Source organism: Mus caroli, unplaced genomic scaffold, assembly GCF_978045245.1.
Source record: "Mus caroli unplaced genomic scaffold, Mus_caroli_1 scaffold_1, whole genome shotgun sequence".
NCBI lineage: Eukaryota > Metazoa > Chordata > Mammalia > Rodentia > Muridae > Mus > Mus caroli.
In genome coordinates this window covers 181814907-181886995 of record NW_028227256.1, presented here as the reverse complement: position 1 = coordinate 181886995, position 72089 = coordinate 181814907, and the positions used below count along the sequence as shown (strand labels likewise).

At 45.5% G+C, this 72089-nt stretch overlaps 2 protein-coding genes across 2 annotated transcripts; one reads left to right on the top strand and one right to left on the bottom strand.

The window, feature by feature from the left end:
* Positions 1-17269: 17269 nt before the first annotated feature.
* Positions 17270-57906, bottom strand: Dusp10 (dual specificity phosphatase 10). Its single transcript, XM_021172748.3, has 4 exons — positions 57783-57906; positions 54731-55585; positions 23590-23961; positions 17270-18571 (listed from the first exon to the last, which is right to left on the bottom strand). The coding sequence occupies exons 2-4, from the start codon at positions 55542-55544 to the stop codon at positions 18306-18308; spliced, it is 1452 nt and encodes a 483-aa protein (XP_021028407.1). The 5' UTR covers positions 55545-55585; positions 57783-57906; the 3' UTR covers positions 17270-18305.
* A 172-nt stretch (positions 57907-58078) lies between these two features.
* LOC110302015 (uncharacterized) lies at positions 58079-59388 on the top strand. Its single transcript, XM_021172767.2, has one exon. The coding sequence runs from the start codon at positions 58492-58494 to the stop codon at positions 59194-59196; it is 705 nt and encodes a 234-aa protein (XP_021028426.1). The 5' UTR covers positions 58079-58491; the 3' UTR covers positions 59197-59388.
* The last annotated feature ends 12701 nt before the right edge of the window (positions 59389-72089 follow it).

Sequence of the window (72089 nt, the reverse complement as noted above, 5' to 3'; positions counted from 1 at the left end):
ACTCCACTAGCCCCTCCCCAACCCACACTTGGACTTTACCTAGTTTGACCTTGGTCTTGTGCATGAGATCCCAGCCACCGTGAGTTCATGAGTCCATGTGAGACAGCACTGGCCTATCTAGCAAATACTGTCACAGGTGATTTGAACGTTGATGTGATTGCATTGATCAAACCAAATTGATTTTGCTCTTCACCCTCCTCCAGCCTCACACCTCTTTTTAGTCTCCTCCCCTTCTTCTTCGTGTCTTCAGGTGGCAACTATCTGTCTATCTCCCACTCCCAGACCCCTTTTCTGGAGATACCCAGGGGATGAAACTTGACCAAGGCTTTCTTAAATCTCCTCAGTGTCTGCCATATTTCGTACTCTCAGATCTTTGTAGGCATAGGTTTTGGTTTGCAATGCAATGGGCTCTCTATCCTTCTAAATTACCTAGAGACTGAGCCTCTGGAAGAGAAACTGTGATGGTGTCTCTCTTCAGAGCTCCCTAGAGCGAGCTGGATGGTGCTCACACTTTGTATCTCAAGAGACAGACCTGAGATCCTAGAGCCAGTGAATGCTTCCTTCTGGGTTAGAGCATGCAGGCCAGATTCAGTGAAGGCTTACTGTAGACTATCACAGGTCCAGTAAGAACATCACAAGGTAATTACACAGAACAGGCAGAAGAGAACTAGACATGTCAGAGGTAAAGTTGATAAGAAGACAGAGCAACAATGTGGCCAAAGACCAAGGACTTCTAAAGAACTCCAGCAGTCTATAGAAGTGGTAAAAGGAGAGAACACAGCCCTCATGGCCGGGGATTCAGAAGACTATGCAGTCTTGTTAAACTGTTGATGCAGGACCCTTATGCTCTCTGAAAGAATAAGCTCCTATCTATGTATGGTACACAGTAAGGTAACACACTCCTTTACCCTCTTTGGAGTTGGTATATGGAGGAATTGAATGGCCACCAGTGGATCTGCACACAGAACCTAGAGCTAACCCAAAAGAACATCCTGATGGAGCACAACAGAACATCTGCTCCTATGCTGGGACCTAGACAAGGCCAATTTCCAGATAGTGCTACAGTGACATGACCCATGGTTCAGGCCTTCTGGGCAAGTACTTCTGCTACCTTGGGCTATCAACACCCTCCACAGCTGATGGACCATGGGGTAGTAAGCATGGAGATTAGAAGAACTGGATGGTAAGCGATAGGCATTTTCATAGGCATAGCTATTGCTGTCCTCAGCTCCTCGCTTCTGCCTTCACTCACCTATTCATCCAGCTGTCCTAGCAGCAAAGGAAGAGAGGGTGTTTACAGAAGACAAAGTTCAACACTGCGTGTGGTCCAAGAGCCAGGGCTTTAGGTGAGTTAGACCCAGTTTCCCATTCTGTGTCCTATTCCTATCCACAATGAGGAAATAGACTTGATAAAGCCTCAGTGTATCACCCCCCAAAAGGTATGATAGTGCCTGCTTTCCAGCAGTGGGATATGGGGATATGTCTTGTGCAGTGACTATTGTCAGCTTGTCACAACTGGTTTAACTTTCTTCACTGTCTCTCTAGTATAGAAACAGTAGGATAGACAAGACAGTTGAATAGCTGCTAGAGCTAGGAATTCTGGGAAATTTTACTTCTATATCATTGTAAATCTCCCATAGAGCCTGGCATGTTCCTAGGTCATCTTCATGAACATGTGGTGAAGGAAAGCACAGAGCGGGGGAGTAGGAGGGGGAGGAGGAGGAGGAGGAAGAGAAGGAGGAAGAGGAGGAGGAAGTGAAGGAAAACCTAGTCCATCTGTCACCTTATGACCTATGAAAGACTCCTTCCCAAAGGAAGGTAGAAGGTAATTTGGGAACTCTGTCAAAGGGTTTTCCTCTTTCATACTTGCTGTGAGTCACTTCATCTCATCATGACCTCCTTGGGTCTCTGAGATATCTAAGCAGCCTGACTGAAGAGAGAGATTGACAGCCCAAAGTCTTTTCCCTCAGCTGCATCAGCCAGACCATAGCTAAGGTGTTGTACTTCTCTTAACCCAAGAAAAGATCTTCTCTTATCTAAGATCCGATATTGTTAACTAACCACACAGCCTGTCACCTGCTATGCCACATTTCCCTCATAGAAGGGGAATTGCAGCTACCCCTGCTCACTCACAAAGCCCCTGAGGGCTCTGACAGAAAAGGATCTCTATCACTTGCAGAGCTCCACTCCTGTGGAAACCTGTAACAGATGTGCTCTCTCTGTGGTGTGAAGGACTGATATTAGATCCTCAATCCAAGCAATGAAAAAAAGTAAAATATTCACACAGAAAAGGAAGAGAAACCTGAGCAGGCTGGGGACATTTGAGGGACATGTTTCTGTCCTGCCATAACTTCTAGAAACCATTCCTGTCTCCATGTCAGGTGCTTCCCTGCACTTTTCCACAGTGTTTTTGTGTTTACCTAAGAGTCCAGCATCCATAGACTGCTCCCTACTCCCCCCACCAACACATTTCTCATCTCTGGGGACATCTTTCCTTCTCCAAATATGTACAAAAGCAGCAGCCCCAACGCTGGCTGTGGGCTGGCTGAGCTCAGGGCTATTCTGGGGCAGCCGTTTTGCACGCCTGCTAGAGGAGGATTAATGAGCCAGTCTGCTCACCCATTGCAATTAGAAACAACACCACAACTATTCTGAGGCTATTTCTATGCAGGGAGCTTCAACTGCTCATCAGCCGTCCTCACTCAGAGACCTGTGGGTAATTAGGGCCCTGTTAAATATAGGAGACTTGATGGTTAGCAGCCCCATCTGCGTTGTCACCCTCGGCTGGCACCCTGAGAGAAAGAACAAGGGGATTTCATGTCAACCTGCAGAACCAGAGCCAAGAGCACCCTGGCCTTTTAGCCCAACACGGGCTGGAGTGCCAGGTGGGATTTAGGAGTGAGAGCCGATCAGTCCTAGGAAAGCATCCTGGTATTCATGGACCTAGATCAGCCGAGCCGCAGATCTGACAACTACGAATCATCGAAAGGATGATTCGGTTTTCACTAAGGCCATGGTGGGAATACTGGGTGTCTGCATCTCTTATATTTAAACAAGAACAACTTAAAGGAAAACAAGAAGAGAATGGAGTGGGCTAGGAGGAGGACTGGAATGTGTGATGGTCAGAGCAGCCTTTGAGTCCACGCGATTATGGGAACGTTAGGTGATTGGAAAGCATTTTCTGTCCTATGACAAAATACTCCCAATTAAGCAGATCGCATTGCTCTGGATGTGACAATCCATGTCATCCTTAAGCTGTCTCCTTGTGTTGCCAGAGGGGCTGAGGACTGAGAAGTGTCAGCTATGTATTTTAGATTCTCCTAGTGTCTTTTTTTTTTCCCTTTCTAGAAATTAGGAGGTGGTAGATAAAATTAGGTACATAGCCAGAGCCTACATGCCAGGGAGACATCAGGAGTTACTCTGACTTGTCTCTACAACACATACCTCTTTGTGAGTATGTTCTCTGAGCCCCACTACTCAAACTGTGAACCATTCAAACACTACCTGAGATTGTGGCAGAAATGCGGCATGGTCTCAGGTCTACTGCTTAGAGCCTGCCCTTTAACAATGTTCTCATGTGATCTATAGAAGCATCCAACGTTTAAAGCATGCCGGGCAGGAGGTATTGCTGGGTTCCTGGGAGCAGACTTCAGTGTTATTAAGATTAGCCAGTGTGAAGCTGAGGAGAGGTGATGGTGTGCAGCTGGGCCAGTGTGAGGCTGCTCTGATTTCAGCCTGATGGATGGAGAAGCTTAGCACTCCCAGGATAAAGGCAGAAATGGTGTCCATTATGGAAGGGCCTCAGTTGTCTGTAACTTCACCTCTGGATCCTATCCTCCATATGTGGCCTTTGTGTCCTTGGCTGAGGATTGTGGCCAGATACTGTCCATATTTAGATTGTACTTTAAAAAATAAAGTACCAGGTCCTCCTCTCCCCTGACCAGCTTATAAGATTCAGTTGCCTTTATGGTTAATGTTGTTCTAGAGGGCTGTCCTCCACTTACCACAGGTCAGTGACTGATGCTTGAGATGGGGACATGGCTCAGTGTGCTCCCCGAGCCATATACCTGGTCCCCCTGAGGACCCGAGCTCCTAGGCATGCTACTTCCCTTGGTTTTTGCCAGACCTCTCTGTTCAGTGATAGGAGCCATTCCTGTCAGGAGTGGATTATTGGTGCAAAATGGCTCCCACTGAAAAAGGAAAGGAAGTCACTCATTTTCTGGGTACTTGGGGGACCTGCTGGTCATGACGGTCACTCTGAGGGCTAGGATAAGTGTTGGAGCTCAGACCTCTGAAGCCCATCTGGTGAGTCAGCTCAGTTATTTCATTTCAGAGCAGTCCTGTGGGCTGTATTATTCAAATTCTTCATATTTTATGAAATCATGAGGGTAGGCAACCACAAGTCACCCAGGTGACAAGCTCTCAGCTGCAAAGTGCCTAGAGGTAGCAGACACTGGTGACACCATTCCAAGGGCAATTTCACTGACTGTTAACCTCAAGTGGAATAGTACTTAAAACTTTCCTGTGCCTCCCCGCCCCCACGCTACTAAGGGAGGCAGAGGCAAACCTAACATAAGTAATGGAAGGATTGCGTGGTTAACATTGTGATGCACACAACAAAGGAAGTGCATAAGAAGCAGTGATTCTTGTTAAATCACTTTTCAAAACACAAAGTACCAATTAGTAGCATCTTCCAATTTCTACAGTGTAAATATTTCGTGTATAACTAGTAGTTATTAGCAGTTGCTAGCTCAAAAAATTCTAGAATATCTGGCAATCAGCTCTCTGTAGTCACTTTGAGCCAACTTCAGCACGTCACTGGGTCAGATAGAACAGATACAGACTCATGGCCTCCGGAGTATCAGTGGTGTAGAGAATCTGAACTGAGCTTGCTGGATAAAGCTCTATTGTTGTCAAGGGGAGGATCAAATATAGGATTCTTTGCAGGCAAGAGACTAGCCTGTTGCAGGCTATTTGATCATAAGGTGAACTCTAGAGTGTGTTATTTACTGAAAATACCCATTTCTCATTGTGGTGTGTCTCATTCCTTAGCCCTGTAATTCCCCATGGCTGGAATACATACATACCCTTAGTACACACCTTTAATCCCAAACAATGAAGGTAAAGTTAGTTTGTAGAAAGAAGCATCAATGTTTGAAAGTAATGCCTAATTGTGTGGCAGACAAAGTGGTGAATCAGAGAAAGATTTGACAGAATAGACTATGACTAACTCACGAGATCAGAGAGGAAAGAGAGGCTGCTTAGGAGAGCAGTGCAGAGAGAGGAGGCAATTTTTACTGGGACAATGGTACAGAGACAAATTGAAGAGAGATAATATGCTAGATGTAGATGAAGACAGAACAAGTCAGAGAATGAGAAGGAACCAGAAGATTAAACTATATTGCCAAAATTAATTTGAGGCCAAGCAGAGCAACCCAGGAGAAACCCAGAGAAGTGAGATTGAATCAGTCATGTTGCAGAGGAGTTTTGAACCAGAACAGCTGAGTTGAACCCACCAGACAGAGATCAGAAAGAACTAGGAAGAGGTGAGCTTATTTAGCAGTAAGTCTCAGAGACTGAAAACATTCTATGCCTAATAAGACTGTATGAAGGTGAGAAGCTTCCAGGACTAGGCCTAGGTTAGATGAAGGTATTAAGCCTTGGAGATGACAATTACTTCAGGTGAATAAAAGCTGCTATTACACTAGCCTGAGCAAAGACTTGGGGAAAGAAAAGGCATGGTGGATGATGTGAAGGGAGATGAGTTTGGTGAGACTCTGTGTGCCTCTAGACCAAGGATGCACCACTCACTGCTGTTATCATTTGAGACATGGGGAGCCTGGGCAGCAGAAGAGTAGAGAAAATCAGCAACTTGTACCCAAGCACCCTACTGCAAAGTAGAGGCAACAGATCTGAACCCAGGTCTTTCCCCAAAGTTGGCTGTATATACTTTCTGCTGCTCTTGTTGAAACTGGAAGAGAAGGCAAACACCAAACATGCCAGGGATAAATGAGATTTGGGCTATGTTTTCAGGAATAGCACCAAATTCCTCTCTCAAAGCATCTCTCTGGGCAAGCAGTTCCTTACCCATTTGGTTCAGAGGACATTGGGAAATTTGATGAGAGGTGAAGATACCATTACTGTGATATGTTGCAGTAAAACTCCAACCCAAATAAGCCCAGGCAATGAAAACACAACTCAATTAATATGAATACATGCTGTGTGCCTAAATTGGGCAGATCTACCACTACACTACCATCTTCTACCTCTATGAGACCCCTTAGAACTTGCAGTTTCTCCAGGCCACTCGCTTCCGCTCTGCTTTCCTTCCACCTCCTCCTCTGTCCTCCATCATCCTCTCTCCCCTTCTATTTCTCTCCCAGAAACTTCAGCTCCATCTTCCCCTCTTTTTTTGCCAATCACTGGCTCTAGCCTTTATTTATAAATTAAGGTGGGAAGAAGGTTTACAGGAATCAAATGCAATTAGCCCCAGGGCTATCCACAACAGTGATGAACATGCTAAAACACATGTGCAGAATTGCTCATGGGTTTGGGGGCTCAATGCAACCCTGAAGCTGTATTGTAATCTCTGTGATTCAAAACCTTCAGGGGAAGATCCCGTGTGTTTGTACCTTCCCGTGCTGCTGGTCTTCCTCTTACTTGGCCATAGACATCCTGTCTCTGGATTGGAGGGAATGAGCCTCACTCCCAAACTGCTATCTTACTAGATGTCATAACAGGAGATTTTGTCTTTTATTGGAGTCCCAGAACCATGTCATTTCAAATACATCTTAAAAGGGTGTTGGACTAGAATGAGGAGCTGGTGATTTCCATTAGCCTGATCCCAGATGACTTTGTCCCCTGTGTCCCTAGCTATTATGTGAAACTCCATTAACACCTATTTTTAGTGCTCCCTTGAAGACCCATGCCCTTGGACATCCTTTGTCAAAAATACGTCATTAAAATATTCCTGAGTCTTTTAGCAGTTCCATTTCCAATAAATTTACCTCACACATACTAAATTATACTCATGAGTAAATTTCTAATGTATAATTTTTATGAATAAAATTCTAATGTAGTTGCTCTTTTTTCTTCACAAATTCTTCTGAATTTAAAGGAGGTATTTATAAAAGTGTTATAAACTTGTTTTTTTTAATACAAAGCCATTAAAATACAGAGCTTACAATCCCAACTGTAATTATTTTGCTTCAGTTCTAATACTGTCCTTCATCTTACTTCCAACCCTCCCTTGCAGAACAGGAAAGAACAGAATCAACTTAAAGACAAAGTTCTGTCTGCTCCCATAGCCTCAGAAACCTTACAATAGCTATTTCATTCAATCACACATAAATACATTGGCCCATGAAAGCTGATAGAGCTCCATTGAGCTAACAGTTAAATATTCCAGAATTTTGTAAGCTGACAACTGTTTTAGATGAGGTTCACTAATGGGAGAAAAGATGCTCTCTTTTTACTGGATAGTAATAAAATGATGAGCAATATGACCATCAAGGAGCTGATGAGGCAGAGCACATCCTGTGGAATTATGTACTCTAACACACTATTTGGTACTCTGTGGGGGCCCTCTCAAGAGTGTGATCAGCCTGGCTATACATTGGGCCACAACAATATAAAGATGAAGTAAGTGTTGTTGAGCGGATAAATGATGAAGCATTGGGAAAAATCACTCCCATGAGAACTTGAAGCAGTCACCTCCAGACTAAGAAAAACAATGTGTTGCTGAAGATTTTCATATATATTGAACTTTGGTTCACTTATGGATGAAGCCTCATGTTCTTTTCTTTGAGCCTTTGTCTTGTCTCTTTGTTGATGACCAGTCACTTGAACTTCTGCCCAGTGGCCCACCCATGAGTCAGAAGTATCTATGAGATTGGATGAGTGTCTCATTGAGTTTCAACTTGGAGAAGTGACATTTGTCCGACTCCTAGTTCTGTATTAGTCACTCGCTACATACTTTGCTCATATGAGCTCATTAGCTCACTTCATCCTCCAAAAATGTGATGTAGGCAAATAAGACTCAGAGAAGAGCGAGATGACTTAGTACATGATGCCTGGCATTCATGACTTGAGTTTCTATTATTCAAGAGAAACTCATAAGAAAAAAGTGTGGTATTTAATCTTCCAGCATGCTTAAGAGGGCACTTAGCCAGAGGCAAAGCCCTGCCTATCACAGGATGAACGTGATAATGAAGAAAAGATCATTGACTGGGGTTTTCATGCTTCACTTTGAACTTCACATTCATCCACACTTGAGTCAGGAGGAAATAATTATAATTTAATCATTTCTTAAAGTAATCATCAGTCTGATATGCATGCCTGTGGAGTGCTCAGCAGCCTGATGAGCAAAACTTCGGTCTGAGTTTAGTATCAAACCTAAAGTGGTTTTTCTGATGAATTCTTTTTCAGCACATTTCCCCATTTACCCCCTTTCAATAATGCCAAACAGACATCTAAGTTACTGAAAGCACACCGGCCAGATGAAGGGGATGGGTGTGGGACGGGTGAGAAACTGAAGAGTCTGAGGCCTAGGGTGGGAACGTAGGGAGGCAACACCACAGACTAGAGACTCTTCAGAAGGCCACTGGGTTTTCAGCAAGTTTAACTCTTTCAATGCAAAAGAAAAGTGAGAGGGCGAAAAAGACAGGACATGAAAGAAGAAAAGGTTCCGAGTCCAGTTGGTAAGAAATAATGCCTTTGAGTTCAAGAAGAAAGGAAAGAAGCAGACAAGATCTGTTTCCTACACAACCCATCCTTATCCTCCCACAAGACCTCTCCTTATCCTTTTCAATGGGACTGGGAAAGTGGTCAGAAGTGAAGGGCTCAGAGGAACTCTACTTGCTGTAAGGCCTATAGCCCAGACACTCATGTTCAGTTCATTTTTGTATCACTTACGATTCCCAAGACGAAGTGTGGGTTGTAAGTGGTAGATTCTGACTCCCTGAGGACTTCCTCTGGCCTCTGTGCCTTCCCTCTAAGAAGACTGGGAGTACTGGGATTGACATCCATCATCTGTCTAATTAGGGAACCTTGATGAACAAATACAACAACTCCCACCCTCACTAGGATAATTCTTTCACTTTCTACATTGGAAACAATATCTTACTTTCCAATTCGTTTATCCATCCCTTTCCCTCTATCTTGGCCTCAGTTCTACTCTCTGTTGCCAGTTTTATTGGATCAGTTCATCAACTGCTTCTTTTAAAACCCCTACCTTGAGATCTGCTTCAGAAAAATAAAAACAAAAACAAAACAAGACAAAGAGAAACTAAAGTTTAATTCAACTGTCACACAATGGGTTAATAAAAAAAATGAGACACCCTCCCCTGCCCCCCCAGAAGACACATCTGACAGTTATCTCCCAGTGATGGCAAGGGAACAGTCCAAAAGCCAATGGCAGACCTATATTTTGGTTCCCAAATCCTTAGGCATCACATGATATGTAGAGACAGGACAGATCTACATAATGTTCCTTATTTGTTTGTTTGTTTGTCTGTCTGTCTTTGTGTGCATTCATGTTTCTCTTTGAAATATAGCAAGCTAAAGGACACAACGATGCCCAGGGATTTGGGCATGAATTATGGAGTATCGCATGCCTCTCAGATCAGTAACTTTAAAAATCTAGTATACTGTCAAAATACAGTTTGGATGAGACAAGACTGTGAGTCGTGTGGCCCTGAGAGCTGGCATACCATTAGAAGCAGGAGGGCGGCAGTCATCAGCAGATGCAACCTTCCCCTTGTGACCTTTATTCTTATCCTCAGGGCTTGGTTTGGGAGGGGAAAAAAAAAAAAACAGTTCAACTTTAGCTTTGAATTACAACACTATTTGAAGCAATATTTGGAGGAAGCTGATGTCATTGCCTGCCTTACTGTCATTCCAACAGCCCTGCCTCCTGTAAACTATGTTTCACATACTGATTTGGTTGTGCAAAGGGGGCTACAGTGTGATAAGAATGTTTGCAGAACCTTGGCTACTCTTGCTCTTAAGAGGTGGAATCCAATTGCTTTCTCCTTGAATTTGAACTTGAGCTTGTAAATTATTTAGTAACAGGATTTTGCAGAAGTGATCTGAGACATCCGTGTTTATACGATTTTAGAAGCTTTGCAACTTTCATCTCAATCACTTGGAAACTAGCTACCATGAGAAAGCCCAAGCATCCTCGAGGAGAGGATCCAAAGTATTTAGTGGACAACCCTGGCCGGATTCCCAGTCAGTTAGAAAAGCACTTGCAAGGCCTTGGAAACACATTCTCCAGCCCCAACACGCTGCCTCACTTCTGATTCTGAGTTTATAGTTCAAGTGACCTGTCTGTTGAACACACTTGAAACAAATTAATTAACAAACCCAACCATTTGAATTCTTTTATGCCACTAGGTTTTGATAGAGTTTGTTATGAAGCTACACGTTACTAAGGTAGCAAACACAAGAGCAATGCTGATCTCTTAAAGAATGGAACAGATTAGTGACAGCGACAGGAACTGAGACAAAACGCAAAGATGGCATTCCTTACATGTTCCTCCTTTATTGCAATCATTTGTCCTACGCAAAAAAAAAAAAAAAGAGAGATGAGTTTAAGGGACAGTAGGTTTTAAAGATGTCTTTCAGTTGTTGGTTTCTGTTACAGATGTTATGCCAGACATGGTTTGATTAATGGAGCCACTCAACATGGCTCTGGTAACCCATAAATACCTAGTGGTAAAGCAAATGCTTAGCTCTCTATGGCTGTTGTATACCTGTTTTAAAAGAACAGGAACTAGCAATTTATAGAGCATGGATGAAATCCAGATGGCTGTATTTACAATATATAGTTACTCCCATTCCTCTACATATTGTCTATGACTGTAATTGTACTCCAACTCTAGAGTAGCCTCGCTAGCCAGCCTATATCGCCTTCTGATCCTACATGACTTATTATTCCCTTACACAAAATGTTTGTGAAGCACGAGTTAAGGCCATTAGAAGCAATTTGCCTTCAGAATGAATAATATTGTAACTATCACTATCCTACCTTAGGGCCATTTCAACTTGATATCCCTGTGTCATCAGTGAGTACACGTGTATCCATCCCCTCAGACACCATGCATGGATGATAGCACTCACTGTGCCTGATGAGCACAATGAAATAACTGATGTAGATATGCTGCTGAGATAACACAGGGATTTGTCAGAGACCATGGGTACCTGAGTCATCTCTCTCTCAATGAGCTTAGCTTGGCTCTTAACCTATCTATCTTCTACTTAGTAATGAAAAGGTTGAGAAACACAGTCTGAAACACTCGGGCTTATCACCAGTGAATGTATAGACATCTAGTGGTTTTAAGAATGCTAGGAGGGAGCTAGAGAGATGACTAAGAGCACTGAGTGCTCTTCCAGAGGTCCTGAGTTCAATTCTCAGCAATCACATGGTGACTCACAACCATCTGTAATAGGATCTGATGCCCTCTTCTGGTGTGTCTGAAAACAGTTACAGTGTGCTCATATAAATATAACAAATACATCTTTTAAAAATAAGTATGCTAATACATCTTCTTTAAGGAGAAAGTAACAAATTTCTACCATCTGTTGTACTTCCTACCACAGAGAAGAAAACATAAGGGCCCTTTTAGATTTAGGAAAATGAATTCATTTACTGTGATGAAAGGTTATCATTTTTTTGAGTAAAATCCAGAACTATGGAGTCTCTATTGCAGCTCAAGGTTACCATGTTAGATGTTTTAACACCCGGATCCAGTAAATTTGATGGCACTAAAGGTCTCTCTGTGTGACAGCCATTTCCCTGTAAGCAAATCACAGAATAGATGCCAGAATAGATATTTAGAATTCAGGAGCAATACTATGGCAGTATTTTTGTTTGGTTGGTTTGGTTGTTTGTTTCTTTTTTTTTTTTTTTTTCAGAAAAGCTATCCTTTGTTTAGATATCATTTGATACTAGAAGCTTGATATGGAACCATAAAGTTACAATATAACCCAAATTTCCCATTATGAGCTAAGCATTATTGAGCCCAGCATGTATCTACATAGAGCATGAACAATATCATTTCTTTATCAATGGGCATGGAATACACTCTCTCAAGCCCAAGCCAATCAATAAGCACCGACCCACAGACCCATTGTCTGCTCCAATATGTCTTAGAACCTATACCTCTAGAGTCATGGGAACTTCTTGGGGACTAGTCATTGAAAAACAAATTAACCCTGTTTAAAGAAAGCCTTGCATACTAGCTCGTCATCCAGAGTGAAAGGCTACATCATTGTATCTCTACTCTGTGATGATCCAGAAAAAGAGGTCAAGGGAAGACATTCCAGTAGGCAGAACTTCCATCATTGCATCGCATTGCTGATTTTTTTTTTCTAAATACAGAGAGGAGCAACGATATGAATCTACATTGCTTTATGGGCAGCAGTGACAGTTTTCACTCCTTATTTAAGACTTTAAAGAAACATGGCAGAGTAAATCAGATTGGAAAGTTTTGAAACGAATGCAAGGGGTCAGTTTCTCCTAGTGGGATGGATTGTTGCCTGCCCACCAAGACGCGGATTTAGGATAGAAGTATCTTAAGACTAGATAAGCTTAGCCATCCTGTCAGCCTCCCATCTCTATTGATCAATGATCTTCTGATCAAAGTCCCCATGCTGGTCACCATGGGGTTGCAATTAGGCACATGATTGTCTACTCACCAAAGTCTCGTTGGGTTATGGCAACTAATACATGTCCAACCAACTCCAAGTGAGGCAGCACTCATTTCCTGGACTAGCAAACCACCCTCGGGGGGGGGGGGGGTATTACTCAGCTATCTGATGACAAAACCACTTCTATCCTGGGGGGCAAGTTTCTTCTCATTCCATAGAAACTGACTTTTCATATGGGCTTGTCTTTCCTACTAAACACCTTGCCGAACCCAGCAATTGGCCACTCAGAGAGGACTTCTTACACACCACCACGACATACCACACTATGCCTTTAAGGAACTTCCTTTGTGGTGAGTTGTGTATGGAAACAGATTCATGTCCATTAGTCCTACCATGTTATCTATCACTTTCAAGGAGCAGAAAGGCAGAAGAATTCTAACAAGTCTATTGCTATGCTGGACGAGTGGAAATATGTTACAGGGCTAGAGTAATGCCCCCTAAGAAGCAATAAAGTCAGAGTCATCAGTCAGTATATGTTGTTCTTTCTCCTTGTCAATGGAGTTTAATAAACTCTATTAGTTATTAATATGACCCACCCAGCCTGCCAGTAACTGAGGCAGAGTCCTATAAATTTATTTAATCAGCTCTTGCACAATTAGTGGGGGATTACCCCTAATCTATTTTTCAAATGTTAGACTGGCTACTTCCCCATCACCTCTCCCCAAATACTTCCTGTTTGAGTCCCTCCTGAGTTACTTCTGCTCCAGTGATCTGTCCTTTGCGGGGGAGGGGGACTATTCATTCACTCAGGCACCTGCTCCTGGTCCATCACATCTAATGGAGACCTTCTGTCTTCTCCATCTTCATTTTCTTACTCCTTTTCCCTCCTACCTGCTACCCGCCCCCCAGCCCCGGTAAATGGAAAGGCTGCCTCTTTCTATTCTCCTCAGTAACTGACTGTAGCCATTTTTATTGAACCAATATTTTAAATTGGGGAGCAAGATTTTCATAGCATCACTTGATGTTAGGATCAGCTGGGGGTTATAAACCAGATCTTGGGGCTAGTATTTATCATTTGAATACATAGCAGCACCAGACCAACCCCCAACACTTATCTAAGAATACTTAAATGCAGGAATCAAGGGACAGAAACAGGACGTCTCTTACTAATGTCATTAATGATCCACTTACACAGCTTGTTCTTTCAACCCTGGAATGTGGACGTTTTAGTCCCTAAGGTAAAGACACCTCTACTGGGAGATGCTATATGGATCCATTGTGCTAGAAGTTGATACTGACAACTACCTTGGGTGCCTTACACTAAGAATCAGACATAGGCTAGTGACATTGTTCATCTGTTCAAGCATATCCTGCTCTTGGAGTTTGGTTCCCAGCACCCGTGTTAGCCAGCTCATAACTGCATGTTACTCCAGCTTCATGGCATCGAACACATTCTTCTAGCTTCTGAAGGTACCTGAACTCACATACACACACACACACACACACACACACACACACACACGACACACATTAAAAAGGAAATAAAATCTTTTCAAAAACAAGCAAACGTATATTTTACTATACTGACTGACATGGTTGTGATTGTCACGAGTAGCCTGGGCTGGCACTGGGTTAAGGAAAAGTCCATTTGGAATGCTAGTGTCGCTTACATTGCTGTGCTTTGCAGTCACCTTTGTTATTATAACAAAATGAGTGGGAAACAATCTAATACAAGCCCAGTTGTCAAGGTCTGGGCCCCTCAGAAGGCAAAGAACCACGATGAAGGATGAGCTTACTGAGGACAAAGGGACAGAGTGAACAGTGAGAAAGGGAGGTTCCAAACGTGATGACGTCATTGACAAAATCATCCTTGACATGAACTGCCTTTCCCACATTTCCCTTGCCTCTCTCACATTGGGTTACTAAGTCTGAGAGGAAATTTGCATCAAGTTGTGGAGGAAACAAACAAAGACAAATAGCAGCCATCCCACTTTAGAAGGGCAATGGGAAGAAATGATAGTGAGCATGCTTTAGCCTTGACCCTGTGACTTCCCTTGACTTAGCAGGAGCCATGAGCTCAGCTCTTATGCTCTCCCCTGTTCTCCTCCTCAACCGTCCAGTCACATGCTCAGCACCTTTGTAATTTCATCTTTACACCCCTCTATTTCATGTCCAGCTTTTCTCTCCCATGGCCTTATTGACACAGAGTTTTCAGGCCATGTCACACAGAAGCAATACTCTGCCAGTGAGCCTTCCAGTGTTTCCAAAGCCTGGTTATTTCACACCATTGATGAAGGTAACCAGAGACAGAAATCAGGAACCACTGACAGTATGGCTGTCAGTCCCTGCTGCCTCCAAAGGGCAGGTGGGTAAAACTGGGACCACTATAGTTCTAGAATATGATACTCCTCATTCTTTGGAGTACCAGTGCTTTGATATCTTCTACTGTGCCCTGCCCCAGAACAGCTGAGGTTTGAGGTTAGAAATAATTCCACATGTATCTCTATAGTTCATGTCCAAGAGACAGGTTTCAAATAAGGTGAAAGTTAAGACAGTCTGATCTTTGTTTGGCTCACCAGGCTTACCGCTCAGAAGACCTAAAGAAATCAATACTGCTTCTCTATGTCTCAGTTTTCAGATGATTTGGATCCTAATTCAACACTAGTACTCATTCTCTTGTTACTCTACTTTCCCATTTTCCCCTGTTTATTCTCTTTAGCTTTTATGGGTCATCTCTCATTTGTTGCCCACATGTGATGACTGCAGCCTAAGAATGTTTCCTCTATTATTTTGCATACACGTTCTTGTCAGCTTTCGTCCTCACTCTCCACTCCATCTGCCTTGGTCCAAATGTCACCAGCAGGAGCTCACCTGTGAACTAAGCTGTCTAGACTCATTGATACTGGAAAAGCATCTATCAGCTATTGAAATAAATGTGGACGATCTGGAGTTGTTGTTCTGTTCAGACCAAGGCAGTGACACCTACTCTACTGGGCATTAGATAGACTCTGGATTCATTCCACTAGCTCACTGTATTCCTTCAGCACAGGCCCTGGGGATGACTCTTGAGGTGGATAGAGACTGTGCTTTCTCAGAAGACGCAATTATTTCCCAACCCCACCCTGTAGGCAGCTAGTGAGAGGCTCAGAATGCTGGGGAATCTGCTTTCCAGAGCCTTGGCTCTGCTGATCCAGTGGGTTCATGAAGTGATTAACATTCCTCATGAAGAAACGAAGGTGAAGTGACTCAGAGCAGATTAGGAGAAAAGACTAGAGTCCCTCTCAGAATTCCTGGTATGCTGGTTGGCAGGATTCCTGTTGCCCCAAGGCAGACCTTCTCCTAAGCTCATAAACTTCCAAACACATAAATCATGTCCATGTAGCTATTGAGTCCTTCCCTTTGTTTGCAGAAGACATGATAAAAAAGAAAAGAGAAAGAAGAGGAGGGAGGGGGGGAGAGAGAGAGAGAGAGAGAGAGAGAGAGAGAGAGAGAGAGAGAGAGAGAGAGAGAGAGAGAGAGAGAATTTTATACCTCAACTTTTAGACTCCAACTTTTAGACTTAGAAAATGACAAGCCTGCCAGGAATCCCAAGTCACTGTGTATCAGACTCTCAGTTTGCTCTAGTTGACAGAAAGAAAACAAAACAAAACAAAAAACTGTTGACAGTACGGAAATGCCAAAAAGAGATTTACTTTTTGACTACTTCATATTCTACATTAGACTAAAGTAATTCCAGCTAGCTCTCAGTTCCTATTATGTTCAATTTCCACTTTTCTAATGAAAGAAAAATTTAAATGACTCTTGGCAGACAAGCTATTTGAATAAAGAAATCAATGTCAAAATATTTCTGGTGTAACATTTGTAAGCAAATGTTCACAAAAATATTTATGTCAAATGTAGTCACTGGGAGCCAGACATGCCAGAATTCTTCAGTGCTTACTCGCACCAGGCAAACTTTGGGGCACTACAAATCTTCCCAGTGGCTAAGTCCCTCTAGATACACATTCTGTAATAAAACGTACAAAATCGTAGGATTATATATCCTTCCCACACCACTTCCAACTGTCTGTGGGCTGAATAGCCAGCACTGTCAAAGTCCGTGTGCACACAGAGCTGATTTCTACTGACTGGGAAAAACACTGGAAGAGTACATCTTTTGCAGTGTGGACTATTGTTATTATAGAGTGAATATCCCTAAAAGGTGTCATGTGAGCTAGTGTCAATGGAGGTGGGACTGTGAAAACCATACAAGGCAGATTGTCACTGATATTTACATGTAGTTACCAGGGAGACAACTGTATATTCTAAATCCTCAGCTTGGCTGTGATTTGGTTATCAGGTCTGGTGGAAGCTGCTCAATCATGAGTCTGCTGTCTCACAGAAAGAGGATGGGGAGGGAGCAGAGGACCACATCAGTGCTGGGATCCTTAGCCTCCCTCCATGAGTGGTCCCTCCCGCTTTACACTCTCATCTCCATCTCTTTATACAAACCTGTGCTGAGAGGTATGAGCCTAACCAGAGAAGACGGGCACGTACAAAGAACGACACATCCCCAAACGAGGTTCATTTATATAATGAAAATAAATTCTTACACCATCAACAAAAACACACCAAGGATTCTTTTTTTTTTTGCGAAAAATATTTTTTTAAATAAATTTTTGCTTTTTTTTTTTTTAACATTCTGATATACATATGTAACAACGTGTATGGCACTGTAACCAGAATCAAATCAAAAGAAAGACAAATAAAAGGGGATGAGGAAGAAAGGGGGGGGAGAGAAGGAGAAAGGAGGGAGGGGAAGTCACTGGTACTGTTGAATGCCTGTCTCCAAAGCCACTCCTCACTCAGCTGCCAGCTCTCCCTCAGCTGCACACTCCAAACACCATTTTTATTGCACGAGTGCCAGCAAAGGCACATGGTAGAATGGTCAGTTTCCTTCTGCTAAACAAACAAACAAACAAACAAAAAGTTCTCTCAGACCCCGAGAAGGGGAAAAGATATCCGGAGCATGGAACACACAAAACTGACACTAGCCTGTCTCCCCAGAGAAGGTATGGGGCAAGCTGAGTCCACTGAGCTTGCCGGCCCTCTCTTCACACCAGTGAGCACAACTGGGCACGGTTTGGCAGGGTCTGCTTTTGACATGGTTGTCCAGTCAGTTCCAGGTCTAGAGTCTTTTCCATTTCCTTTTGGTTCTTTGTAATTGAAGGGTGGTATCTTCGGTCTATGAGCCCGCACAGACTATTTAGTCAAAACTCTACAATAAGCTTACAAGGGAAACTGGGAAGAAACAAGTTTTATAATATTTTTTATTTGTTGGCTTAAAAAAACAAAACAAAACAAAAAAGACCTCTTTAACCTAACTGCAATACCAGTTTAAGAGAAGTGGGTCTCATCCGCATCAAAAGTTACAGCCTTCTTAACACTTATTAAAAATAGAGTCTTTAGACAAGTTTGTTTCCTTTCACAAACACTTCCAACCTTTAAAAAAAAAAGAAGAGAGAGAAAGAAAGAGAAAGAGAAGAAAAGAAAAGAAAAGAAAAGAAAAGAAAAGAAAAGAAAAGAAAAGAAAAGAAAAGAGAGCGACAAGCTAGAATCCACCTTCCCTCCTTTTGTCTGCTGAGAGAGCACAGCCCTTTCCTTCCTGTCCTTTGTCACACGATCGTCTCCATGCCCATGAGCTTTGGTGTAAGGATTCTTGGCGTCACGCCGTTGTTTAGGTCTTCCTCAAATTCCAGCAACTGCCCCATGAAGTTGAGGTTCGGGGAAATAATTGGTCGTTTGCCTTTGACGAATTTGTAAGCGTCAGTCATGGTCATCCGTGTGTGCTTCATCAAGTAGGCGATGACGATGGTGGCAGATCGGGACACGCCGGCCTGGCAGTGGATGAGAAGGCCCTTCCCACACTGGTGAGCTTCCTCTGTGGGACAGAGAGACAGGTGGTAAGAAAGGGGGACAGAGGAAGCTTAACTTGTGCCTGAGTCAACAGTCGTTCCTTTTGCACAGAGAGAATGCATTCCAATGGTTCCAAAGCATGATGGATTCGACATGTTCAAATCTCGAGCTATAGAATTGGGCCACAATCAGGAATCGGAGCTGTTGGTCTGCATTTTCTTAAATTATTTAAAAAAAAAAAAATCAGGGTTGGTACACATGACACCGTGTGCATAGAGAGGTCAACAGACAACTGGCAGGAGTCAGTTCTGTCTTTCCACAATATGAATTAGGAGAAGCTGAACTCAGGGTGTCAGTCTTGGCAGCAAGCGCCTTGTTTTTATTCACTGAGCCGTCTCATTGGCCCTTCACTGTTTTGAGGGGGGAAGGGTGTGTGTGTGTGAATGCATGTTTGCATACGTGCCGATGTATGTTCACGTGTGTCTGTGAAAGGCCATGTTCCCTATCATGTGTCTACTTGATCACCCTCCATGTTACACGATGGAGCATCCCTTGCTGGATCTGGAGCTCATTATTTCTGCTGGTCAGGATAGCCAGCTTGCTCTACGGCACCCCATCTCAGTCTTTTGTGCCATGGGATTCCAGGCAAGCTGCTATAGCTATGTGGCTTTTACGTGGGTTGTGGGGATCCTAGCCCCGATTCTCACGCTTGTGTCATGAGTGCTTCTTCTGTTGAGCCATCTTCCCAGTCCCCTACATTTAGAGAGAAGATAGAGCAAGGAAGTCATGTGTGGGAAAAACACATATCACAGGAGATGGGGAAGGCAGAAGCTATACCTGCAACAGGACACACTCAGGAGAAGCAAGCTACTGTGCGCGCCAATAAATGTTATTGGACCTCTTTCTGGACAACCTTGTTCCTTTTCTATTTTCTCTAAAATCATAACACTGGCATAAAGGGAAGAACAAGTAAGGAAATGAGGAGAGAAGGAATGGAGATTATGCCGTGCATAGAAATGGGCATGTGAAAAAGGTCTTCTGATTAACAATGTTCATACCACTTTCTAAGCTATATGACTACATGATTCATGCAGTGCTATTAGCAATATCTTCCACATGTTAGACACACACACACACACACACACACCTTTATCCTACAGATTGTTCTCTATAAGAGCTAGCATTTAATGCATGGAGTTTTACTAAAACTCCATAGAAGGGAAGGGTTAAAGGTCAGCTGGAAAGTTCCTATACTCAGCTTCTCATTGGAGATGCCAACTGTCGTCAGTGAGGCCTGTAGAGTACTGGTCTACCTCATGGCCCTCAGCAGCAGTGTTTCACTCCTCACCTCCACATACCCTGACCCTCCCATGGCCATCATCTGGAAGGCACGGTTCCCAAGTAGCTCAGAATAGAGAGCACCAGAAAGTGGTGTGTTTCATATTAAAAGCTTTGGATGCCTGTGAGCACTGGATAACAGTTTTTGTGACATTTCTAGATTAAAACACATCCCCCAGGAAGTGTCCCCAGAGGAATGCAGGTCAATGATAAGGTAGAGGAGAAGGGAGTAAAGAGACTTGTCCCTTAGCTCAAATCACCCACACTGGCTGCTTCCCAGTAGACAAAGAAACAAACAGGATGTCACTATCTCTCTCACCAGTCTGTAGACAAGCTTGCTTCGAGAGACCCAAGAGCAGTGCTTCAGAAAAGTCTCCCTTTGTCAACACTGAATGACCTCCCACACCAAGGCCTTAGGACATGAGGGATGAGAATGAGTGAGGTGCACCCTGAGTGTGACCATCTGTGCCACTAACACACGAGCTGAGTGACCTTGTGAGTCCTCTGACCCCCTCCCCCCCTAGAACTTCAGTCTTCCTGCTCAGATAATGCAAAGGACACTAGCTCGCCAGCCTCTGGAACTTTGGAGATGAAGTCATTTGATTCTGGGGTTAAACTGGCATTGTTAAACTCTAAACCTGAACATTGCTTAGTTTATATTAAACTCAGGTGAATGTTATTATGCTGTGAACCTTGTTGTGTGCCCCCTGAAAGCCACACTATAAAATTTCAGTTTATCCAATCAGAGAACAAAACCATGCCCACCCACGTGATCCTGAGTTGTTCTGCAGGCTAAATAAATGTTGCTTGTCATTAGTTTTGTTTTTCTTCTAAAAGAGGAGGTAAGCCTGAATAATCCAGAAGGAATGTAAGCACTGTGGCTGTAATCTCTCAGAACAAGCCTATCCCATGCCACTCACTAAATGGAAAACAAATTCCCAACTTCCTCCACCTGAAATTAAGCAGGTGGGACTCTTCTTTATAACAGCCTCAAGTAACTAGGAACTTCATCGCCCTGGTGATGGGCATTTCTTGCTCAGGATACAAGGCTTGGCTCTGATTTTATGAATAAAGAACCCAGGGCATCTTTGTACCCAGTGTTAGGAACTAATCAGTGGGGCATGCATGGTAAACACGGGAAAGAGTCATGGGCAGAAGTCAAGAACACTAGGTCCTCTGTTTTCACAAGTATAGGCATGCCGTGACACACACGTGGAGGTCAATGTGGGGCCTTGCCTACTACCTCCTTTGAGATGGGATTTCCTGTGCTGCTGTCGATGCCAAGCTAGCTGTCCTGTGAGTGTCTAGGGGCACTCTGCCTCCTGTCTTGTCACGGGGGAGAAGGCATTACAGATGTGTATGTACTCTTGCATCTGACTTTCCATGGGTTCTGTGGGATTCAAACTCAAGTCTCCAGTCTTACACAGCAAACAGTCTCCCCATTGTGTCTCCTCCCAGTCCCCAGTTCCTTCCTGACACTAGAATTCCTGACATGGAAAGGTCGCCTTACTTCTGAGTTCAGAGACAGCTCTGGCTATCCTGCCAGAGAGTCCATGGGATGGCCGAGCTATGAAGGACAAGCTGGAAAGGAACACAGGCAGTTCAGAGCTGCCAACTTGCCAAAAAAAAGTCCCATCACCCTGGTGGCTGCTAAACTTGTGACATTTTTTTCTGGCAAAACCAGCAACAACCATGGATGCTTTCTTCCTGAGACAGAGACCTGTGATAACTTGAGGTGCTAATGTGTAGAGCATTGGGCTACCTCTTTGTGCTGATAAAGGCTGGAGTCTGTTGGAAATGATGTTGAATATCTGCCACCTGCTCTTCTTGTCTTAGTCATTCTGAGTCTAGCCACAATGCTACAAGGGCCACAAAGGCTAACTTCAGCATTGAGCTGGTGATTGCTTCCTTCTGAGGTTAGAGCCTACTTGGCAAGAATTTTCCTCTTTGGGCCCTACAGGGGCTTGATCTTTCCTGCTTCTCTCAGCAGGAGACAAACTGGCAAAGGAAACATATACCTTCTTCTCATGGGCACTAACATCAGTCCTCGTCACTCAATGTTTAAGAACTGAGATCACTTGGGTGGAAGATGACAGACAATTCACACCATCCTTCCATTCTTCCTCTGCAAGGATAAAGTGAACGGAGAAACTTACCACAGCATGGCCTGCTTCTGAAGAAGTTTCTTCAGAGCCAGCCCTTTCTCGATGCTGCCTTTGCCTCAACCTCAAGTGAAGAAGCCACACACTGTGACTCACTATAACTCACTGTGCCCAGTGGAAATCTCTTCCCCTATGTTGGGTGAATAAAGCTGACTGATTTGCTATGTGAAGGTTTGGGGATAATTAAGGTGACATCACGTCTCTACTTGGTGCTTCCTTCAGGGCTTGGAGGACATAGACTAGGTAGCAGGAATAGCTCTGAGCAGTTCTTCACTCTCCCTTTGAATCTTCTGGTCATATAGTGTCTAAGTGCCAACCTCCGCCATGGCTTCTTTGTTAACGGGAGGATGGAGGATAGCGACTTCCAGTTGACAGATGTTGGACAAAGAGAATGATTATTGCTTTTATATGAATGTGAAATGGTCCCACAACTCATGTGTCAAATGCTTCGTCCCCAGCTGGTGGTACTGCTTCCAAAGGTTTGTAAAATGTTAGAAGGTAGAGGCTTGCCTGAGGAAGTACGTCAGACACTGTGCCACTCAAGGCTAAATGCTGTCCCGGTCCCTCCCTTCCTATTTGCCAAAAAGTCAGTAGCCTTCATGGGGTGACACAGAACATGGCAGTGGGCACCTCACTCATTCTCATGCACCATGTCCTAAGGCCTTGGTGTGGGAGGTCATTCAGTGTTGACAAAGGGAGTCTTTTCTGAAGCACTGCTCTTGGGTCTCTTGAAGCAAGCTTGTCTACAGACTGGTGAGAGAGATAGTGACATCCTGTTTGTTTCTTTGTCTACTGGGAAGCAGCCAGTGTGGGTGATTTGAGCTAAGGGACAAGTCTCTTTACTCCCTTCTTCTCCTCTACCTTATCATTGACCTGCATTCCTCTGGGGACACTTCCTGGGGGATGTGTTTTAATCTAGAAATGTCACAAAAACTGTTGTCCAGTGCTCACAGGCATCCAAAGCTTTTAATATGAAACACACCACTTTCTGGTGCTCTCTATTCTGAGCTACTTGGGAACCGTGCCTTCCAGATGATGGCCATGGGAGGGTCAGGGTATGTGGAGGTGAGGAGTGAAACACTGCTGCTGAGGGCCATGAGGTAGACCCTCTACAGGCCTCACTGACGACATTTGGAGTCTCTGATGAGAAGCTGAGTATAGGAACTTTCCAGCTGACCTTGACTCCTTCCCTTCCATGTTCTGTCTCACCCCAGGCCCAGAATCAATAGCACCAAGACATGAAATCTCCAAGATCATTAAGTCAAGATAATTCCTCCCTTTAAGACAACCTTTCAGGTGTTTCAATGATGGCAACAGAAAGCATATTATCTCAATTATGCCCATTCAGGCAGTGCTGAGACTAACAGGAAGGAAGGACTATGCATTAAGTAGGTTTTGTTGTTGTTGTTGTTATTGTTGTTATTGTTGTTGTTGTTTTCCCTAACATAAGAATAAACTTCAGACCTTATATCAAAACCAGAAGTAGAGGGAAGAGAGAACCAAGAGGAAGCTCCCCGCCCACCCTGCTGTGGGAGATAGTTACCGATGAATTCAAAGGCCTCTTCAAAGTACTGCCGCAGGTTCTGTTTGTTGCTGTCTGTGGCTGGCAGCCTCTTGTAGTTGAAGAGGCCTTTCTCATAATGGTACAGAGGAAGGTGTGTGGTGACGTTGATGACATAGCCGATGTTGAGCCTCTGCATGGTGTCTAGGTCCTGAGCATCCTGCTCATTGCCGAGGAACAGGAAGGGCAGGATGGGCGTTAGCTCTGCGTTCTCAATGTCAGGGGTGGTGGGGACAGACTGAGGTAGCATGCTCGAGGCCGCAGATGCACCACCCCCCACCTCCCGGCACTCTTGGAGCTGGAGGGAGTTGTCACAGAGGTTTCCATGGTTCTGTTTAAAACTACTGAGTCCCCCTAGAAGGAAAACACAGAAATCACATATGAGTGAAGCCTACAGTGGGGGGGGAGGAGGGGAGGGCTAAAAAATGTCGGCTTCCCCATGGAAACGGGTGTCACTATGGCTATGTGCGTACTTTAACACTTCTAAAATAAAAAACAAGAACCAGAAGCCTGTTTTGGATACCCAGAGCCAGCTTCAGAGGGCACTGTGACCCCTATTGCAAAACTGGGCCAAGGTGCCTGGGAACAAGTTCCACACAGCACCCCGTAATTTCATCAACTGAAAATCTGATTTGCCGCTAACAGACATATGGTCCCTGGCCTATATAGAACTCGTACTTTGGGAGCTGAGAAAATCAGGGATGATATCGCCCTGCAAAGGACTTCCGTTTGTCTCCTGGCACTGTGCACACATGTCCTGTCGCCTCTATGACTCACTTTACAGAAGGACAAGTCCACTCAGTAGCCGAGTGGTTACTAGCAGGGCTTGTGGAATAGCCAGGTTACACGGGCTAGTGTTCAGCTTACACCACTGACCTGAGTTGCACAAGCATGTCTCTCTGAGTGTGAGTCCGAGATGGAGATAAACACATATAAAGTGTTCAGTACACTCCCAACCCCCAGCCTTGCATGGCCACTCTGCAAGAACAAGCTATTTCTATTCATCTTATTTCTGCGGCTGCCTAAGGGTAGAAAACGCAGAGGGAGCCTTGGCTAAGGTAGCTTGGGGTTGGAAGAGTGACTCAGGATCTACATTTTGACTTCTTCCATACACGTCCTTGACATTTGTAGATCTTGACTTCCAAGAGAGTGGCATCTGAGAGTGGCCCATTTTCCTGTACTTAGCTTTTAGAGGATTGTGGGTACACTAACCCATTAACAGTGACCTCTGATGGATCTAACAAGGCACACTCCGAGCTCAAGGTTCCGCTCTAACTCCAAGGCTTGAGTTTGAAACTCTTAAAGATTTGAGGTTAAAGCTGCACCAGTTTTCCCGCATTTAGCATGCAGACATGGCCTTGTATAAGTACAGAGTCACTCACGGAACTCGCTCAAGCACAGCTGTGCAGTCAGCTAAGTGGGGGTGTTTGCGCAACTCCATCTGTTTAATGGTGGAAGCTGAGAACTGGCTCCACAAAGCTAGCCTCTGGCTTCCGCACTCACACACACACACAAACACAATCACCTTGAACAAACACTCAACAACAGTAAGTTTTTAAAAAAGAAAGAAAAGGCTGAGTAAATACCAAAAATAAAACTATTAAATACATCCATGGGATGTTATGTACCCACTAAAGGGATAGCTATAAAATCAAAGAAAATGATTCTATTTAATGCTAAAGGAAAAAGAGCTAATTTAAAACTTTCTGGGAAAAAAAAAGTGCCTAGCCATAAAAAAAAAAAAAAAAAAAAAAAAAAAAAAAAAAAAAAAAAAAAAAAAGAACGGTTAAGGGAATGCACGGGTCAGAGTTTGTCACTTATGCTATACATATTTATACACAGACAAACCTGAAGGATTGTAGAGCTCAAATTCTACTACGTATATGAGAGAGACATTAGGAAACCTGGGAAGGGGTCACCAAAGGAGTGTGGCTCACGTGGGGTCTTCTAGAAAAGGGTGAGACCCTGGGAAGTTCCTGGAAGCGATGTCTTCCCAGTCACACAGGTCTTGAGTGTCCCAAAGCCTAAGGCTAAAAGCACAAAGCCTGAACAGAGTGAGAGTGAGGCTCTGCTACCAGGACAGGAAGTTCACTTGTCCACCAGCTTCTGAACGGACACCACTTCCTTTCAAACCACGAGTCTCATTTTTGACCACTAGAGCAGGTGACCTGAACACAGTGTGTCCCGGAACCAATGCACACAGCCAGCTGTATAACAGAACACAGATCATATTTTCAGAAGGGAATGGCAACAATTCACAGCCCACTCAGTAGGGAGGGCCATCCTGTGTCCAGTCTACCAGTCAAAAAGGAGATAAGGGAAGGGACAAAAATGTCTTTAGGAGAGCATGTCAGAGCTTTGACTTCATTTGAATTCATTTCTGTAATTACACTCTGCCCTTGCTGTTGTCTTCTGTGGTGAAATCATTATAGCAGGGTGGCTAGCCCAAAGGGAGCCTTCCAACTACAAAGAAAAATGCAAGCCACGAGGAAAAACACGTCACCAGTGAACACTTAACAACTAGAGTGCAAAACTACCCACTGCCGCTGTGGCAAACTCCACAGAGGACACAAGAAGGAGCTGTGTGGCAATCTGCTGGGCTCCACAAAGCCCCCAGTAAACAGCCCCATGCTGATCCTGCCAGGGGAACCAAATTGGAGAACCGAATTCCCTTCTTTCTGAAGGAAAAAGGCACTTGCAACCTTTTTTTTTTTCCATGTAAGACTGGAGGAAGGACTGGGAAGCTAAACTCAAAAGAAGAGGTTGGAAGGGGGAAGAGGCGTCTCTGTTCTTATTTAGTGTGTTCGAGCTGTAATTTGTCTTAAAGCAGCTAGTTTGAAAAAATAAAAAATAAAGGCATACCAAAACACCCTCCCACCCCCAGACACAAAACAACTCAGCAGAGAGCTTTTTAAAATTCAGTCTCTGCCCCTCCTTCCCCAGTGACATCAGCCGGAGGCTCCCCACCTGCCCAGTTGCCATAGCACTCACACAAAGACACACAATGACATCAGCTGGCATGATATCAGCTCTTTGAATGCAAACAATACAAGAAGAACTACTTTGTTTAAGGCCTTGGGTACAACTGTGTTCTGGGGAGCCAATGACGTAATGCTAACAGGTGGCAAGGGGCCTTCCATTTGCCTAATGGGGGAAAAAACATGGGGGAAGGGTGGATCAGAGAGAGTCCGAGACTGACACACTGAACGCTTCTACCATGGGGTGCTGTGTGCCTATCTATGTGAAATGATGTGTGTTATTATATGTCTGAGCCATGTGGGAAAGACACTTGTGGACTACTATCTGTAGGGAGAGAAAGGGAGAGGCCGAATGTGACTGAAACATCTCAGCTGGACAAGGAAGTTCTCACTGAGGGTCAGAAGAGACAGCATCCAGATCTGTCTGCTCATGCCAGGCGTCCGTCCTCACACAAGAGTGGTGTACAGTGTCACAATGAAACGGAGACTCTCCTGGATGGAGTCGGAGGCAGCATGAAATAGCAGTATCTTACAGGGATAGTTCAGAGAGATCTGCGTAGGGGTTGTTTGTACCTCTTAGGGGTGAGTATGGGATTGGGAGCAGCAGAAGGTAAGAGTAGAGCTCATGAGGTCATTTTTGGCCCTTCAGACCATATCAAATGATTACCTAATTGGGGGGGGGGGGGTAATTTTGTTTGTCCTGATAACAGAAGAATACTACACGGGGGTGGGAACTGGGAAGATGGCTTAGTCAGTAAAGGGCCTACTTCACAAGCATGAGAATCTGGGTTTGAATCCCCAGTATCCCTGAGAAAGCAAAGGACAATAGTATATGTCTGTGATATGTGCATTGGGGAGGAAGAGACGGGGAGATTCCTGGTACCTCACTGGCCAGCCAGAGTAGCCAAATAAACAAAACACACACACACACACACACACACACACACACACGCCCCACAATAAAAGCATCATTAACACATCGTTGGCGTGGTTAGAATAGAGGAAGAGGAATGATGAGTGGAGACACATGGGCCCAGCCTCCAGTGAGATCTCAGCCTCCAAGGAACTTGTGTGAATCCCTCTCCCTTAGGAAAGCTCCGTTTACTGTCATCCATAATACATAATCATTCATTATACAACCTATGCACAGGGCTGGGGTAGAGGACACCTATGTGAAGGTTTACGGATAGATACATCACATGGCATCCCATACATCCCACCCCATTATACCCCCCATCAGCACCATGATGCCACTACACTCCATCCAGTAATGGAGAAGCTGCTGGAGGCTGAGCCCTGAGATCCAGAGCAGGCTTCTCATGCGTCTCTTCCTCAGTTTCCCCTTACCAATGAGAGAAAATAGTTCCTACGCAATACTATTCTAAGAACAAAATAAGTTAACAAATATAAAGTTTGCTGAAACCATATGGGGTACATGATGAGCACTTTATTAGTAACCAGAAAAGAAAAGCCTTAGACATACAAAAACTTTGGCAAGTGAACATTCTAGAATTTTCACAGTTTAATATTTATTTATTTATTTATTTTATTGGTCTTTTCGTGAAAAAAAAAAAAAGCTATTTCTTTATAGATCTGGTTGGCTTGGTACTATGGTCTCAAATTCATGGCAATTCTCCTGCCTCAGGCTCTACCCTGAGGATATACTGTCACTCCCAGCTTAAATTTTTATCTATGAAATAACTAGGAGACAGCTTAACTGAGAAGTTTTAAAGTATAAATAACACAGTTCTTTCTAAAAGTAAATAACAGGTCCCATCGGAACAACAGAGCTGATTTTTCTCTCACCTGGATTGGCTTTCCCAAGGAAGATTGGGATTCCTGTTTTTGCCAGGAACTGGGTTTTTAAAAAGTGAAATAGTTTTTATCCTTCTCCTCAACCCCTTCTCACCCCCCACCCCCCCCACCCCCACTCCAAACTGGGAAGGCTTCCTGTGCACACACAGCTTGTGGATATCTATGCAGCTATATTTGAGATATGTACAACAGTAAAGAGAACAAACCTCTTCAAACCTTTTCTCAAAACCAGGTTTTCTTGGCTTTTAATACATGGGCTTAAATGGCAATCATGAAATACCCACCCCCTCAAAAAACAAACAAACAAAAAGGTCTGGATGCCATCTGCAGAGACCAATGAGTTCAATGGCAACCTCTGGAAGTGCCAGACTCTCAATTTGGTGGGGAAACCCCTGTCTGTAGCCACACTTCCGCCCCAGTCCTTGCTAGCTGCCACAGTGCTTTCTGGGATGATTCTCTGGCCGTGGGGCTAAAGAACGAACATTCACATGCCTAACACATAAGCAGGAAACACAGTGTTTTACAGTGGAACCTTGCAGACACAGGCTTCATGCTAAGCTCAGAAGTGGCCTTAGCCAGAAGTGTAAGGAGAACACTGTCAGCAGATAGAATTAGTATCTACAGAAGGGTGGGGGTGCTGCCTACTCTAAAAGGACGCTCTTACTGCTTGCTGCAAGAATGCTGATGACGACTAGTGACAGCCTTGCTTTCCTCCTGGGTTCCTAGGCAGGCAGGGCATTGGCAGCAGTGAAGACCAGGGACTGGATGAAGCAAGTCTGTAGTAAAACGCAGTCTGATCCTAGCCCTCACCATCTGCATCACCGCCAGTGGGTTATTTGGTACACCCGCATCTCAGTTCCCACATCAGTAATTTGGACATATTCATCCACAAGACTTCAACACAGACACAGTTCTATATAATAGAGCTCACAAACGACAGAATTATTGGCATATAATAAATATTATTTTGTAGCTCCCCCAGTGGAAATGATAATATATCATGCAGTATCCTGAGGTTCTGTAGGCACAAAGATAAGGAGAAAGAATAAGACCTAGCTGATGTCAAGTGTCTAAGGCCAAAATGTCCGGAGATGGGGACAGAGCACCTTAATATGAGAAGTACACAGAACAGCCACTACAGCCATCAAAGGGGGCTTCTACATTTCATTTCCTATGAACTTATCCACATACCCCATAGATGAGAGTGGCCATTTGACAGTACAAGTGACTTCAAGTTCAGTACCAGGAGGCATGGATTAAATTATCTTAGGATCCAGCCCTGTGGGAAGCTATATTGGCAAGAGAGAAGAGGGACGAAGATGCTGTCTTCTAGCACATAAGGGATGGAGGAAAGGCCACGGCAAAGGAAAGGAGGGGCAAGGGGCTGAGCCCAGTGGTTTTGTGAGTACTAGGTAAAGAATATTCTAGCACATACACCATCTGATGGCTTCTTCAAACCAGTGTGGACTGCCTTCACTGAAATGCCCGGTATATGAAAAGACATGGTGAAGAAGGGGTCAGACTTGAAAACCAGTTTGAATGCAAAGCAGGAAGGCTGCATCTTCCTGGAAAATCTCTTCTCTCTCTTCTCTTCTCTGTTCTGTTCTTCTCTCCTCTCCTCTCCTCCCCTCCCCTCCCCTCCCCTCCTCTCCCTCTCCCCTCCCCTCCCCTCCCCCTCTCCTCTTCTCCTCCTCTCTTCTCTCTCCCCTCCCCTCCCTTCCCCTCTCCCCTCTCCTCCCCTCCCTTCCCCTCTCCCCTCTCCTCCCCTCCCTTCCCCTCTCCCCTCTCCTCCCCTCCCTTCCCCTCTCCCCTCTCCTCCCCTCCCTTCCCCTCCCCTCTCCTCTCCTCTCCCTCTCTCCCCCTCCTCTCTCTCTCTCTCCTCTCTCCCTCCCTCCCTCTCTCTCTCTCTCTCTCTCTCTCTCACCAGCTAGTCCTTTCTGTCTGACTGTTTCCGAGAAACCAAGGAAGGGGTAAGACAGCTCAGATTGGCAAGCGACAAAAAAAGTGCAATCCTGGCAAACTTGCTCAGACTATATGAAAGAAGTATGTGTGTATTTGTAGAAATGATATGTAAGAATATGATATATAGTCTTAGAAATTCCAGAAATAAGATTATGATGGGGTAGGGAGATGGCTCAGGTGCTAGAGGGCATACCTAGAACGTACACTTCCCTGGGTTCAATACCCAACAGCACATAAACTGGGTATCGTGGCATATACTTATGATCGCAATACTTGAAAGGTGGAGGCAGGAAGATCAGAAGTGCAAAGCTATTCTTTGCTACAGAGTGAGTTCAAGTTCTGCCTGAGCCACATAAGACTCTGTCACAAACGAACACAGGAAATTAGGAAACAGAACTTCACACACACACACACACACACACACACACACACCAACAATTAAAAACTTCTGTGAGAAATGCAGTTCATTAAGGAAATGGTAATCTATAGACAGGGTAAGCAGAAATATACTATTTACATTTACAGAGTATTAATTATGTAGTATATACCGCAAGAGATGATGATGACCACCAGTTTTTCTCAGAGCTACTCTGTAAAAGTTTTAGCAACCAGATGCATGCCTGTGTGTAACTTTGGACTAAAACAATGCTAGAATATTCTAGTTTTGAATTTATCACTTCATGTTTATAATTCCAGATGAATAGCTTTGGTGGAAGATCTGTTCTTGGGGAGAAGGACTCTTAAGTCCCCTTGAACATGGGTCTCCCACAGGGGGCATGGAACTTGGTGAGATGGTACCACAGGAGCCACAGAGGAAGTAGGGAACTATGGTTTGAGTTTATGAAAACCATTTGTGAACACTAAGACATAAAGTAAACATCTCCCCCTGTCTACTTTAGTGACAAATCCTAGGCAGAGGCCACTTCAAAAATGCCATGTATGGCCAGGCATGTTTACCTAATATTTGCCCTCACAATGGGGAGCCTGGAGGTAGGAGGATCAAGACTTCAAAGCCAGCCTCAGTGATATAGAAAGGTCTAGGCCAAACTGAGCTACATGAAATCCTATTTCAGAAAAACAAAACCCATCACAAACTATCTTTGGACCTCGGTCTAAAGGTCATTTCTCTTCTTTGTGTTCATGAATCTGACTCAGTTGGATTTCATAACATTTAGGGAGGGTAAAGGGAGAAAAATCTGGTAAACCTATACCAGAATTTGCTTGAATTTGGAACTCATTGAATCTTTCTTTGGATCCTTGTGTTGGACAAGAATATGACAGACCATAGATGCTTACAGGACGGAGACACCTCTGCACAGTCTTCTAAGCGTCGGTATTTCTGCTTCCCTCCTGGTGCCTACCACTCCTCTGCCTGAATCATGCGGTGTGTTGAAAAACAAACAAAACCTAGCCTTCTGGAAAGAAGCTATCTATCCCAGACTATGAAGGCACTGAGAGACTCCGAACCAGTAACTGCTCCCTCCTGATTTCCTTGTGCCCTTAGTAAGCAGCTTCTTTCTAAATCTGTGGTGCAATGGACTCATCCACGAGCAGGCAGAGGGCCAGTTGCTTATGTTTTGTTCATAATTCTTCAGCTGTTTCCTTTGATAGCATCATTAGTACCCTCCAGAGGAATGTGCTTTTAAACAATCATGCCTGGGGTGTTGAGTGACGACTTGGTCACAACACAGTCCTTACTCTGCAAGCATGTGGGCCTGAGTTTGGATCCCCAGGACCCACGTAAGAAGCATGGCTGGGTGCCCTGAGTCCCAGCACTGGGCAGACAGAGACAGGAGGGTCCCCAGAGTTCCCTGGCTAGCAAACAGAGAGCTAAGTTGGTGAGCGTCAGGTTCAGCAAGAGACCCTGTCTCAGTAATGTGGAGTGATTGAATCAGACACAAAATGTTCAAAATGTCAACCTTTGACCTTCACACACACACAGAGCTACATACATACACACACCCAAAATATGCTTGCCTAAATATTGATCTACAAAATGTCAAACTGAGTCAGAAGGATCTTATGATTTAAAAAATGAAAATCTAGCTTCCTCTGGAAGACTTCCAAGACATGGTGGCTCTGGAGTGTTTTATCAGAAGATGTGGGATTCCTTTCTGCCCCGGCCACTTCACTCTCCCCTCCTCTGAAGCAGTCCAGGGCTCTCCCAAGTCCATGCCTTAAAGAAGTGCTATAGAAATGGCTGAAGATCAAACTTCAGCCTGCTGAGGAGAGCCTGTTCTCATCAAAAAGGCAGACTCAGGTCAAAACCCCATGAAGGGGAAGTAGGGCTTCCACCACTCATCATAACCTTCAGACTCCAGGCCTTCATGAGGGGCCTGCATTGAGGAAGCCACACATTTCATGTGTGTGTGTGTGTGTGTGTGTGTGTGTGTGTGTTTGAATAGCACAGACTGATTGTTTGAGGCTACTTCACAAGTATGTAAATACAGGCTGCTTCTTTAAACCTGTTAGCTCATTTATTTACATTAGTACAGAAAGCACTGCCAGAAGCGACAGCTGATGACAGTCATGTAACTTTCCACAACGACAACAATTAAAGCGCTCTGGGCCTCTGCTTTCTCGTGCTTATGACTTTTATGTGAACCGGATTCAAACTGTAAGATCTCTGAGTCCCGTGCCAGGAACCGGCTTAGGCTTTGCACAAATCAGTGTGATTCCAAGGGGGAGCAGCCCCAGGCTCCTTCCCATGCACCTGCAGCTGGCCTCTGCCTCCTGCTTCACCCTTTCCCCCTATTCTGACATGGACATTATATTGTGACATGTGCGTGACTGCCATCCGCACAAACAACAAGAAATAGGTTGGATGAAGGAGCGGGTGAGAGAAGGTAAAAGGACAGTCACGTTCTGGCTTCTCCAATCTTACAAGTCTTACAGTTTGGGCCCTTTAGCTGTGGGAGAGCTAATTCCTGTTGCTTAAGTTACCCAGCCTGGGGTGTTTTGTTATAGCAACGTGCTGTGGTTTGGATGTGCTTTGAGCAAGGACTCAAAAGTTCAAATACTAGGAGCTTTGTAGGGTGGTGATGCTGACAGATGGTAGAACCTTTAACAGGTGGGGCATAGTGGGAGATCGTAAGGTCAACAGGTGCTGGGCTTGGAAGGGGTAAACACATTTCTTATATGACCCATGTGAGTACCAATGAGAGCAGGTCTAGGCCCTGAGTGTCTCTGGATTCCACTCTTGACATCTGATCTCTTTGGCACACACTTCCACAGATGAAATATTATCCATGTAATCCATGGCAAAGCCCTCACCAGAGGCCCAACAGAGAGAGGTACTGGATCTCACACTCCTGACTTCTAAAACCATGAAAGCAATCAATATTTTCTTTATAAAGTATCCAGCACTGTCTTTTGTTATCACAACAGAAAACTGACTAATATGTAACCCAAGCAAGCTAATATAGAGCCGCTTTACATTTTATTTCTCAGTTTAACTCTCTCCATATATGTGTCTGTATATTAGAATACCTACTATTCAAGAGTCACACCAGAACTTGTGGGCTACCTAAGACAAGGCTCCTGAGAGCCAACCTAAGGATATCTTTACCTTATAGTCAAGCCAGATATGGTCCAAGGTTGAGATGGTAGTGGGGGTGGGAGGCTGCCTAATCCACCTGGCAAGCCATAAGAAGCAAGCGTGTAGAACCTTCTAGAACTATAGTTCTCTTCGCTGGCAGCACTCACAAAAGTTATCCTTTCTCAGAAGAATCCCTCAACCTCATTATGGACAAGACCTGGCTCAAGCTCACCCTGAGGTATCTTTCTGAGCCAAGAACTGTTTTCCTTGGAGACCTTTTGTGTGTTTGGGAAACCCTACATTCTCTGGTTAATCAAGAGGGGAAGGGATGGGGTGACACACTGAGATGGCACTGCAAAGCTGAAGAGGAAGAATGTTAATAGTGTAGTTCTATTAAACAAAGTCATATTTTTCCCAAGAGTGAGCCACATACTCTATGCTGCTCATTTAATTCTCTGAAGGCAGGGCAAATATTCTTTACTTTTCAGGCAGAAGAAGCTTAAATAATCAAACATAGCTAAGCAAACAGATAAAGCTACTCATTAAACCAGCCCATGGCACAAAAGAAAAACTTGCTTCACTATCCATGTATCCCTCCACCCCAGGACCACATTTATCTTATACCCCAAATTAAACACATCACAACTTCACAGCGAAAATGTTTCCCAATGGGACTTAAGTAAAATCCAATAAAGCTCTAGAAACATCAAGGGCAAGCTTCAGAAGACTACATTCTTCTACGTGAAGCATTCCCACTGGAAATTACATTCAGAGAAAGTCATCAAAAGTCATCTATGGGCAGGGCGGTGGTGGCACCTTTAATCCCAGTACTTGGGAGGCAGAGGCAGGCGGATTTCTGAGTTCGAGGCCAGCCTGGTCTACAAAGTGAGTTCCAGGACAACCAGGGCTATACAAAGAAACCCTGTCTCAAAAAAACAAAAAAGTCATCTATGGTCAGGAGAGGGGAGGAAAAGACAAGGGTTACAATGGAGACTGGGGTTGGGACCCATGCCTAATGGTGATGAACAGAACTGGCAAGTCAAATCCGTAAGCCACTCAACTTGCTTTGAAGGAAACCCCACACTCAAACAACAGCGTTTACAACCATGGATTTTGTAATGATATGCAGGTCAAAGGGCTTTGGCCTGGGGAATTCAGGAAGCAAGATGGGAGAAGGTCCACTGCTCCTATCACAATTTGGAATGCTTTCTTTAGCCAATGTTTTCAGTCCACAAAAAGTATATAGCAACAGCTTCTGTAAGTCAGAGCTATAAGTCTGTATTTGGCAAGAATAGTTAGCAACAATAAGTATATTAACCATCAACTGCCAGAAAGGGAAGGCAGGAGCTGCCTCTGCAGCCACACGCCAAAGTCAAATCACCCACAATGGCTGAGCTCTGCAAGGTCAAACAGAAACCAGGCATGGTCTCCATTCACATGAAGAGATAGGAGAAAGGGTCTGGAAACCTCTGGAGGTGGTTGTTGTAGTGCCAGGATATAGTAACGGGTCAAAAGGTGGGGTGTCCTCATCTGGTAGACCACATTATGGTCCAACCAATACAGCCTGCTGGTCTGGGGTGGGATCATAGATTATAAACATAAGCTCAAGGTTACTGGAGAACCATCCCAGTAACTATCCCTGCAGCTCAGGAGGTGAAGAACAGAAACCTGACCCTGCTTGCACTCCACCTCTGGCACCGTAGGACTTCCTAGGCACATTCCCTGAAGGCTATATCCAACATGGTACAGCGGGGAAGACCTCCTGAGGGCAGGGAATCACAGAGTAGCTCTTCTTTCCACACTAAAGGGACTCGGCTCCCTGCTTATGGCATTTATTGCCAACCTCTTGGATGCAAGCTCATTGGTTAATTCTTTCATTCTTCCCTCCTGACCCCACCCCTTGAGCACTCCTTAAGCTCAACAAAGTCCTACTACAACACAAAGCAGACAGAGGTGAGTCACAGCAAGAACAGTCAGTTGGTAAGGTGTGAGACATCAATGATCTATTCCAAGGCTCTCTGTGTTTAACCACTCTTTCAAGTCATTGAAGTGATACTGTGATACTAAGCAACATACACCCAGATGACCCTGGCAATCTCCAAAGAGATAAGAGTGACTGTTTGTATGCCAACAAGGTGAGTGGCAGTCTGGGAGCCCTTAACACCTTCCAGATGGAAGTGATACCAGAAAGTAGACAGCAGGGTTAGAGGCCAGGGAATTTCGGCTCTAGCCTCAATCTTGATCTAGAGATGAGGATGGAAGTGAACAGCTCACCTATGGTCAAAAATTTCATCAATCATTCAGACTTAATGAAAACTCCATTGAAACTCAAATGAACAAGGTGTGGTGAGTTTCCAGATGGCTGGGCCATGTGGGAGTGACTGGAGGGATAGCGTGCCTACATATGACACAAGACCTGCACGTCATCTTACATGGCTCTGCTGCTGTCTGCCTGTTTGTGCGCACGCTTTATAGTATTCTTTATATTAAGCAAATTCACTAAATGTTTCTCCAATTTCTGTGAGCTGTCATCGCAAGTTAATCAAATCTAGAGAATGAGTTCCGGAACTTTTATTGCCAGCTAGTTGGTCAGAAGTGCAGTGACACCCTGGGACTTGCAACCAGTACCAGGAGTTGGGAGTTCTGCTGCATTTGAGCCTTTGGCCTGGGGGAATCTTACATGATTTCCAAGTGAAATGTTAGGACACCCTGCTGCTGTCAGCTGAGGAACTATTCAAGGAGTAGAAGAAACCTCCACAAGGCGATCCTATATGGGGAGGGAGCAGGAACCTGTTTCTGTTCCCATTACAAAGTAATTGAGGCGGGACACAAAGACAGGGGATTTGTTTACTTCCTAGTTTCAGAGACTAAAACTCTTACAGTATGGTGCTAACTTTGGTGAAGGTCACCTTGGCTGTGTCACATCATGACAGGTGGCATCACAGCTGGGATGGGGAGTAAGGGGGACAGAAAACCAGAGTAACAGCTGGGCTGGGCTGCCCACTTCTTTTCTCATCATTTTTTTTTTTTTTTTTTTTTAATATAACAACTCTGCTGTGAGGTTTCCACCAAACCGGTCTCATGCTCTACCAGGGACAGTGCCAAGTTGACCTCCTATGAGGTATCAAACTTTGCAGTATCACCATGTCGGGGTGACATCGTTTCCAAAACATAGACACTTGAGGGCCACATTCCATCCTATCCTAACCATAGCAGAGCAGACAGCACGGTTTCCTCTGAGACCCACACAGGGCTCAGCGACTGTGGTCTCCCAGAAGGGCTCTTCCTAATATTATGAGTATTCTCTCAGCTAACTCCTTGACCACATATGTCACTGCATTTTATTATCTTCAGAACATCTGCCACTATCTGAAATCATCAACGTCATCCTTAGTTTTTTTATTATTGCTAAAAAGTGGAGCCCAGGAAAGCAAGGGTGCTATTAGGTGGCAAGGCCTGTCTGCTCAGGGTAATGGTGGCAGGCTGCCCCGCGCCTCTGCGGTACAGGCTCCGGAAGGTTGTTTGGCATCTTTAGATCCTAGTTTACTTCTGGGTAAAGTAGAGCATCAATGGGCAGCAGAGTTGATGCAATAATTAAATGAACCACTACTAAATGAGTTATTCAGAGAAATTGTACTCATTCACGCTGTACCGTCTGCTCTGAATAGCAAGTGCTCGTTAAATATTTTTAGATGAGATGAACATCGGAATGAGCCAGAAAGGGCCATTAATTATGTGTTGTTCCGCATTATGGTAGGGATTTGGGAGATTAAAAATAGTCCCCAAAGATAAATCTAATTGGAGAGAAAAAGAAGGGATGAGGACGAGGAAACATTAGGAAAAACTGTAGCGAAGTATCAATGCCAGAATGTTCTGAGAACACTGGGAGACTCGCCTGGATGACACCACAGGTCACAGCTCGTGGAAGCTGGTGCAGGAAAGATGAACTCTGCTGGTACCTGGCTGAGGAGGAAGAGGCAAAGAACCAGTTGCTGGACCTTACACGTGACAAATAGGCCCATAGGTGAGGTTGAGAATAAGATCTGTCACACTTGGCAGCCTCTAGCCCCTCCCTCCTCTCACATGCTCCCATCTCTGCCCTTCCCTTATGAGCAATGTTGACAGAAGTGAATAAAAAAGAGTTGTGAAGAAAAATGGTCAAGAGGGACACCCAGGCTGAGAGAGGTCAGGAAACAGGCCCTGCCAGAATTCAGGTCAGCATGCATTCAAGAAGTGCTCACAGTGGGATAGAGAGCTCTGTCCCGGGCATATGCCTAAGAAAGGTCTGGTTTGGCCCTTAGACCTGGCAGCAACACTTTTATCTAAATAGGATCAACAATCACAGATACTTTGGACAGGGTCTTCACTGACCCAGTGGCTCTGTTTCTCCCACAATACCAGCTCTACAATCAGGCATTCTCGAGTCCCTCTTATTTGTCTTATTAACTCTGAACTGGCAGGCTAGTTATTTACATTTCAGGTCACTTAAAATCACATTATCAAAGAAATGGAGAGACAGCTCAATGGGTAAAATGCTTACTCAGTGGGTAAGTATGAGAGTGTGAGTTCAGATCCCGATGCCCACAGAAGAATCCAGCCATCCTTGGGAGGCAGAAACAGGAGAATCCCAGGGGCTCGCTGGATATACCAGGTAAGCACAGGAACACATACACACACACACAGCCAAGAGCATGCATGTACAAGTGGACACACATAGACACACACATACACACAAAAATAAAAATAAATAAGACACCAGGATTATCCCCTAAGAGCTTTGACTTCAATGGTGAGCGTTTCCTCTCTCCTGAAAGGGATTCTTACATCCTTCGCTCTCTCTCTCACAGGGCTGTAGCACATACTTGTGTCTTGAAAGGTGTACTCTGAACCCTGTAGTCCACAGGCAAACATTTGGAAGTACCTTGGGGGAAGGGAGCACCCAACTCTAGGACAGTCAGTTCTGAGCATCTGTTCTATCTCTTTTAGAAACTGAGGCTGACATTCCATCCTTACCCTCACTGAGGGGGCAGGGGGCTGCTGACACCCTCAGTAAAAGCTACTGTCAGTTATTTGGCTGGACTATCGCCACCATTAAACTTCTAATGAGCAAGCCTGCGTTGGTAACAGAGTGCAGAGAGCCCAGGGCCAGACCAGGTTAAACAGATTTCAGGAGATTTCACAACTCTTCATCCTCTTTGCTTCATTCCCGTTTCTTGTAGAACCCCTCCCTCCAAGTAATGACAGTTTTCTTTTCTTAGAAACCCATTTTCCAGGGTGGCCCTATCACGTGCCTTGAGGAGTCAAACTTTCTAGGAGCTGGTGACCTAAGAAGGCTTTGCTGGATAGGACTAGTCTGAGCAAAGCTAAAAACTAATGGCCTTGGGGGTGGGGGTGGGGGGACCTTGTCTATTTTAAGCCAGGAAGGAGAAAGCAAAACAAAGTAGACCAAAAATAACCATACAAGACCATGGCTAAAATATCCAAACAGGGGTGTCCACAGAAAAGGCGCTGTTGGATTTGACACCATAATTTTGAAACAAAGTGAGACACGCCACAAGTATGAATCCTAACATGCAAATGACCAAATAATGCAAATTCCTTACTTAGGGTTTTCCCACACATCACTTTCCTTACTGGAACAAAATCTCAACATCAATATTCAAGAATTTCTTGTAAGAAAGGGGCCAGCAGGCTGGGCCACCACATCCCTCAGGTGACACCTAGGAGTTGAAATAGAGGGGGCCTCCAAAGGTGGGAAGGTCTTGGGCCTAGAAATATCACAGGTCTTCCTGCTGACATGGAAGCCTTGCAGTCTAAAGCAGTCTTCCCAAGACCACATCATTTTGTAAGAGTGAAGGCTGCCTCTTGTCTCCAAGGAAGCAGGGTTAGGGAAACAAGTCTTGCTATCTTACCAAGTGCTGCGGTGTTCTCTCACCACCAGGGCCTTCAAGCAGACGCCGGGTGCTTTCATCTCAGAATACTGCAATGCAGCTCTGACACAGCTCTGACAACAGAGACTCCAAGATTGACTCTTACAGAAAGCCACAGTCCCCAACAGCGTTGGCCTCACTGCCAGTTGTAAGTGTGATGTCTCTCAGGCCTCTGACACCTCTGGCTAAATCGTCACCAGTTCTTTGCTTCCCCATAATGCCCTGGGTTCAAGAATCCACTAGGATGATTCGCTGAACTCAGGAAAGCACTTTTGTTTGTGCCAATTAATGGCTTTACTATGAAGGATGCAAACAGGGCCAGCAAAATGAAACCTGCACAACGTAGGCCCTAGTATTCCACACTGTGCACGTCTTTGCTCAGTCGTGTGAAATGAAGACACTCTATCTACCCTGCTGGCATGTCCCTGTGTGCAAGGAGGATGCCTGCCTGAGCTTCGCGGGCCAGGCTTCTGTGTTCTTCATGTTCTTGTTTCATTAGGTGCAACTGGACTTGATTCATCATCAGTCCCGTGACTGAACTTAATCCTCAGTCCAGCTTGCTTCTTCTGTGAAGGCTGGCTACATTCCAAGCTTCAGGGCCAGTCACAGGGCTGGCCCTTCTGATAGATGACCAGCTTGTCCCCTGAGTCATCTCATTAACATAAACTCAGGTGTGAGCCAAGGGGCTCTGCGGGAGCAGCTCAGGCACTCTTATCTCTCTGTAGATTCCAGAGGGTGAGAGATCATCTCCCACAACTCAGGGACAGAGGGCAGAAAGAAAAAAAAAAAAAATCAATTTACAAGTCCATAGCCATAAATGCTGTGGACCTGGGAGTCAGCCTGGACTTCAGGCGACTTCAGTGTGACTCCAAGTGATTCTGTGAACCACTCTCAGCCTCTATTTTCTCATCTTAGAAAGAAATGATAACTTATCATTATACAAAGATTGGCCTCACTGGATAGAAATGTCAGCAGGATACTACACGGCAAGACTATTTTTCTAGTCATTACCCTGAACAACGTAAAGGGAAACAGGCCAAAATTAACACTAATAATATATTTGACCAAATTATGGTTTCAACACGCAGCTGAGTCTTTCACACACTGCAACCCAACAAGGGTTTCTGAAATCTAATAAGTATGATTCAGGGCTGCTTCAACTAGCTCTAGCGACCAGAATCAGGCAGGGCATAGCTACCAGGAGACAACAGCTCAGGTAAAGGTGATGTCCCCATTCAATGAGTCCCTGCAAAGTCATTACTATCTGGCCATGTTAACAGAAAGGAGCATGTGTTTGTATGTGCAAGCATGTGTTCACATGGACAGAGTTAGCAGCCAGTAACAGAAAACGATGGTTCTACAAGCTGCATTGCACCAGAACGTGAGCGGTCTCCCCATAGATGAAATAGTCACTTTTCTCCAGAAAAGAACACTCCACCCCATTATCTGTCGAGAGTTCTGTTCCCAAGCATGTACATCACATCAGCACACACTGCAATCCTTAACAAAACCAAGCCACCACGGACAATGGCTTTTGATGGGCAAAGACCCCTGGAAGACACCATGTGACCAGATCTGAAAGGTTTGAGAAGGTAAGGAAGAAAAGCTGAAGGAAGGAAGGAGCTGGGGCCTGCTGAGTCACAAAATGATGTCCATTGACCTCAAGGGCTAATATCAGAGCCACCAGCCACCACCAGTCAGTCCCATCCAGCCAGGAATCCCACTCCACAGTGTGGAAAAGCTGTTCGCTGAGAACCAGGAAAGCAGAAGGTCCCTAGGAGATGAATGTCAAGGTCACGATTTGGACAGCTTTGGAGCATCTGGTTCTCAGGCCTCAGAACGCTTTCCAAACATTTTATAGAAGATGTGGAAGGTGGGCTGGGGAGACAGTCCAGTAGTCAAATACAAGCAGAAGAGGCATGAGGACCTGAGTTTGCACGCCTTGGCAACCACGTGAAAGCCAGGTACAGGTACACACCTCAGGGGTTGGCTGGGGAGACAAAATCTTAGAGGGGAGCTCACGGTCCAAGCAATGTAGCCCAAGTGTTCAATGTAGCCTAGGGTTCAGTGAAAGAGCAAGTCTCAAGCGTAAGTCAGAAGTCAAGTGAGATGGCTCAGCAGGGAAGGGCATGCTACATACACACATACATACACACATGTGTATGTGTGAGTGCCTGAGTTTGATTCCTGGACCCTGCAGAGAGGGACTGAAAGTTATCCTCTGACCTTCACAGATAGAGTGCACAAACATTCATGCTCACACGTGCACACACACAGACCGACACACATACTTACACGTACAAAACTATAGGAGAGTACAGATAGACATGCAATGTTGGCTTTTGGTCTTTATACACACACACACACATACACACACACACCCTCATCAATCTGAAAGCTCAATGCGCGTTGATGGTGGTACTTCACAGTCACATCCCCTACTTGCGGGAAGCCTGCCAGGCATCATCATCCGGGCATCTCCCTCGTTCCACGAAAAGCTCACCACAGTGGACTGGGCGTCTAGCTCTCCCTTGGCTAAGAATAAAGAGATCCATGGAATAAGCGCAGGCATAGTGGACTTTTACATGACATGCAAAATTAATTATAATAAGTTCAACCCAACGCGTACTTTATCAAGGAAGACAAGCTAGTTATCTGCTAGAGAATTAACTCCTATTTAAAGGGTATTTTACCTTTGCAGAAAAGGACTGGTGGGAGTTCTTCCCATTCTGATTATATTCATGGTCCTGTGTTTCTGAGTTTGCTTAAAGACTTTGGGGACCTTAGTGGACCTAAAAATGGGGCCTGGGGGAAATAAATGTATATACTTAGCATCTTACAGAGTCTAGCTTTTTTCTGTTGGCACTGATGTTTTAGTGTGTTTTATCAAGGCCAATGAGCTATCACAGAAGGCAAAGGTTATTTGCTGCCAAGCTCAGCAATGTGAGATCCTGAGACCCACATGGTGGAAAGTGAGAACAGAGTCTCACAGGTTGAATTCTGACCTCCACACTGGAGCTGTGATATATTATATATATACATATATCACATACACATCACACACACACACACATACACCCTAAAGGTAATAATGTATTTTATCAACAATTTAATACTGTGAGTGATTCAGAGAGTGGATTGTTTGTAGCCCTGGCTAATCTTCTAGTTCCATAGAATATCTGGCTGCTTGGAGTTTCCAAACTGCCTCATCGTGCCCCAACCAAAGAACAAACCCAGGATCACAGCCCGTGTATCAAATGACATATATAGCATACACACACACAGGTCAGAGTCAAGGGGCAGTGGATCAAGGACAGGGACTTCCCTTAACTCTGAGGACTTTGATTGGCAGCAGGATCTAAAAAGTGAAAGTGAATTAGGACACCAGAAAAGATAACTCCCAACGGGCTGACAGCCAACATTCATTCTTCTAAAGGGGGTCAGAGTAAGACTGAGCTGTTTCTGAAGCAGGGATCCCCCACACCTTCCTTGGGTTTAAGACCCTGGGTGCAAGTGTAATGTCCATTAGGAGGTCGTTGGTTAAGCAGAATGTGGCTGCCAGACAAATGACAGCATTGAAGAAGGAAATCTGTAATAACCATGCAGGAAGCAAGGGACCGACCCTGCAGCACAAAGTGAAAATCAGCTCAAGTTTCTATATGAGACTCTGCAAAGCATGCACATATATGGGTAAGGGATGGAGCGGCTATGTAAAAGTGAAACCAGGGTGGGCAGGGCAGGGCTCGTAGATCTTGAGGTTTTTTTTTTTTTTTTCCATTGTGAAATGTTCTTCATGTTCTAACAGTAAGTGTCTATTGACAGCTTTTACTAGCACTCAATTTTCTGCAGTTTTATTTGAGAAAAATTGCATGTATTTTTTTCCAGCATAGCACCAAGCCAGAAAAAATAAAGGACCTGGGTAGTCATCTGTCCATCTGTCCATCTGTCCATCTGTCCATCTCACTGAAATGCTGACTCTTTTCTAAACATTGAAACAAGAAGATCCCGCAAGCAGCGACGATTTTCCTGTTGCTTTAGCTTTAGTACTGATGTCAGATCACTGTATGGAACAATGCTACTTAACAGTCCCCATAAAAAAAAAAAGAAGAAGTAGATGGCTTATTACTATAATTATCTTGTATTATAATTATGTTGAGTTTTTAATCAACATCAGTCTTTACAGGCCAGACATCACTTATACTACTTAAATAAGCAACTATTTAACTTATCTTCCCTTGGCCCCATCCCTTGCCCCCATCCCACGTGAACATCGTCACTATCTCCATTCTCACAGCTGGGGGAACTGAGGCACAGCAAAGTTCCCTTGTCCAAGTGTGAAATGACACGATCAAAATTCCAAGTCACCATCCGCCCTGGAATCTTGGCTCCGAGTGACCAACGTCCACTTCCTCTAAGAGAAGAAGTCTATTTATAATAGGAAGGACGAGTATATTATAAGGCAAGGCAGAATCATAGATTCACCAAACAGCCCAGGAGGGTGTGGTCTGGTGGTGCATGACTGAGGCCTCGGTAGACAGGACGTCTTCGTTAAAGCACAAGGACATCCTCAGTAACTGAATTCAAGGCCAGCCTGGGCTACATGAAACCCTGTCAAAAAGACAGAGAATGGAAAAAAGAAGACGTGGAGTGGGGGAGGGCGAGTGAAGGGAGGAGAGGGACCTGAGATGTTTGGGGTGAGATGATGCTTTTGAGTTTCCACATTTCCAATATGTGAAACTGGGTACCTGATCCTGAGACAGAAGCCTGCCTAAGAGCATGCTACTCCCTATAACAGGCTCCTGAGGTCACTAAACTACCTACCCCCTCCAACCCCTCGCAGTATCTCAGCCTTGGACTACACAAGGGAAGAACAGGCCAGACAGAACAGGAAAGGGGAGGTCAAAACCCAGCAACCAGGCAACAGACCGATGGTGGGTCTGTGGGCTTGTCTCAGAGGATTCCATTTCTCAAAGCAAAACGAAGGCCCACTAGACATCTACGAAGGATGGGAAATGTGTAATTAACATCCCAGTCCCCACTAACTAGACTGCAAAAGCCAGAGATGTAAGCACTCATGGATGGAGTCACCGGGACCAACCACATCTTCTGCTGACTCACTCTTCCTAGATTTACACCTGCCTTTCTTCTCCTGCATCTAGCTCCCACTACGGAGAGTGGGATAGATTAATACATAACACCTCTACCTCTATACTATTAAGGTTCCAGGCATTTAAATACATACTAACTAGAAGCTCCATCATAAGATGCCCGGGTTCACCGTGTACCAGGCCAAAGGCCTGAATCTCTGAATCTAAGCCACGGGTATTCTGATGACACAAGAAGACACTGACAGTACGGAAATGCTTCCTAAATACCAGAAATAACATCACCATTTTCAAAGGTTTCTCTAATTGAATTACTACTAAAAACAAAACAGTCAGAAAACCAAAAACTTCTGACACATTATACATACGTTAACGTTTCCAGAGTCTGAGATACAACCCGGGTTAAGATCACTTGCAAAGTCGGCTTTAAGGACAGAGCAGGACACTCTTCTTAAAAACCACTGGAATTTTCACTTGAAGACAGCCAAGGACTTGGGGGAAGGGAAGTTGTATTTAATGGGATGCACCTCCAAGACAATGCACTCATCAAGGTGACCCACGGCCCATCTTTAAATAGGAATGTGATCAGCCTGAAAGGTGCTTAGACTTGAAATCAAAAAATCAGTTTATGTCTGCCCATCTTCTGGGTCCTCCGCTACTGGGCCAGACGCTCCTTCAACAAGCACACATCCCACCCCTGGGCTTCCCTGCTCTTTTTTTTTTTTTTTTTTTTTCTGAAGTCACCGACTGGAATGGTGCATTAAAATATCACATTGAGAGACTCGTATGACTCACTCTTTTCAAAATCTTAGCATTTAAAAAAAAAAAAAAGTGATTTCTTTATAAGCATGGAAGTACCAAACCCAAGAAAATGGTCCGTTTTTCTTCAGTCACTGTCCTCCATGAAGTCTGCTCTCCGTTTCAAGATGGAACCTGTGAAAACAGTCTGGAACTGAACCCTTGGGCCCAGAACTCAAGCCCGAGGGTGGAGTCTGCAGCTGTCACCTGATCACCTGAGGAGGTTATGACTGCACTCCTCCAGCTGCCTCCTCCAGCCACCCCCCTCGCCCCCACGCCTCCTGGCCCCTCCTCCATCTGATTTCTTTTTCTTCTTCTCTTTCCAGTAGCAACATCTAGTACTATTTAGTGCAGTGGTTGGTAGTGGAGCTCAGAGCCATGATTCGAAGGGTGTGAGATGATTCCTTCCATGGAATGAATAAAATAGAAGGTATTGATCTGAGCAGCAGTGTCCTACCCCTCACAGTGCTTACTTCAGACACAAGGTAAAGTCACATGGGCCTGACACCATCCCTGGATCAGGTGTGTTTCTTCTACATACTTGATGTTAGGAGTGGGCAACTGATACCCAGTGGGGTTCTACTCCTGGGTAAGACAAGAAGCAAAGCCTTTCTGGAAACAAAAAGAACAGCTGGACTCGGTTTGTTTTTCCATGAAATTCAAGTCTGGGGTGGGGCTGTGAGGCGGCTTTTGTCAAAAATAAAACATTAAAGAAGTCAGATAATGTACTGAATCTACACCGACTTTCTCTTTGTAAAGGCACTTCTACTTTGCCAGGGCAGAACATGGACTGATGGTTTGCTAGGGATGTGTTTGGATGCCCAGCTGACAAGAGACAGACCTATGGTAGAGTCTCTCATCTTGTCAACTTGACTGGATTGAAACTCAGTAGGAGTCATACCTCTGATGTGTCTGTAAGAATGCTGCAAAAAGTTGTAAGGGTCCTGCCTCATAGGCTGGAGGTCCACTCCAAGCTAAAGAAGGAGAGAGTCTGGTGAGCCCAGACAAGAGTAAGCGTCCTCATGGCCTTGCTCAACATGATGGGCTTTCCCCATCAAACCCTAAGCCAGAATAAAACCTTCTTCCCTTAGCCTGCTCTCCACTGGGAATTTCAGCACAGCAGTGGGAAGGGTAGCAAAGACTTGAGAGGGCACTGCCTTTATCTCCTGTGTAAGTTTCAAGCAGGCACAGCGGATTTCCTATGCAAGGACAAATCACCCTTTCTTTTCTTTAAGCTATATAAAATACGAGTCTTGCCGGCGAAAGGGGAATACAGATTTGCTAACTGTTAAGTAATGATATCTGACATAGATATATTCTGAAAACAAACATAACATGGAGATTTTGCTCTTGAGTTCTGGATAAAAACATTTAGAGAAAAAACAAAAACAAAAACAAAAACCCTTCATGATTAGAAAGCACTAGCAAGCTGAATGCAAAACGTGCCTTCATTTACTTCACAGTAAAAGTTTGTTTTAAGGCAGGGGCTCAGCCATCAACAATAGGCTTTGAAAATAAATGCCCATTCATTGTTTGTTCACCTCTTTAATTTTTCTCCATTAGTAAGATCACATAGCACATATGGTATATGGTAAATGTAGCCAATGGAAATTTACCAAAGAGGGGTTATGAAGGGACCTAAAATCAACAGGAAATAAAAGTGTCCAGGCATGCAGGTGAAGGATTACTTGACTCAGCTAAGTTGGAAAGATCCACTGTGGGTATCGCCGTTCCTGTGGGGCTGGGCCCCACGTGAAAAGGGGAAAAGCAAGCTTCTCTCTCTGCTTCCTGGCTGCAGACACCATGGAACCGGATGCCTCAGGCTCTGGCTACCACCTCTTCCCTTTAAACTGTGAGTACAAAGAAACCCTTCCTGGCTTCTGGCTGGAGCATCTTCTCACAGCAACAGCACAAAGAAACTCATGCAGAGAAACTTCATCATGTAGGGGAAAGAGCAAAGGTTTGGGAACCAATGAGAACTGTTTTCATCCTAGCCTCATACCTCAGAATGGTCCTTAAAATATAAATTTTTTTTAAAAAAAAATTAAAAGATAAAACAAAACAAGCCCAAACCTAGTCTCTGTTTACTTCGTGTGCCCATTTCCTCACAAGGGACACAGAGGTGAAATTAAACACAGGTCTTGTTCCTATCAGAAAATTGTCCAAACAGTTGAGGCTCAAATGACAAAGTTCCACTCTGCTACACAGGGGGGCCCTGTCTGCCACAACTGCAGAAGCAGAAAGAACATGTGATATTTCCCTTTCCATTCAAAAACGACACATCGTTCCTTTGCAGACTGCAGCCCTGGAAAGAAATTCTGTAGGCCCTTAGTGAACATCATCGAGAAAGCTAGAAACATTCTTGAAAAAGAAAGCAGAGAAAAACGGCACAAAGACACTTAGCAGAATAACATCCCCTGAAGATAAGCGATTCTCTAAACAAGCTGGGGGTGGGGTGGGGGTGGGGGACGAAGAAAGCACAAGCTCACCAAACACTGACAGAACACAGTCTCCAGACTCACACGGTGCTTCACACACAGACGGGACTATTAGCAGTTATGCGACCTATGGTCTAACCTCTCTACCCACCAGTTTGTACTCCATGATGCTACCTGCCAAGGAGCTGTTAGCATCTGAGATGCTGAACTGTCCTTTTTTTTTTTTTTTGCTTTTGTGGCTCTAAGTACTTTACATTGAGATAGACCTTCCCCAACCCTTTATTTGGATGTACCTTGGCATTACTTTTTAGTGCTCCCTTAAAATATTAGGTTCCTAAGAAAATGGGATTAAATCGATGCTAATAGTTGGCCCATATTCCAGGACCTAGGTAAAATCTCGACCATCAGGGACGGCTTTCCAAAATCCTTTGACTTAAGTCTATTTTGTTGTTGTTCTGGATAGAAACCTGAAAACCAAAAAGGTACTAGTATTCAAAATGACTAAGTGTATTATTTTATTTCATGTCTTACACTCTACATGGGAGGCTATGTGGTAATAATGTACCACACATACAATAGTCTATAGACCTAACAAGACCTCTTTTAGCACAAAGGACCAAGGCTCTGAGATTAATCACGCGTGTGACCTTGGATTAGTCATAAACCTCTCCAGGCCTCATTTCCATAACTGCATAACGAGCTTGAACTAGATCAATGGTTTTCCAATTTCACTGTGCAGGAGAATCATTTGGGGAGCTTTTCAAAATCTTGGCATGTGTGCAGGTTGTACCTTAGACCAAATGAATTAAAATCTTTTGGTGGTGGTGGGGGAGGGCAGGGGAAGGAACCTGAGCACCAGAGTCTATCAATCATCCACTAGTGACAGCACAGAATCAACAGCCTTCCAGAATTGATTAGAAGACTTCGCTGAGGATCAGACGTGGTAGCACATGGCCATAATTTGGGAGCAGAGGAAATATGACCATTATAAGTTCCAGGCTGGCCTGAACTCCACAGTCACCCCCCATCTCAAAACAAACAGAATATCGTTAAGTATGTAGTTAGTTATTTGGTACCAAAGTGGATAAAGTTGCCTAAGCACTGTCGTGTGGCCATAATTTACACTCAAACTGCTCTCCAGGAATCTTGGAGGATGGAGATAACTGCTGATCACAGCCAACAAGATATAAGGAAACACGGCCTGCTACAGAGGCCTCCCTAGCCTCTGAGGGTCTCTGCCCAAGGACCTCTTCTGCCCTTGTGATCTCATCAGACCACCTGGTGGGTTGGCACAAACAGACTAAGCAGGGAAACACACCCAGTCACCCTTCTCCCGACTCATGCCTCCTGGAGAAATGTGCTTTAGAAATGTAACGAGGAGGACTGCTTTCCTGTCAGTTTCTCGGTTTGCAATCCATGGCTACTACCCACCACACTACCAAGAGTTTCCTGAACTCATCTTTTGACAACCCAGCTGGCTGATCCCAGTTCAGTCCAACCCAGGTTGGCTTATAGATCTGACCTGGTAATGATCCAGAGTTCTGGGTTCAGACCAATTTGCCCTTTCCCTCTGTTTAAGCAGCGAAGCATCTCAAAGCCATAGGGGCTATATGCACTGTAGTGTCATGGAAAAGCTACCTATGAGGAGCAGAGGGGTAAGAATAGGGATGGGAAAGGGGCGGGCTCAAGTCCGTTTGTCTTTCACTTGGATTGCAGTGAAGGAAGGAGGGCAGGCAAGTCTGTAGTCCTTCAGGGGAGCATTCAGGACCCACTCAAACGAGCAAGCATCAGCTCTTCTTCTTCCCTCACACTCCAGCTCCTCTCTGGCACTCGGGGTTGCAGTAGCCCACACCCCTCCTCCTTCCACCTACCCTTTTATAGTCAGACTACAATCCTCCTTCCAAAAATAAATCGAAGCGAGGCCAGAGAAGACAAAGTTGAAAAGTTTTAGACTTTTGTTATCCTATCCAGGACATTAGCTGGACAGATTTATCATCCCATTTTCCTAAGCTCCCCTACAAATGAATAATTCTAGGGTATGCCCAAATTACTCAGCCCCTTGACCTAACATGTTTTTGCAATTACTTGGCACAACTGTATGCTACTTAAATTAGGTAACAGTCATCAAGTTATTTTTAGGCCCTAGCAACACACACACACACACACACACACACAGGCAGGCACACAGCTAGACGGAGGTTGTTGTACCCCTGGGAGCGAAGAGGACAAACTACCTTTTGACTGACACATTTCAATGCACAGAAATATTGCTGAGCTCCGTGGAGAGGGTGCCCTGCTGAACACTCTGCAAGCCTTCGCTTATTGAATTCCTGAGTGAACATCCCAAGCACAACACCAGTGCTGTGCCTTCTTCTGACCAGTGAGGAAGCCAGAGAACTAAAGGCTTAAGCAACCTGCCCAAGGACATTGAATGGAGGGACCTAGTGTCCTCAGGCCTGGTGATCTGTGGTTCTCCCTACATTTCTCTACTTTTTCTTACAGATCTATTCAGAATTATAGTTACAAGAATAAAATAGGTTTGCAATGTAGATGTGTCTTACAAGAGCAGACAAAGCAAGAAGGGATATATTACTCCCCCAGAAGAAAGTGGACGAAGGGGACTTTCCCAGGGTCTCTAGTTTCTTGGCGTAGCAATTCGCAGTCATGAGAGTCAGTATTGCTTTCTAATGAATATTTCAGAAGCTATTTTAATTAAGAAAAACTGTTAGACCACATTTGCTCTTTATTTGGGAATTAAGAGGAAGGTTTGGGAGCTCTGGGTGGGTATATATAACATGAACTTACATGCCATCTTTACATTAAAAATAGTTCAACTGTGTTTGCATATTTTAATAGAAAGTATTACTAATATGAAAATGCACAGTGGAGATCAGGGGGAAGTTTTAGTGTAAATCTCACTCCCTTGCCTGACTTCTCCCCTCTGCATCAACCTTTTAAAGCTACTTCTCTGACAGTCTTTTTCATCCTTACCCCTATCCCCCACAACCCCTTCAAAAAGCCTCTGGTATAGAGCAGAACTGTTGAAACCCAGAGCAGACAGTCTACCATTGCATGTGAGAGCATGCAGCAAGTACAGGCCTGGACTCTGACATAACAATTGCACAGGCAGAGACAGGCCCTGAACGGGGTCTCCAGGAAGGGGAGGGAGGCCTCTCCTGAGACTCAAGACCCAGTCACTAACAGTGGCATTTCACATTTGGAGAACACTCCTGGGCAGGTATATGACACTACATGTTTAGCTGGGGGGCAAAAAAAAAAAAAAAAAAAAAAAAAAAAGGAAGTCTACACCACTCTGTAAAATACTCCCAGCTCAATTAAATATATAACACTAACTCTAAACAGTAGACTATAGCATAAGACATAGAATATTTCAAAAACAAGGAAGGGAAGACCAATAGGGGAAACACATGCTTAATCTGGTTGGTAATAAAGGGGTTCACTTTGAAAATTGTGATGATAACGTTTTAAAGGCCATGGCTACTATGAAAGAGTAGTAGGAAACATGCCCTTCCCACATCTATAAAGGACAAATAATTTCCCTGACCCCAGCGATGTTAAAAAGGATGGATGTGACAACAGAACAGCACCTCTCGTTTTAGAAGGTCAAGGACTGTCGAGCCTGCCTCGAGGCTGGAGAGCAAGTTCCAGATGATCACAACAATCAACATTGGTTGGAAAAGGTTACAATCCTTTCAAAGACTGAGTCTCTAAAGAGCTGGTCATGTGGCTCACTCAGAGGAGGTTGACCAAAAGCAAGGGCCTGGTGCTCTATATCCTTCTGTGGGTAAGAACAAGCCAGAGACTACACAGTCTCAGACCTAGGTCACAGCGGGGCGGGGACTATAAATTAGAACAGTAACTTAATCCCAGGGGCTTCTGTGCCTCCGATCAGTTTCGTCCCAACCTGACACTGCTTAACTAAAATGGCAACCCAGCCGCCACCGGGCCCGACAGGCAGCTCCAAAAATGGAGACCATGGCATTGAAACTGAGGGACATAAAAGTTGGAACGAGAGGGTAGCAACCGGTGTTTACAAACAAGAACCAGGGCCTCAGACGGATCAGGCATCTTTTGAAAAAAAAAAAAAAATCTCTGAAAATAAACCAAGAAGGCCTGGGGACTTACAAGCATATAGTCAAACCATCTACCCCCATCCCACCCCAGCAGACACAGGCTCCCTACAAAATTCACTCATTCCAAAATGGTACCACTCCCCCACTAGCTGAAATACAATCTCAGCTCACCAACAAGGTGAATCCTAAAATAAACCTCAGAAGAGAAGCCAGACCAGGATGGTGTGCTTGATCCACTCAAGAACCTAGGAGAAGCTGCACACCATACTTGTTGAGAGAAAAGCACCTCTCATCTCTACCTCAAGGGTGCTCTGACATTAACCTCTGGTCTGATCAGAGGAGAGGATAACAGGGGACTCCATGTCCCATCTCCTTTAGCTCTTCCTTAACTTGATCTTGATTTTAGGCCATTCCTCACAAAGGTACCACTTAATAATGACAACAAAGTAGACGACCAGACCTTTTACTCCTGAACTATATATTTTCAACCAAATTCCAAGATAGTTGAAGGAACACCCCCCCCCCAAAAAAAAAACCTACAAATAACCCAACCTCTACCACCAGAGCGTCTTCCCAGCCGGCCGCCACGGTCGAACCAATCCGAAATGATGAGCCCTCAGCGCAGCTGCCCAGGGCGCCTGGTGGTGAGGTCAGCAGCCCCGCCCCACTGAGGCAGTCTTTACACTGACTCCCATGAGCAAACCCAGGCTGCAGGGATCCTCAGATGTACCTATGGGAGAAGGGTACAGGAATCCCGTCTTCTTCCTCAGCACTGCCCAAGAGAGACATTTCTCAGCAACTGATGGGCCATCCCTCGACCCACCAAGCTCCACAGCAAGAGCTAGGATAGGATCTACGCATCCTAATCAGCCCTGTGTTCGAGTTTAGAGCCATCATAAACTACGTTGTCTGCTTACTCTTCTTAGATGACACAGACAAAAAGGGTTGATTTTTACCAAACCTATCCTATCTTCAGGAGGCGGAAAAGATGCCTACAACGCTATTGATTACAGGTGTGGGGATTTGTAGATGGTGTTTTCTCGTCTGTAAAAAGAAAGACAAGACAAGATGGGGCCAAGGGAAGAGCAGCAGGCTAAAGCCACAGCAGATGGGGGGATAAGGGGGGAAAGGAGGGGTTCTAAAAGTCAACCAAACAAAAATTCAGAAGAACACAGCTACACAACAGAACCCTGACCTATTTGTGACTCCGAGAAAACTTACTGCCACCGCCAGGACAGTGCCCAGAGCTTCTAAAACTATGAGCCCACATGCCCCAAAGAGAGCAGCCTCCACAGTTGTCCACAAAGACAGCAAAGGATTATGGGAAGAGGCATTACACAGCAAAGGATGGTTGAGCTGCATTGCTAAGAAAGAGCAAGGACAATGTTTAGAGCTATCCCACCAAGACAAATCCTAGATTGCTTCCCTAAGCAGTCTGTCCCATGAAATGGGAAAAGTGTTCAAAGGAACTCAGCACCACTGATAATCAACCACTCTTTAGTGCTGGAGTTGGGACACTCCACCCCACCCCACCCCACCCCCCATGCACACAATGGCTCAAAGATAGTTATCACTCTCCATCATGACTAGGTAGACATTATCAGAAGAGTAATGCTCAAAGCCCAAAAGGACAAAGATGAGCAAGTGGACCGTGCCCATGATCAGGACAACACTGTATGTTAGAAGCTCAGAGAAGACTGGGTCATCTATTCCTTTTTGCGGGGGTGGGGGGGGGGGTGGGGGGGTGTCCAGTCATCAGTTATTCTACACTAGGGGAAAGTGATGTATGGCTCCTTCTAGGGAAGAAACAGAAGCTAACTGTTGTCAGGTGATACCAGGAAGGATGGTTTTAGGCGGTTCATATCTCTATCCCCTGCATTCCTCAGAGGAATGGATGCATTTGGAGAATTCACACTTTCAATAAGGCTTTAATATAAAGATGCATGCCTTTGTTGAAGATGACTAGAAGCAATAAGAACATCAAGACAATCAGGTGAGAAACAGCAAGAGTTTCTCCCACAAAGTACTGGCACCTGTAGATGCAGCTTCCTCTGATCCATCGACATTTGTCAGGCCTTGAGAGATAAAAAAAAAAAGTTCCAACCCACTCCAGGACTGAAACAGAGCTACCAGAGGAGGCATGGCTTGAGATACCATCTTGGTTGTACAAAGTGCCTTTTGCAAACCATCTCAAGTGCAACCCAGAGTGGCAGCCAGATCAAAGCTGGGACTCAGATCTTATATCAATTCATTGCTACTTGGACTTTCTTAATGTACTAAGAGAGTAAGAAAAAGGTCGAAGTAGAGACAAGAAGACAGGCTATTTTATTTTGGTTCATGGTGCCTTGGGGTTAGAAGAAGGCTGCCACTTGTAAGAGAATCTCATGGGGAAACCTAGCTGATGGGGACATTATTTGAGGAAGGGATGTGGGGGGTGGGGTGGAGAGCGAAGGGAGAGTTGTTACCTTTCAATACCAGGGGTTCTTTGCCTTCTCTCTTCAGGGACTCGAGGACTATGTGAAGTGGCTGGGACGGTGTCACACGGCTCGGCTCATTGGTATTCTCATCATAAACTATAATTTCTTTGGAAAAGATCCTCTTGAAAGAGTCTTTGCCCTCCCTACAGGAAATCAAGTCTAAGACAGTGATCTTGCCCTGCTGCAGCCTTCGCCGGCTGATCTTATCGGCACAGTTAATGTGGACAGCTCCTTGGATGTGACTCTTGTTGTACTCCATGAAAGGCCTGCAATCGATGATGACGGGACCCTGGCTGGGCAGGTGACTCTTGCTGCATTTGGTCATCTTCTTCGCCAGGTCATTGGGGTAGATGATCTTGATGCTGGCTAGCTGCTTGGGAGTCCCTGACACAGGGCTGCCCACCCCACCCGATGGACTTAACACGGAGCCTGTGTTTTCATTGTTGTTGACCATCTGGTTAGCAGGGCAGGTGGTCGAGGTTCCTATGGCGGTGGTGGCAGTGCCTGCAGCAATGGCTTGAGTCTGGGCCTGATGATCCTTGTCGTAGGTTGCCACAGTGCAGCAGCTAGTGCTGCTGCATCCGCAATTCAGGGAGCGGGCAGAGCCGCTGGATGAGGGCATATACGTCAGATTCGCAGCCTTGAGGGTCACAACGGCGGTGGCAAGGACAGGAGCGTGGCTACCACTACCTGGGCTGGCAGAGCCAAGGTAGCTTGAGTCTAAACAAAGGTTGAGATCCTGAGGTCGGACAGGCCTAGAGAGTGCCACTACTACCCTGTCGTCTAAAGGAGATGGAGGCATGAGGAGGCTGAAAACTGGCAATTCAAGAAGAAGTCAAGAGTCTGGAAAGAAGGGGAAGAAAGAAAAAAATAAAGTCACATGACACCAAAGCCAGTCTCATCCAATCCCCGGGGAAGACCTCTGCATGTCTCTGAGCAAAGTCAAAGTCCCTCTAGGTGCCCTAGGTCGTGATACTATCAAAGGCTAAAATTCACTTTGATCTGTTCAGAGAGGATGCATACCTACGGGGCCCCATCCATTCTGATGCTAAGTCAAAGGTTAAAATTAGACATGACGTCAGAAATGGTAAGAGACCTCCTGTCACATAATGTTAGAGACCTACATCCAAGTTCAGCCTTAGTGGAGGTAAAGGCACAGAGGCCTGAAAAACAGTGAAGGCGGACAGGGAGGCTCTTAGATTTATTCTGAGCCTCCTCTCCTGTGCAGAGAAGTCTATTTCACCTGTGATGGATGCATCTGTCCACCCTGGCATGTACTGTATTTCATTTCTTTCCCCAGAGCCAAGGCAAAGAGACAAGCAAGAGCACTGTTGGAGCTCACAGAGATGCACGGAGATGCTTGGCAGCTAGCTACATTTACATGAGGGCTGGATGTTAACCTTCTGCAAGTCAGAAGGAATGTGTCTCCCTAAGTCAGCCTCCATGGCTAGGAGCTAATCTTCCTTTACATTCTGGTGGGTCCTTTGAAAAGCTCAACGTCATCCTATTCAGAGCTCACATTAGACTCTTCCAAATCAAATCAAGCCATACCCCACCCCACCCCCCACACACACACACACTTACACTACGAATAACTATCCCGAAACCAAGTTTCCAAGGAGTCAGATCTGGGAACCCCACCCCAGGCTGACCCATGACCCATTCCTCTGTGACCCCACTCATCCTTACCCTTCTCTGTGCTGTGCCCCTAAGCAAAAAAGAGCAAGTGTTTCATCTGGTCATACAGACAGACTTTGCATCTCCACTGGAGTGGCAACTTTGTAAAAAATGTTTCAACCCTATACTGATATTCTTCTTGGAAACAGTATGGATTTCCATGAGGGCAACCTCACTTGTCCCTTTACCTCAGTTAGGCTAATTGGGAAGCTCAGTTAGGCGCCCACAGGGGCTGCCTTTGCCTCCTCCAAGGGTGCCTGCAATGGATCACTTCCCTCCTCCCGGTATGCACAAGGCCACCCTATAACATAGCAATTCTGACTCCTCTACTAGAGAAATCAAACCCCAAGCAAGAGCCAGTCATCTAAACGAACTTTAAGAGCTGTCTGGAAAAATATCAAGAATCATTGGTCTATTCATGACCGTCACTGTTCTCTGAGACCGAGCCAAAGTGTCACCAGCAAAATCCACACACGCGCACCCAGGAGCACGTCCCCACCCGTGTAGGCATATCCCTACTGACTCGGGTTTCTCTCACCCACCTTTGGTTGGGAGCAAAGGATCCTGCCTGCCTCCCTGCCTCCCTCCCCTCCCCTCCCTCCCTCCCTCTCCCTCTGCCTCCCTTGCGTAGTTTTTTTTTTTTTTTTCAGAGCGAGTACTATTCCAGAAACTGTTAACTGTGTCCCAGCTGGACCATGAATGCAGTCAAAGTCTTTGCTATTTTGCTACCTGGTAAGGGGACATCCAGGATCAGTAGCCCATTCCCTAGGAGGAGGACCCGGGAACGACTTTCCAGAGACACAGGCTGGGACCGGTACCTCTTCACTGTGCTGCTGCTCACACACGGGCACAGAGCGCACTGAGATCTGCATCCTTGCAGCAGATAGCTCCAAAGCCAGTCTAGCCCGGGAAACCTCCCACAAAAATAGCACCAACCCCCTACCCCCTTTCTCGCTAATCTTCCTTCCACCACTAACAGGGACTGAAGAAAAACCAAGTGCTTAAAGAATGCTCCTTCCCCACTCCTGGGGCACATAGCATCCCTATTCCGTGCCACCACTGAGCATCATGAGCAAAGCCTTGGGCTTTGAAAACTGCCATAAAGCATCTTAACCAAACCAAAACTCATTTCCCCTCTTCATCCCAGGGCAAGCAGAGCCAAAAGACTAAACCTTAGGATCTTCCTTACCTGATGTAGGTCTGTCTCTGTCTCTCTGACACTGTCTCTGTCTCTGTCTCTGTCTCTCTCTCTCTCTCTCTCTCACACACACACACACACACACACACACACACACACACACACACACACACACGGAACCCTCCACCCTCCGGCTCTGAGTGACCCGTGATGTCTTCCACTTACTTCATCAATAAGCGTAGCCCTCTACCATCTGGCGCCCGCTCCAGCTATGCGCTCGCGCAGTGCGCCCCCATTCACTCAGCTTCATTGATCCCCAGCAGCAACACAGAGTTACTTTCTCTTTTGCTACAGCGTAAATGTAAGCTTTGGAGGGGGCGGGGCTGCCTCCGAGCGACGGCGCGATACGCCAATGAGGACCCAGAGGCTGCCGCCCGCTACATCACAGTGGTCTCTGACCAATAAGAAGCCGAGGAGGGCGGAGAAAGGGGCGAGGCCTCGCCTTGGGAGGGAGGCCCGCTCGGACCCGCTTGTGGGTTTGGTGTGTTAGAACGCGCGGGTGGTGATGTCATTGGCAACCAATCAAAAACTTAAAAGTGCTAGCCCGGGCCCGCTTGGAGCAGCGGCTCTCTATTTACATGTAAACCTAGGCAGCAGGACGCGGTTAACCCTTCCTGGGACTGAAGTGTCAATGGCTTGCTCTGGTCGCTCCGGCTGAAACTGGTTCTTCTGACCCTCCCCCGCCCCCTGGTGCGGACCTCAGCCTCGCGGGGTCTCCATTCCGCCTTTTGACTCCAGGTGGAGTGTCTGTCCAACTTTCCCCAGGCCGGAGACGACTCGAAGCCCGGTCCCTCCATGGCTGTGGCTGCGCCGCGCGGGACGTGAGCGTGCACAGGGCCGGCCTCCCCGCAGCCCCGCTTGGCCCGGCCCGCAGATGTCGCTGCCCCTCCGGCTGCCCTACTGCTCTCCCGCGCGGCGGCTGCGCGCCGTGCTCTTGTTCCCCTACTTCCGTGCCCCGGTCACTCCTCCGCCATCCCCAACCTGTTCTCAGGAACCCGACTCCGATCCCGAAGGCGGCACTCCGGAGAGCTACTCGGAGGACGACGCCTGGCTCTGTGAGAGCAGCCACTGGGGGCCCGTGTTGAAGGGCAGCGTGGGCGCCGTCCCGCAGAGCTGGGCGTGGCCGGGCCCTCCGAACGCCCCACAAGCCCCGCAGCCCAGGCACCGACCTCCTCCCAACGCGGTCCCCGCTTCTCCCGCGGCCACCTCCCCCGGTGCGATGTTTTGGAGCCCGCAGTCCATCCGCCCCCCGGTGCTGGGCCGCCCCCGGCCCTCAGTGGCGCAGGGCCCTCGGCGAGCCAAGGAGCGCGAGCCTGGAACAGCAAGCGCCGGCGGGAAGGAGCCAGAGCTCGGGTTGAACAGCCAGAATGAACGGCGCTTGCGGAGCATGGAAGGGCCCACGCCAGCTCTCCCGATTCCCCGAACTTTGTCCATCAGAGGGGTCACTACTGGTCGGGGCATGTCACCGGTGAAGAGAAGTGGGAAGCTGAGCAAGCCTGCCAGCGCCTTGCCAGAAAAATATCAGGGAAGGTACAGAAGAATGACCCTGGAATTCAAAGGAGTGGAAAAGCCCAGATGAACTGTGATGAAGTTGCGTTAAGGAATCCTAAAGCAATAGAGCTTTTTATACCTCCCTACCCCCTCAGAGAGGAAGACCAAAATGTGAAGTAATTGAAGTGGAATAAAACATTATCAGCTCCGTGGCAGGTTCAGATGCCCTTAATGATGGGAGGCGTTTGCTTTAGGCCCCAGACATTCTTTCACCATTGATGTTGATCTAGGATCAGAAGGTGTCCAACCATCATCACCTTCGCTGACTAGCTCTGTCAATTCAACATGATCTCCCTTGAGTTGGTGTTGGAAAAGGTTTTTCTTTAGCTCCATTCTGTCTACACACCCAAATACACAGCACCCACACCTGAATGTCTGCACACGAGTGTCCAGGTTGCACCATTTGGTCCTTAGATCTTTGAGGATTAGCAGGATCAGGCTAGTGGAGGAGTTAGGCTGTGTGCATTTTCCATGGAACCCAGAAAAGAATTTCCCAGAGCACTTTTGTAGGTTATCTATGTCCCTGAATATTCACTGGATGTGTGTATACCGGGGTTCCCATTTACGGTTTGAGTTCTAGGTATTAGGTCTGATGCTTGTCTGTCCAGCCACATTTGCTGTGTACATTTGTAAACAGCAAATCCCCTTCCTTGCTCCGAAAAAGATGAAAAGATGCTTGTGGAAGAGATTGGAGTATAGTAGAGCGAGGTTCTCTATTGACCGAAGGCTTTGGGAAAGTTGTGTTTGCTTTCGGCTGGAGGAGCCTCTGTCTAAAGGTGTTGACAACCTGTAAATTGTGATTCACAAAGCCTGATGCCGGCAATGTGAGAAAGAAATGTAACTCATTTAATCAGATGATTATTATAGTTTCAGACTAATAAGTTATAGTAATTCGGTTAACTAAAAGTCTGTCATCCAGGCTGAAAAATTGGGAAAACTGAACAAAATTACTCATCAATCAAACCCGAAGCATTGAATAATTTCCATGTCATTAACATATGCATAGTAATTACCAGACCGTTAACATATGCTAAAGATCCGGAGGCTTTTTAAATTAGGCAGCAGTTTGAGTAGCGATACTCAAAGAAGTCAGGTTCCAGGTAGGTTTTTCCACTCGCTACTCCAGGATGCTTTTGTGCCAAGGGAGGTGATTTCAATTACTAATTTGGAGTCATGATGTAAAAATACTTTCTAAAACTTAGCCCTTAAGTTTTAAATGTATGGGATCAGTCAGTCAGCAAAGGGCCATGAACACAATCAGATACCCAGTAAGGCCTTGCTGTTTAGTTTTTGTCCCAGAGAAAGAGTAAAGCCTCTTTACTGCCCTTGAGCCGCGTAGTGCACTTATGCTGGTCTGTGACTTTGTTCCTACTGTAAGGAGCATAGAGTTTCTACCAGATCCTTGTGCTGTGTGTTAGAGCTGAAGAACAAAGCTAATTGTGGCCAAGATCAGAGACAGAAAACATACTGATACAGGACATGTTCAAGAGGTTAAGTCAGGTGCTTGGTGGCAGAATGGGGAGGTCTTCAATAACCCTGAAGGTCAAGATAGATTCCCAGATTAAGTTAGGGAAAGGGAATTTGGCAAGGTTAAATCCCCAAGTAAGGTATTCAATCAGCAAGTAGGGAAGGCTCTGGGGAATAGAAAGGAGGAAGTAGGAGATGAAGTCCCAGGAGTACGCCTGGGAAATACTTCACAACCCTCGACAGCCTAGACCAGGGCTAGGAGGAGCCCCTGGAGAAAGAGGCCACGAAGGTCCACTCGCATGTTGAACTTCAGTCCTCAGTGTGATAGTATTAAGGGATAGACACTTATGGGAAGGGAATTATTGTGTCCTCTCTGCCCTGTGTATATGTAGTGTTCATTTCTTCCCAGTTACACGGTAACAGTGCATCTTGGAAGCAGAGGCCAGGCCCTCACCAGAGGCCTTCTTAATCTGTCTCCTCAGACTCAAGAACTCTGGGAAGTGAAGTTCTGTTTTTAACTGCTGAGACTGAATTAGTCGTCAGGTCTTGCACTCTGTCATTAGGAGTAAGTTGTAGCCCTAGAGGCAGGAGTGTGTATCTTCACTACTACTTATAAGGAGCAAACATTTGTAGTGTAGAATGGTGGCCATTTACATGTGACTCTGAACACCTGAAATGTGATTGGTTGGAACCAAGACACATCAAGTCTAGCACACACATTGGATTTTGAAAACTTGTGAAACATATAAAGGATATTATATCTGTGTTGCTTATGTTTTTGGATATGCTAGGTTTCATAGCATGTCATTAAAATTAATTTCACTCATCTTTTAGTTCAAATGTGACTAGGAGAGCGCCTAAGATGATTTATTTACTCCATTTTTGCTGGATGACACCATTCTGGAACCTGCCACGGCTGCTTTCTCATCTGAAGCCACTTGGATGTTGAAGATAACCACTCTACCAGGATTTCAGAGGCCCTCTAGGCTATCTGACAAGATGAACTAGATAGAAGGAAGTGGAGCCTTGTGACTGAGAGTGGAGACCTGCTGTGGCTCTATATGACCACACCCTTACTCCCTCACAGGTATATAGATCTACAGATGGGGGGCAGGGGCATGTTTTACTCAAGAGACCACAAAGCCATCTTTTGTCATAAGACAGAGAGCCTGACAGCTCCATCTGTATTGTTTGTGTATCTTTTGAGATCAATTAGAGGCCCAGAGATAAAGACGGCATAAGCCCAAACCATGTTTGATATGGGGACTTGGCCCAGATATCTCTTCAAAACTCAAGCCTGACCTCCACTGGCCGCACAGAGGTGATTGGCTGGACAGGTGAGGCCCAGTCCCCTTGTCTTCACTTAGAAGTGTCCCCAGACCCTTTCTCTGAAGCTGTCTTTGCTCCTGCCCCGTGGACTGCCACTGCCTTGTGATGTCACAAATATCTGCTGCTCTTTGTCAGAAGAGCATTCTGGTAGGCCCAACGGTCTTGATAATGCCTAACGTATGAGCCAGTTCATACGTGAATTGATGGCTTCTAATGAGACGATGTGTTGCCACACTAGACGCTGTCCACATTTCCCTGTGCCCCGCAACAAGCCAAACCACCGAGTTTCAACTTTAGAAGTCACTGCCAAGGTCAGGCTCGGAGCTGCAGGTGATCTTACTGAGGTAGGGTACGAGAAGGGAAACAGGTGCTGTGTGACATTGCTAACCATCCCAAGACTTCAGGTCTAAACAGGTGTTGAACATTCTCAATCTGGAAATGCAAAATGCTCCCAAATTCAACGCATTTTGAGCACCAATATCATGTTATCAATGGAAATCTCTAAATGCAGGTATGTTAAAAATAGAGATGGCTCGGCGGTTAAAAGCACTCACCAACTGCTCTTCCAGAGGTCCTGAGTTCAATTCCTAGCAACCACATGTTGGCTCACAAGCATCTGTAATGGAATCTGATTCCCTCTTCTGGTGTGTCTGAAGATAGCAACAGTGTACTCATATACATAAAATAAATAAATCTTTAAGGTTATATGTATAAGGTTTACATAAAACATAGATGAGGGAACTGAAGCAATGGCTCAGTTGCTACAGAGCACTTGCTGTTCTTGCAGAGGGCCTGAGTTCTGTCCCTAGCACCTGCACATGGTAGCTCATGACCAAATTTAGCGGCAGTTCCAGATGCTGAGGTACCTTCTTCTGACCTCCAAGACCACCTTTACTCACGTGCGCATACTCCCACAAAGACACACACATATTCTTTAAAAGGAAAAATTAAGAATCATAATTGAGCCGGGCGTGGTGGCGCACGCCTTTAATCCCAGCACTCGGGAGGCAGAGGCAGGCGGATTTCTGAGTTCGAGGCCAGCCTGGTCTACAAAGTGAGTTCCAGGACAGCCAGAGCTATACAGAGAAACCCTGTCTCGAAAAAACCAAAAGAATCATAATTGAGAGCTGAAGAAATGGCCCAGTGGGTGAAAGCACTTACTGTGTAAGCTTGCTCCTAACCGCAGTGCTGAAGGAGGAACACTGGCCCATCCAGAGCTTACTTCCTAGTGTGTCTAACTGAAGCAGCGAGCTGGAGAGATAGTGAGAGACCCTACCCCAAAAAGTGAGGTAGAGAAAGGATTTAAGATGACATCCCAGAGACCAAAGAAGAACTCTGGCTGCTCTTCCTGAGAACCTGGATTTGATTCCCAGGACCCACAGTGTGGCTTACAACCATCCTAACTTCAGTCCCAGGGGAATCCACTGCCCTACTCTGGGCTTCATGGGTCCCAGGCATGCCATACAGACAGACAGACAGACAGACACACACACACATACACACACACCACCCATACACATATTTTAAAAATAATAATAACCCAAATGTTCACTCCTGACCTCCACACATCCCTCAGGGATGAGTATACCCATATGTGAACATGTGTATATACACACACAGTAAAGAAAGAAATGTAGCCCTCTTGGTTCTGCTATGATCAAACAGCATGACGAAGGGAACTTACAGAAGAGTGGAGTTCATTTGGGTTTATAGTTCCAAAGGGATAAAAGTCCATCGTGGTGAACAGAGAGGCATGGAAGCAAGCCACAGGCTTAGCAGGAACAGAAAGGGGAGAGCTCACAAAAATACACAAATGAGCAAACAGGAAGTGGAGCAAAGGAGAGGGAGAAGGGAGGGGGGGAGGGGGGGGAGACACAATCTCTAGGACTAACCAGAGACCTGGGATGGGGAGAGGCTCCAGAAGGTCTATGGGGACTGAAAGTCCTAGCAATGAGGAATATGGATCCTAAAGTGGCCACTTCCTGTAGCTAGACAAGACTCTCAGTGGAGGGAGAAGGACAGCAACTCACCCACAAAACCTTTGACCCAAAATGTGTCCTGTCTACAAGATATGCAGTGACAAAGATAGAGCAGAGACTGAAGGAATGCCCAACCAATGACTGTCTCCAATTGAGACCCATGCCATGGGTAAGAGCCAATCCCTGACGCTATTAATGATACTCAGTTATGCTTGCAGAGAGGAACCTGGCATAATTGTCCTCTGAGAGGATCTACCTAGCAGCCAAAAAGAGATGAAAGAGATGAAGAGACCCACAGCCAAACATTAGATGGAGCTTGGGGGAAGTTGGGGGAAGGAAGAACCGAGAGACCTGAAAAGGATAGGGACTCTACAGGAAGACTAAGAGTCAACTAACATGGACCCTTAAGGGCTCCCAGAGACTGAATCACCAATCAGAGTGTGACCACTGACTTGACTTAGGCCCTCTGCACATATGTAGCAGATGGTCTTGGCCTTCATGCTGGTCCCCCAACAACAGTAGAGGCTGTCTCTTAGTCTGTTGCCCGCCTACCAGCCTGCCTGCCTATGGATCCTGTGCTCCTAAATGGACTGCTTTGTCTGACCTCAGTGGGGGAGGATGCATCTTGTCTGAAGGGACTTGATGTGTACTGGGGGTGGGGTAGGAGGTGGGGTTTTGAGTGTTAGAGGCAAAGGTGACACCCAGAGGGGGTTCCCCTTCTCTTTCAAGAATGAATGGACGACTTGTGTGAGGGAGTACTGGGAGGAGAAGAAGGGTCGATATTGGTTATAAAGTGAATTAATCAATAAGTAAACAACAACAAAAGTTCTCAAAGCCTACCCCAGTGACCCACTTCCTCAGTCAAGGCTGCACGTCCCCAAAACCTCTCCAGAGTCACCAACTAAGAACCAAACATTCAAATAATTGAGCCTATGAGGAACATATTTCATTCAAACCATCTCAGGCTCTACCCTCACAATAGGTCATTATTTGTATATAATTATTCTACAACCCTAAAAAAGAAAACCTGAAACCTCTACTCTCAGGGATTTTGAGTTTGGGATAATCTAGCCTTCTCTAAATTTGCAAATGTAATCTTAGCAACTCTTGCTTGGATGCAGATATAGCAGACTCTTAGGATGTCCCAGTATGCCTCAATGACAAGCAAGTTATCAACCTACCTGATTCTAAAGATCTAGGGTGTGGAGAAGTTTGATGGGACTTCCTCCTTTCTCTGGGCTGAGAGCTGCATGTGATTGTTTTACAAACAAAGACATTTAAATCTCCACATTAGCATCAGAAATCAAGTAGTTCTCTTCTGAAGACTGATGTGGGATCAGCAAAGACAAAGTAATCTACCCAAGCTCATTCAGCCAGAAAACAGCAGAACCCTTGAGTGATCCCCGAGATAAGACCAACTGCCTGCGAGCATCCTGTGCTGTGTAGTCCATCCTCTGGGTGATTTTGTGGATGTTGTCCTCAGCTCTCAGCCTACAGGGTTCCTTGAATTGACTCTATAAAAATTGTCTACTTTTCTTTTGTTTTCTGATCTTCTTGGAGGGCCAAGAGCTTTGAGGAGGTGATTGGATTGTAAGGGTCCTGACCTCTTATTCAGATTAGCTCTTCTTATTCCTTAGAAGTTTAAGATATTGCCTGAAAGTGGGAGAAACTTGTTGGTGTGGAGTCTAGTTGGAGTGTGTAGGTTACTAGGAGTAGGCCATTCAAAGAAGTGTTTTGTGCCAGTTCCTTTTGTCTTCTCTTTTTTGTTTCCTGACCACAAAGAGGTGAGCACCTTCTGATGTAACTACTGCAGGTCCAGGAACAATGTAGAGTCAAACCACCTGCCAAACAAGCCTTTTCTCCTTCAGCCTGTTTCTCTCAGGCGTCAAGTCACAGGAACAGAAAGCTGACTAGCACTGGACTTGTTTTTTGAGTTTTTATTTTCTTAATACCTGGCTTAGAAAGGATATATGTGAGAATGCAGAAGGCAAGGAGTAGATACAAGTGGAAGATATGTTATCCAACTCAGAGCTATCCTGAGTCAAACTGACTCTCACGGGGCCTTAGAGAAGGATGGGTCTATTGAGTCCTTGGTGGTTACACATTCTTGTATCTGAAGCTCAGTGCGATGGTACTCAGCAGACACTCAGAAAGGTGGGTTTTTAGGGCACGTGTCCTGATTTAAATGACAATCATCACTTATCCACCCAGACCTTAGGGCTTCTGAGACAAAAATGGCCAGAAACCTCTAGGGAAATTGAGGGTATCAATGCTGACAGATGTTTAGAGACATGCTCATCAGAGACAGACACTCTATCCCCAACCTAGAAGTTCAAAATCAAACACTGCAACCTGCTTACAAGGATGCAGATGTCTCTTCCTCAGTTGAAGCCAGTGCCATCTTCCCCCAGATGATGTTAACAGGCCTGCCAGGGGCAGATGTGTGAGCAGATGTGACTCAGCTTGCTTCTGTGTGGATGTTGGGGGATGAGATTACCACTTGAATTGACTGACTTTGAATGAAGAGACCACCACTCTCAAGTGTGTGGACAAGTCTAATCTAAGCCAAACATCTACTTGAGATAAAGAACTGATCTCTCTCAACAAGGGGGGGATTCTGCCACTAGATTTCCACCTACCATTGACTTCCCAGGATCTCCTCCCTGCTGCCTGACCACCCAACCCTACAGATTCTTTTGAGTTTTGCCATCTTATGGCATGATCCAATCCAAGAAAATTTTTCCTCTCTTCCTCTGAGAGGGAAGGAGAGAGAGAGAGAGAGAGAGAGAGAGAGAAAGAGAGAGAAAGAGAAAGGAGGGGGAGATTGATTCTCACTCAACTATCCTTTTTCTCTTGGTGACACAACAGGGCCTGAGAGATGAGACTATATTGAGCCCTCATTCCTCCCTTGCCCTATTAAAAACTTACTTAAGTTCACTACCATTTTTATTTCTAGGAGTTTAAAACTGCCTTGAAAGATGATGAAGATACATTTACTAAACTTGGGACTGATACAGAAGGCACACTTCTCTCTACCATTTCCTAGGAGAAAGGAGAAAGTCCAGCTGAGCTATCGGGCCCTGGGATTCCGAGGCGATCTGAAGATCAGACATAGAAGCACAGATAAGTTTCTGAGCCTCTGATCTGTGCCCCTTCTGCCCGAGGGAAGGGAGCCAGAGATAGTTTCCTTTCCCCAAGTGCAAATCTAAGCATTTCCTAAGCATTCTGGATTTTGAACACGTCAGGAGTTCCCAGTGTTAAGTACAGATTGCTTTCCGAATTTTATAGCATATATTAAAGAATGCCACTTTAAATCCCAGTACCATTGTTGACATCTTTTTTTTTGTTTGTTTGTTCTCCTTACTTCTGCTTCCCACAAGGTAATTAGCATGCTGGGGAATCTTTGTGTAATCTCAGCACAGGGGCCCACAGACTGGCTTCCGCTAGCTGGGACCAAGGTTCACAAAAGCTAACTGCAAAGCAGAAATCCTTCTATTTTCAAAGCCTCTTGATCTCCCTGTTTTCACCAGCTGTCTCTTGGGGATATGCAGTATGCGTGGCTATGAATACAGTATTTGTCCCCATCCTACCTGAGTTCTGGTACACTGGAAGCTATTGGCCCATTATGTGGGCCAGTGTCTCTCTAACACCCAGATCACTGGGGTCTCAATACAGGTCAGGAGAGTCTATCCTGACCAAAGTTATACTGATTTAATATTTTTTCCCCCAGTAATAGGACCCTAGGACTAGGGCCTTGCACATGATACTCAAGCACCTCACTGTTGAAATGCTCCCCCGGACCCCTTGATGGTGACCTTGATGTTGCTGGTCCACATACCAGACTAGTTATATCTAAATCCATGCTGTTGGATAGTAAGCCAGTAGCCATATGTGGCTAACCACTCAAACTATAGCCAGTCCTAATTAAGAGCTAATAAGGTATAAAATATGTCTGTTGGATGTCACAATGAAAACGTACCTCATCATATTTATTTGCTTAATTATTGTATTAGTCAGGGTTCTCTAGAGTCACAGAGAATGACTGTCTAAATTGAGGGAACTTATTATGACTTACAGTCTGTAGCCCAACTCCCCAACATTGATCAGCTGGGAATGGGAAGTCCAAGGATCTAGTAGTTGCTCAGTCCCACGAGGCTAGTTGTTTCAGCTGGTCTTCTGTAGAAGTAGGTTCCAACAGATGTGCTGACAAGTAAGTGCAAGCAGGCAAAGACAGAATCTTCCTTCTTCCAATGTCCTTATGAAGGTCTCCAGCAGAAGGTGTGGCCCAAATTAAAGGTGTGTGCCACCATGCTTGGATCTGGGACTTGTTTTGTCCCAGACTGACCTTGAACTCAGAGATCCCTGGCCTTAGTCTCCTGGGATTAAAAGCATGTACTATCTTGCCTGGGCCTAAGCTTTTCATAGCCACTATCCCTCAAGATCTCCATGTCAAGATCCAAGTCAGAAACTTGTGTCTTCCAGCCTCAAGATCTGGATTACAGGTGAGCACTCTAATTCTGGATTGTCGTTCATTCTAGATATAGTCAAGTTGACAATCAGGAATAGCCATTATAAAATACTGCCCCACTCTACACAGTGTTCACAGTGTTGACTGTAATTGGTTGGTTTAGTGTCTGGTTGGCTCCTGATAGAGGTTGTACCTCTTGAGTGCCTTTTCCACACCTGTTCCATACCTGCGTGTATGAAGCATGCAGAAAGGGTTTCTCTGATGAGACAGAAATCACGCCGGGCGGTGGTGGCGCACGCCTTTAATCCCAGTACTTGGGAGGCAGAGGCAGGCAGATTTCTGAGTTCAAGGCCAGCCTAGTCTACACAGTGAGTTCCAGCCAGGGCTACACAGAGAAATCCTATCTCGAAGAGAGAGAGAGAGAGAGAGAGAGAGAGAGAGAGAGAGAGAGAGAGAGAGAGAGAGAGAGAGAGAGAGTGAAATCACTCACCCAGGAACAACACACTTTTACTAACAGTTCTGGAAAAGAACACATTGGTCATGTCTTCCAGGAATTTGTGGAAGGAGAGACTGTAGGAAGAAGTGTGTGGAGAGTTGGGGAGGAGACCTTAAAGAAGATGGGGAGGAGGCAGTAAGATGCTCAGCTAGTAAATACAGCATGAGGGCCTGGATTTGAATCCCGGGCAACCAGCCTGGCCTAACAGTGAGCTACTGTTTAGTGAGAGACCTTGTCACAAAAAAACCAGACACAGTGGTGTGCTTCCTCCCGGACCCCAGATTAGGCACAAATGGTACCCAACCAAGCACCCATTTTCACAGAGAGCCATTATTAAGTGGGAAATAAAAGTCAAGTGGCTGATTTCTAACGCAGGCAGAAAATGACCTTGCAGGTATAATTTTTAAGAGGGAAGAAGGGGGAGGTTGGTATTGGGATGGGCTAGGATATGGGGGTACTCTTGACTGGGTATATGAATTAGGATAGTCAAAGGAGGGCTTTTGATGGCTGGACTTCAATACTTTGATAGCTGGACCTTGGTGATCAGCCTCAGGAATAAATCTGGCATTAGAAAGTATCCAAATATGGGAATAGACCTTGGTGGTTGGCTTTAGGGGAAAGGGCAAGGTCAGCCGGCGCCATGTTTTCCATGCTCACGCTTACTAGAGCGCGTCAGTGTATGTATATGAAAATACATGCAGCCCAATATTGTCTATCCTTTAACTTATGCTTAATAATTCTTAAATAATAAAGGAGGAATGATTTAAAGAGATACCTGTCACCAGCCTTTGGTCTCCATGGATGGGTCCACATACACATAAGCACAGACACCCAAATAGGAAGAGGGAGGCACTGATGTCCTTGGTTAAGGGCTGCTAAGAAGCGCGTGTACAAGGGGAGGGAGTCTGCAGGGAGCAGCTAGAGAGTGGCAGGGAAGTAGCTACATGAAGAGGAAGAGCAGCAAGGACAACAAACTCTGGTGAGAGAGAGATCACTAAAGGGTTCCTCTGGGGCGCAGGAGTCCTGGCAGGACCTTTATTCTGTCTTCTTTCAGACGAGGACTTCAGCCTGCTGAAGGATGAGCTGAGGAGTGCGTTGTTGAGATATTCAAGAGAATCAAGGAGGAGGAGGTGAGGATTATCAGCACCAAGTACTACATGGAAGCAAGAGACAAGAGAGTGGGTGGATGGGTCATCGGACGGGGGTGGGGGGGTGGGGGGTGGGGGGGTTAGCCTTTGAAAGGGAGGGACGGAGTTTAGTGAGAAGGTGGAGAAATGTCAAAGGTTGAGGGGAGAAAGTGGCAGTTAAAAAATAAAGAAGCCAAGATCATCTAGGTAGCGACAGGTAGCCGCCCCATACTGATGGCTCTCTTGTCTCCCATCCTGGACCCAGGCTCCCTCGGGTGAGACCACAGAGGACCCAGCCTGGACCCAGGCTCCCTTGGTGAGACCACAGAGGAGGAACTTGTGTCTGAATACTTGGTTGTCACTGTATGGCTCACCTGTGAAACATGCCCTGATGGAGCCTGTCACAAAACTGTCATCCTCCCCTAAGCACCTTCATGTCACAGAGATAAGTGAAGGAAGGAATACAATCCCTCTCAGACTCAGAGCATTACCCCACCCTCCATAGTGTGCTATTGGGGGGACTCCTATCCACACATTCAACTACTGTCACATGCACTGCAATACTCAGGAGATATGATGTCAATGCCAGTCCAGCCTCAGACTTGCCTGCCTTCCTCGCTCCTCTGTGGGTGGCTTTGCTGTCCCTTTCCACCAGGGCACCAGGGCAGGAATACAGAGGAGAGGGTCTGCCCCCTTCTCCTTGACCTCACCTGAACACTCAGCCAGGCTCCTGACCTCTTGTACTTAGCTCCTAGGACTGTGAACTTTTTTTTCATCCACATGTCACCAGTTCAGTCTGGCCACTGTAGGGTCTGCCACAGACACACCCTGCTTAACACTTCTGCCCCAGAGGGCTGTATACACAAATCTCAGCACTCTATTTCCGCCCCCTCCCCACCCTCAAGGCTCCCTTAGGGGGCGCCTACCGTTAAATCTCAAACCCTGGAGCAAATGGCCAGAGGTGCCTATTTAACATATCAAAGCAAAGCAGACCAGGCCACCAGGTTCTCCCAGCATCTCTCTGTCCCTATCTGTTACAGGGTAAGGCTGGTATACCCTGCCCCCACACTAAACTTCTCCAGCCCAGAGTCTGGGCTGCCCTTCCCCCAGCTGCCCTTTTTTATATAATCTAGCTATTTAGCTAAGACTGACCCTCTTTTGGTCAGTCTCCAGGCCCAGGGTGTGGCTCTTCAGTATCTCCTCTCCCTACCTCCTTGCCTTCTCTGCTCATAGCTCAAGGTCACGTTTACTCTGAAGTCTCCCGGCCGTGTCTGCCTCTGCTTATGCTCTCCTTTTCATACTTCTCCACCTTGCCATTCCTTTTTCTTTCTTTCTTTCTTTTTTTTTTTCTTCGTTCACTTAATACTCTACGTAAATATCTGGAGCAACTCATAAGCCCCTGCCTATCATCTATAAAGCCACGGGCCTTTCTTTAATCTCTGAATTTTCAGGGTGTTGCTCCTTTCACAGGTGATTGCCAGTGTTGTGAGTCACCTTGATTCCTTACTCCTTGGACTAAACATTGTGAGGCTGGAGGGGTGGCTCAGCAGTTATTTTTGCCGTTCTTACAGAAGACCCAGGTTCAGTTCCCAGCACCACCCCAGTAGCTTACAGCCCACCTGTAAGGGGAACTGAGCCCCCTGTTCTGGCCTCAGAGGGCAAGAGGCATACATGCATACCTACATACATGCAGAAACTCACTTATTCACAAACAATAAAAATAAATCAGTCTTTTAAAAAATTAGGATAGGAGCTGGGCATGGTGGTACACGCCTTTAACCCCAGCACTCGGGAGGCAGAGGCAGGCAGATTTCTGAGTTCGAGGCCAGCCTGGTCTACAGAGTGAGTTCCAGGACAGCCAGGGCTATACAGAGAAACCCCCGTCTCGAAAAACCAACCAACCAAACAAACAAAAAAAAAAATAGGATAGTTATAACCCTAACCCAGCACAATGGTTTGAAAGTAGACAGCCATTATTTACAGGTGGGCTGTAAGCTACTGGGGTGGTGCTGGGAACTGAACCTGGGTCTTCTGTAAGAACGGCAAAAATAACTG

Excerpts from the sequence above, each read along its gene's own strand:
- LOC110302015 (XM_021172767.2), top strand. The coding sequence starts at position 58,492 with ATGTCGCTGCCCCTCCGGCTGCCCTACTGCTCTCCCGCGCGGCGGCTG.
- Dusp10 (XM_021172748.3), bottom strand. The coding sequence starts at position 55,544 with ATGCCTCCATCTCCTTTAGACGACAGGGTAGTAGTGGCACTCTCTAGG. Across the intron at positions 23,962-54,730 it reads AGAACCCCTGGTATTGAAAG|GGGGACTCAGTAGTTTTAAA; the intron begins GTAACAACTCTC and ends TTTTCCTTCTAG. Across the intron at positions 18,572-23,589 it reads AGAGGCCTTTGAATTCATCG|AGGAAGCTCACCAGTGTGGG; the intron begins GTAACTATCTCC and ends TCTGTCCCACAG.